Raw genomic sequence first — 71,031 nt, 5'->3', positions numbered from 1 at the left:
CAGAGCAGAAACAGAGAGCAAGAAGGGAGCATGTCTTAGGACCATACTGGTCTCTAAAAGCTTTTGGCAGGCATCTGGAGGGGGCTGTTTGCTGTTTTGAACTGCGATTGTGCATTGGCCTTGGATGTGAGGTCTTATGAGCCATGCAGTCGGGTTTTCTACTGGAGTGTTTTTCTCCATGTTCCCCTGTCTCTCCTGGGGGGATCCCAGAGCTCCAGCTTGCTGGTGCTGGGCCCAGTGCTATGAAACTGGGGGAACTCAGAGCCCTGAGAAGGGTGGAGGAGGAAGCAGAGGGAGGAATCTGGTGTATCTGTGAGAGTAAGGAGCCACAGAGAAGAGAAGGCACCTTCACATGCTTTCCCTAGTGAAACTATCAGGTGCAGATATATTACAATTTGTCTTTTCTACTTGTTGGAGCCGTCTCATAGCACATATTATTTGCAATCATACTTGAAATATCACTGTACAAATGCATCTTAGATGATTACTTATCTGAACTGACTTAGCTCCTGCCTTCCCAAGACTGAAAGACATTTGCTAAACATCAGTGTTTCCAGCAGCATTTCAGCTGGACAAGTTTACTTTCCAGCTGGAGCTTGGACAGGCAGATTATCCCCAGGTAGCAGAGATTACAATAGTTCCAGGTCTGGAAGTCTTTACTTCAGTGGGAGACATACTGTGTGAAGCCACAGCTCAGATGCACACTTCAGGGTCTTTCCTCCAGGTGTCCACCCAAACACCTCTCTCTCAGAGCTTGCTGAGCCTTTCCCATCATTCAGGGTGCCTTCACTAGGAAATTGGTGTGCAGGTGGACAAATCTGCAGCCAGGGTAGCAGAGGAGTGCTGAGCATATTAAACATAGCTACAAGCCCAGTTTTCATCTCACTGTGAATTGATGCTCAGCATTTAGTGCAGATCAGGTGTTAATGGAAGGTCATCTAAGGCTTCTCTGCAGCATGACTATGGGGCTATTTCAAGCTTTCTCCTTTGGTTTTAATGCAGATCGATGCCGTAAATTGTCAAGAATCATGAAGCGACAATGTCTGTGAGGCTGCTGGACCACCTGCCTTCCAGAACTGCTTCTTGCATACTAAATTTAGAAACTCAGCACCTGAGACCCAGACTTCCAGGTGTCTGGAATGCTTTCCAATACTGAAAGCATTACCAGAGGCTAAAGGCTGGATCATGCCACTAGCATAAAAAGCATACGGGTGGAGTTGCTGCTGGCTCTGCGCTGTATAAACCCTGCGTGGAGGCTGTGTGGGCCGATTCTCCCAAATCACGCTGTTGCTCGTGCTTGTTCCCATTAGTCACCCAGTCGCTGCTCTTGGGCTCACATCTCTGTATGCACAAACTGGGACTTGTTGTACTCACCTCATTCGGGGCATACTTAAATTCTCATTCATTTCTACCTCCCATGCAGCAGATCTGTCCCCTGGATTTAAAGAGTTAAAGGATCTTTGGCTGGATTGGCTTTAATATCTTCCTCAGTATCCACCTCTCACTTGAATAGCTCCTGCTTTCCTCCTGCAGTTTGTGCTCTGTAATAGCTTGCTTTCCTTTTCTCACCTTTCTTTTCCCCAAAAATTAAAGGCACGTTATTTAACTTCAAGAACTTTTTAGAGGGGAAAAGGGTGATTATTGGTTCAATGAAAACTGGAACTCTTACCTATGCTTTTCATCCTAGTTTTCAGGTGCAATGCCTAGATAAGTGTTGCGCCCTGGGATTTGCTGTGAGTCTCATAGCACCAGAAAAGCTCTCTCTGCCTGCAAGGTCCCCGCAGCAGCGGGCTCGTGGTTTGCTTTGTCGATGGGCATGCGTGTTGCAGCGCTGCATGCCGCAGCTCTGCTGCATCCCTTCCATGCCAGGCATCCTCCGGTCGCCCTCCTTCTGCTCAGGTTGCCGCTCTATGGTTGCTTAAATGTTTTTATTACAAGGAACAAAAGTGAGTCAAAGGGAAATTGTTTTTAAAATCAGGACTAACCCCTAGACTTGATGGGGCATCCAAAGCAGGGATTCCCTTTGCTGGGGCAACCGTAAATTTTCCGGGGTGGTGTTGCTATAGAGATGGTGTCCGATCTCGCTCTGTTAATATTGCCCTTTTGGGAAGGCCCTGAATAGGCACTGAGGTAGGTAAATGTATGCGGTGACACCGAGCGGGTGATTTTATTCTGACAAATTCCTGCAACGTTTGTTTCCAGGCTTGTCTGAGGGCCGGGACACAGTGTTGGGCTTTTTGTCCCACATGCTGCCCTCGCGGGGACGGAGTTAATGGAAGCCTTGTTCAGAGCCGCTGGGGCAGAAATTTTTTTGCTGAGCGAGACAAAAGCTGAACGGGCCACCTCAGAGGTTGCTTTGGGAAGGCTGTTTCTTGTGGGCTCTCAAAGGAAACGGGAGATAACATTCGGCCTAGGAGACCCGTCAAACATTTTCAAGCACCCTACTCTCTGCCTCAGTGTCTTAGGCTTGCACATCTGCCTCCTGCAGCATCTTTTCTAGGGTGGCAGGGAGGAGGTTTCTCCAGAAGACATTAATTAGAGTTGGTTTTTCACAGCTTGGCAAGAGAACAGTTGCCAGCGTTGTGAGACATGGTCCAGAGATGCTGTGGGAGTGGGATGACTGTGATGGGGCTAGCAGCAGAAAGCAGCAACAGGAAAGGGCACAACATACCTGTACCTGACCATGGGGCTGCATGGACTGGTCCCAGCACAGCAGAGCTGTCTGGGTCCTCGTCTCCGCTCAGCTGTGATTGTAGCAGCAAGTACAACTGGGAGTTGAACAGGGACTGAAAAAGCAGCACGTAGGCTGCCAGCACCCAAAGCTGCGTGCCAACAGCTTGCACTGGTTTTGTTTGAGGATCTGGATATTTGTGTGTTTTCTGGGTACTCGTACGTTCTCAGGTTTGCTGCAGCTCCTGGTGTAATTTGGTTATGACAAACCATCAGCTGCCTTTTGTGAAAATACATTGATGAGAGCCAAGAAATGTTGCGCACCATGAGGGCTGGGAGGCGCTCACTGAAGGTATCGTGGGATTCCATTGCACAGGCGCAAGATCCCCACTGAGCTGCTTCTAACCAGAGCATGGCCCAGCTTCTGCTGCTTGTCACCCATGGGGCTGGGAACACAGCAACAGCGAGGTGTATTAGGGCAGCTGAATCATCCCTGAGGGCAGAGGCAGATCGCTGTGCTGGGGAAGACCTCACGACAGGGCTGGGTAAAGCACTTAAACCCAAAGTCAGGCTGGTAGCGCTCACTGTCTGCAGCTCTGCTCCCTGGGGACTGCAACGTTTCAGCAAAAGGGAAATGCATTCAGCATAAATTTATCAAAGAGCACAGGATCTTTAGAATGCTTTATCACTATAAAATATGGCCTTTCGATTCTACCAGTTTATAAGAGAGGAAACAATTTCTAGTGAATAAATTATTGGATTTAGTCTGTTTCTGCTCTGGAAGTGTCTTAGTTTTTCGGATGTACTTTGAAAGTTTGGGGCGTTACTTGCTAGTCTGCCCGGGAGGGACAGTGTTTTGTGATGAGTGGAATGTGAAATAACTTTTTTCTAAGTTTTCCTAATTAGCAATACAGTCAATCATAGCACTAGTCTTCTGACTAGGACTGAGTGCCTGTTGTAGTACAAATAACCAGATCAATGCAATTGGATGTTGGCATTTTTAATGCAACATATGAGTATTACATCAGTTGTAGGTATTGATGCAGAGATTATTAATCAAAGGCACCCCATGCGCTCTGATCAATAGAAGGCTCCAGGCTGCTGAGTTTTCTTTCTTCTGTTTTGTTTGGGTTTTTTTTTCCCTGAGATTATCTGGGTTTTTTTCCTCCCATCTCCCTTTTTTTTTTTTTTTTTTTTTTCTTTTTCCTTTACAGAGAGCGGAACCAGTTCTTCAGAGACATCAGCATGTAACTAGTTGTATGCTCGCAGGAAAACAGGGTTAGCTCCCTAAGACAGTTAGGATTCTCAAATATTGGCTGTACTGTATGAAAAGCTTTGAGGCGTGTCAGGAAGAACAATGCTATGGAGGTGTAAAACATGGCTCTCATTAGGATGGCTGTTGTGTGGGGCAAGCAAGAGCCTTCCTGTTGTTGATATAAATTTAGTAGGAGCACACTGGAGAACAGAAAAGGGGAATGTCTCTGCTTATGTATTTGCAGTGGCTCCTGATACAGAGTGGGGAACAAAGCCATCTGGAGTGCCCCCTAATCTCTCCCTTGAACTTTTTGTCAGCTGGGCAGGGGTTTGGCAAACACCCGTCTCGCCAACGCGGCGTGTACTCACGTGAGCCGTGCCATTGAGCTCAGGGAGGCTCCTCACGTGCAGAGGCTTTTGCAGAATGGAGAGTGAAATCCAAGGAATTTTGTCAGGGTTACTAAGAACTTTCCCTGAGCCCCATGTTACGTGCCTACCTTGGTGGGGAAGCAGGGTTTCTTCTACTTTGGGCCCTGCTGGGAGATGAGAGGACTGTTGGTGTACCTGCTCCTTTTGTTTTAACGAAAGGGTTCCTTCTCTCTAAATACACAGCATCGCTTCCATTTGCTCTTCTGGGACTGGTGGCCCACAGAGGACCGCAGGGCCTTGTTTCTGCTTGCAGAATATATGTAATTCCTTTGTAATGCAAATCTAGCAGAAGCGGAGTTAGAACTCCAAGCCCGGCTCACTTGCAGCCATATAGCTAAGCAAGAAACCGCGCTCAATAGCACACAGCAACATTGTCGGCCCCCGTAAATAATCCCTGAAGCCATACAGCGCTCTTACAAAGTAAGTCTGGCTGGGTGACTTGGGGGTACTGTTCTTTAGGGATGACACTGTCCGCTACAGCCTGCTTTTTCTTTTTTTTTTTTCTTAAAAAAAAAAAAAGCCTTCTGATATAATACTGCCATTTAAGAGAAATCAGAACTGAAAAGCAGCTGTCAGACTTTAATTTCCTGGCTAATGAATGACCATGAATCCATTCTTTAATGATTCTTGACCCTAGAAACAAAATGTATTAGCACTCTCAGATTTTGCACAGTACTGCTAAATGGGGCATGTAATGTACTAATTTAGTGCCTCTTTAGCATAATCACAACCTACACGCACAGCTACATTTCTTTGGCAGGCAGCTTTCACAAGACCTGCAAAGAACTTACGTAGGACACTTCACCCTATTATTCATTTCACTGATGCCTGAGAATCGATATATGTGATTTTTTTTTTTTTTTTCCCCTGTCCTGTCCTTCTCTACAAAAAAGCATAAAATCATCCATTGATCTTCACAGGGTGATTAAAATGCCAAGAATTCTGTGCTTTTCTCTACCTGCAATGGAGAGAGGTCTGGTTTTACTGTGTGTTTAATCTGTGAATCTAAAAGGAGACACAGAAACATTGAGTTTGGGTATAAATCCTACTTTACAGGAGAAATACAGGGTCAAGCAGAATAAACTGAACTTGCCAAAGGCTGTATTTAGCATGTTACTTTGAAAGAAGCATATGCTAAATATTCTGGTAAAATGAAATTTTATTTTGAAAAATACAATTCTCAAGATCATGATCCTAAAATATATATATTTACAAATGGCTTGGCCTGACTGTCCCATTCAGAAGGAAAGCAGCCTGGGAGGTGAAACCACTCTAATGACTACCAGATTCCTTTTCTCAGTCTTCCCTTGGATCCCTTGTCTGGCTTTTGGGACATCGAAAAGCCGAGCACAGTTATCTTGTAACATCTGTAAGCCAAGAACATTTCACTGAAGCATCCATTGAAGTACCTGTGGCATGCCTGTTCAACAGCTTCTTCCAGTTTTTTGTAGTATTTTTGTTTTCTATTAACTCTCATTTTAATTTCTGCTCGTGGATGGTGGAGGCTGGAGGTACTTCTGGAGATTGTCTATTCCGACTCCCAGCTCAAAGCAGGGTCAGCTAGGGTGGGTTGCCCAGTACTGTGTCCAGTGGGGTTTTGAACATCTCCAAGGATGGAGACTCCACAACTTCTCTGGGCAACCTATTCCAGTGTCTGGCCACCCTCAGGGTAAAAAAGTATTGTCTTATGTTTGAGTGGAACCTGTGCTTCAGCTTGTGCAACTGCCTCTTGTCCTTTCACTGGGCATCACCGTGGCTCCAGATGGAGCCATGAACATCCTGGAGATGTTATTGTAACACCATAACAGGATCCTTGTAGCAGTTTGCCTGGTCCTACTTGGTTTACGCAGATGCGTGGGAGTGTCCACAAGGATTTTGTTACAAGATCAGGCCCCCCATTTCCACAATGCAATTAAGCTACTTGTTATTTATTATATTAGCATTTACTTGGTCTAAATGATACTGGAGCCACTGCTAGGAGTTCTGCGTACCTGTGTGGTCTGCAGCAGGCAAAGCACTGCGCGTGCCGTGCTCCTGCACAGGGTTTGTCATGAAATCGATCCTTCCTGAACCTCGTTATCCCTCTGCATATGCGCGGCTCTGTCTGGCCCGGGAGCTCAGGCAGCGCCTGCCTGCAGCCCTGCAGTGGATCAGTACGGACTGACAGGGGGTCTGGGGGGGACAGCGCAGACGCAAACATACCTGGCACTGGAAGCAGACTGTCTTTGCAGCCACGGGAGAAGGTGTGAAGCTCCACACCTCTTTCCGCTCCTTGAGTGTGCCAGCACTGCTGGAGGTGCTCAGCCAATTAGCATGGCCGACCCCTTTCTAAACGTTTTTATTTCCACGTGTAGGCTGTGCTTTAGAGAGAAAAACCTGGAGCAGAGCCAGGGCCTTTCCAGAAACTCAGGAAAAGGAAATGGGATTGTTAAATGAAATAGGCTGTGCTGCTCCAGGAGCTCCCAAGGCAGGCAGTGCAGGCTGACAGCGCTGGGCTCCGCCATGAGCAGTGCCGCCCGCACGGAGGGGCTCTGTCTGCGGGGAGCACCGGGCAGGGCTGGAGTCCAGTGTGGCAGCCGGCACGACAAGCTCTGCTCTCAATTGTTCTGGTGAGAGCCCAGAGAACAGGCCAGATGATTGCTGTATTACCTCGCATTTCTGCTGTGTGACTGAGTGCTGGACCAATGATGCAGAATTTAAGACAGCCTGCGTGAAAAATTTGCCTTTCATGGAAAAGCTGAATCCTGCTGCCCTCTCAGATAAGACCCTGACTTCTCGGGAGGGTCAGCTGTGCTCCAGGCACAGTGCTGCCCAGTGTTTGGTTGATATTCCTTCTTGGGGCTTGGTGAGTGACCCCAGCTCTGTCTGTCACTTTTTAGCCTGTAATTCCCACAGATATTCAGGATGGGGGCTTTGCAGGCAGGAGAGTTTGTGGGGTTTGAAGGAAACAATGCGGAGTGTTTTTAAGAGAGATTTTCTGTATGTCATTAATAGTGCTCCCAGACTGCAGAGATACAGCACATAATTGCTGCATCTGAAAGTCCTGAGCTGTGTTATTAGCAAGAAGTTAACAAGCAATCAGAGGCTGCAATTGTTGCAGCTATTTTTCATAACAAATATGGAGAAATTGCATCTCTCCAGAGAAAATTCACAGAGTAACATTTATAGTGAGTTGACCAGGTAGCAATTTTTCTTTCATCTCCAATTACAATGTTAAGAATTAATTACACGAACATTTGCAGACCATAAAGAGCTTTTTTTGTTAGGTGCTAAAGAAATTAGTATCAAAATAATAATTAACTAGTGCTGCCTTGTGATGTGCACACAAATTGCAGCTGACCACTGCTGTGGAGGCGGAAACCAGCTACTTCTTACTGGTGTCTGTTCTGCTCTGAATGGAGTCAAATCTGTCTACTCCAGTTAAGACTCTGATTTCATATGTTAATTTTTAAGGTGATGGAGGTATCATCATCATCAAGTGCAAGCCTTGAAATGCATCTGAGCCTGAGGACTCTCCAAGACACATGGATGTCTGTTCAGCAGAGCTGGGCCCCTGTTAGTAGGTGAGTAGGGCAGGGAAGCTCCTGCCATACCTGGGAATGGGGTGGGAGTCTGGGGCCCTGCTGCTGCTTGGAGGCTGGTGTGAGCCTGGGGGAGATTGTGCTGTGAGCTGGATTGTCAGATGTGTCTTTTGGGACCACAGGCTGCAGAGCCCAAACTATGGGTCTCTGGGCCACAACCATAAGAATGTCACAAGCCACACATATAGGATGAGGTTTTCTTGGCACATTCTCCCCCTTGCAGCCTGCTGTGCTGGAGATTTCAGTACCTTTGACAAAAAGAGGGTCTGTTCTTTGAGTAGCTGGACTCAGACTTGGCCCCATCACCCTACAAACTACATTTGCCTGCCAGTCTTCTCCCTGCTGCAGCCTCACCCAGCAGATGGTGGGACCAGCTCCAGCTGAGGGTGAACAAGTGCACTGAGATGTGGGGGACCAGGAAGGCACTCTGAAATCCCACAGCCAGCCCAGGAAAGCACTGTTTGTCCCTATAGCTGCTGGCCTGCCTTGCAGGGTGAAGGTGGGACGGGGACAGAGCAGCACCAGACTGTGAGTGAGGTTCCCTGCTAGCAGCGCTTGCAGCCCTGCAAGCACTTGGGATGATCCTGGCCCCAGCGCACGGAAGTGTTCAGAGCAGCCAGGCACTGGTTTGCTGGAACATGCTGGTATTTTGCATTGTGAAAAGCGGTGTGTGAGTGGGCAGCTTTTCAGTGAGCTGGGTCTGAACCCTGTTCTCAGCAGAGATTACTCAGTGCCACTGCAGGTACTGAGGCATCAGACCTCACCCACTGCAATGCTGCATTCCTTTATCAGAGAAAAAGTGGATTATTTTGCATATGTACTATTTAGTTGGGAAACCTGGATGAGAGGGTGATCAAACACTGGAACAGGCTTCCTAGAGAGGTGATCAATGCCTCAAGCCTCTCAGAGGCATTTGGACAATGCCCATAACAACATGCTTTCATGAATGGGTCAGGCAGTTGGACTAGAAGATCATAGAATCATAGAATGGTTTGCGTTGGAAGGGATCTTTTAAAGGCCCTCCAGTCCAACCCCCCTGCAAAGAGCAGGGACATCTCCAACCAGATCAGATTGCTCAGAGCCCCGTCCAACCTGGCCGTGAATGTTTCCAGGGATGGGGCATCCACCACCTCTCTGGGCAACCTGTTGCAGTTTTTCAATGACCATTGTAGGTCCTGAAACAGTCTAGTCTAGTCTGTTCTGTTTCCATGGACTGTTTCAGATGCATCCCTGTAACTATTTAGAAAGGCAGAAACAATATCCTGGGATGCTCCGAGATCCTCTGGCTGATGCAGCCTATCCCTTAGGAGCTGAGCGAGAAGCAGCTCTTCTTGCCCAATGTGGATGCCAGTCGCACAAACCCAAAGCTAAACCCGCTGAGCTCTTATTGCAGGGGGCTGTTACCCGGGAGCTGCCAGGCTCAGGCCTCTCCCAACACCTGCAGCCCAAAGAGGTGGGTGCCCCGCACCCCATCCTGGGTGGTGTCCCACGCGTGCTCAGCAGCTCCTATATTTTTTTTGTGACAACAGAGGGCACCAGCGGCCCTTGCTAACGCCGGGCTCTGCCCTGCCTGGCTCCCCGGGACACGCAGGACTGCTCAGGGTACTTTGGGATCTGTGGGAGAAAACAGCCTGTGAACCAAACTCATCCTGCTCCTCAGGTTTTGGTAGAGGCGTGCGGCGGGGCCCACGTGGGTGTCCGTGATAGCCGCAAACCGGCTGCTGCGACTAGCGATGGTTTGGGTGCGGCAGGTGACAGTGTGTGTGGTGCAGAGCACATGTGTAGCTGGGAGCAGGGGGGACTTACACCCAGGAGGTCTCCTGTGAGCCATTTTGGATCCTCAGATGGTCATTCTGCACCTCTTACCCTCAGTGGGGCCTGATCCTGCCATCTGCACCCAAGCAGAAGCCACTGAAAGGTGGGAATTTGAGGTTAACCTGCAATGAAATGGTTCAGATCAGAGCCTGGGCCGGAGTCTCCCCTGTGTTACACCTGAGAGCCTCGCTGGCAGCTGTGTGACGCGCAGCGTTTGCCTATAGCGAAGCGCGTGGGGATGGCCCTGAGCTGGTTCCGAGCTGCTCCTCTCCTGCACTGGTGCCAGAATAGGAAGAAGCCCAATGCGGGCTGGCTGCTGGACCCTCAAATCTCAGGGAAATCTGAGCTGCTGAGATTAGCAGTGCCAGAGCTGGTCTGGTTAGAGGTGACCCCTGTGAAGTGGGGGGCAGTCTAGGCATACCCCTGCCCCATGCAGTAGGAATGGGGCTGCTTCCAGCCTGCTCTGCCCTGACGTGCAGATCCTCTCTCCTTCCGCCTACCCACTGGTGTTTATTACTGCTGCAGGCCTGTTCTGCTCTAGGATGCCTGTGGAGGGATGTGGAGAAGTTGAAGATGTATTTGTTACTTTCCTGAAGCACAGCTATCTAAGCAGGTAAGCAGCAGGGACTTTTAGTGATAACCCGCTGCAGAATGACCAGGGAGCAGAGCAACAAAATACAGGCGCACGTACTCCTGATGAGCAGCCGCTTTAGCAGAGCATCCTGATTTACTGCTCTTCTGAAAGCAGGAACAGGCAATGATTTTATTCCTGCTTTCTTCCATGCAGCGCTGGGACGGAGTTCATCTCTGCTCTGGTTTGTGGGATGCTTTTTCTTTGTTTCATCTGAATTTGTGTGAGGTAGATGAAGGGGAAAAATAACAATGATGGAGCAGAAAGGGCTTTGAGCAAAGAAACCATGTTCCACGCAGTACTGAAAATGTCACCCGACCTAGTGACATTAACAGGACTACTTGCAAGAGTAAGAGCTCCTCACTCAATTTAATTCTTTGGGTAAGGGTTGAGTGGCTGAGTGGACAGATCCTGGCAGGATCAGGCCATAGAGCTGTGGATATGAGCCATAACCTAGAGTCTGTAGTGAGGCCCTGGCCTCTTCAGTCCTGTAAACTCGATACATCTTGCTTATTGCAGCAGGACTATTTGCATACCAGAAGATTTACTCACACGAGCACAGGACATTGGATGCTCTGTTTATCCACAGCCTAGAAACATGAAGGTCCCAAGTTCCTTCCGCTGCCAGGGGACACGTGAAAGCTTTGAGCACATGTTACAGAGATAAGTAGAGACATATGCTTTATGCCAAGCCAAGATGTTTTTATAAAGAGTTTCTGGCCATGTCTGGTAAAACATTTAATAACTTTTCTGCCAGCAGCCAAAAGGCAGTCAAATATTTAAAAGCAGTAATAAAAGTTCCTGTGTGAGTCAGTCCCCTACAGAAATCCTGCTAGCGAATTTCCCCATGCTAGCCTGCAGAACTAGCTGGAAAAAAATACCACAGAACTCTGCTAGTATGAAGTCTTTTTTAACAAGTCCTTGGAAGTGGCATGGAATGTCCCTGCAAAGCTCCTAAAACCAGATCCTAGGCTATGTGGAGCCTAAACAGCAATTAGGTATTTTTTCTTTATTGCTATAGCCGCAAATCCTGTTTTACTCCTGAGGAATCACAGAGAGGCCAGTTTCACTGTGACCTTTAAGTGGCATCTCACTTGCTTGACTACGCACAAGTGCATATTCCTTTAACCTGGAATCCAGCATCCTTGAACATCCATCCCTACCACAGATGGAGCAAAAGGCCGCCCTGCCATATGCGTGGCCCGGGCTCAACTCTCTGCTCTCCCTTCCTGCCAGCTCTGCTCTTGTAGTACTCATGAAGTACCTCTTCTTTTCCTTTCAAAGTCCTCAGGTGATCTGTTTCTACTTGGAAACTGCAATGAGAGACTGGGCTTTCTGGGAAACGAATCTCATTAAGATCCAAGGCCACAGAAGCTTCTCTGCTAATTCTGCCTGCTGCTAAAGGCCTCCCTGTCAGTAACCAGCGTGCTCTGGTTTGGCTCGGCTGCAGGCAGCAGTGCTGGGGGCTCGGGGCAGGGCAGGCACGGGTATCTCACAGCAGCTCGCTCTGACCCCGCGTTCGTGAGGTTGGCAGATGGCAAACAGGCCATTCACCTGCTCTTGCTTACCTGCTTGGGCAGGAGATGGTGCTAATGGAGAGGGCAGAGGAGAGGTGAAGGTGCTGGCCCCTGCCTTGGCAGGTTTTGTGCTTCTTCGGTACTCTGTTGTCTCTATGTTGAAGTAGTTGCTCTCTGATCAGATTTTGTAAATGGCTTCCCTGCTGCAGTTAGGTTCGGATGCTCTTCTCTGGCGCGCATGGAACTGATCTGGGAGCCCTGCTTGGCCTGAATCCCCCCTCCCCACCCCAGGACCTTGCCACTGCTCCTCCAGCTGAAAATCCCCTGGGAGCTACCTGTGTTTCTTTGGCATTTCCAGTGCTTTTGACCACCAAAATGTGAAGGGGAATGTCATTTCCCCACACCAGAATATCAGGAAACATTTTCCTTCAGCTTGGCTGTAAAAAGTGAGGCAGATGGTGGGGACAATAAGTCTTTCTCAGAGCTGCTTTGCCGATTTCCCCCCCTAGATACTACACCAGAGTGACAGCATCAGCATAGCTTGGGAGACCTCACCAGAGCGGCTCTGAGCTAAGCAGGATCAGGCTCACACAGACACGAGTTGCCACCATCCCTGCTGGGCTGGCCAGTCTGTCGGCAGAGATTCCACCCTGGATGTCCTAATTCCCAGTCCTGTGCTCAACCACAACCCCCTTCTTCTCTTGTGGAGTAAAGCCTGATACAACCTGCCTGGTCCGCCTTTCCCGCTTGCAAAGCTTTTTGGTGTGAACGCATGTTCTTTAAAACAACCTGCAGGCAAGATTAAGACAGTTGCTTCCCTTCTTGTGTGTGAGGGCTGCATTTCTCCTTGGGGACAGAAAAGGGCTTTCTGCCTACAGAGAGGGCCTGCAAACCATAGCACAGGTGGTTTGGCCAGGCCGCTGGCCAAGGGAGCTGAGGAAAAGCAGGGGGTTTAGCAGCCAGGGCAGGAGATGGCCTCTCCTTCCCCATGGCCTTGTCTCAGGCAGAAAGTCCAGCTCCCACAACCTGCCTGGCGAGCGGCCATCCTCCCAAGGTGTCCCACCTCTAAGGATGTGCCTGTGGCAGGCTGCTTTGAACCTGTGGCAGAGGGAAGAGACACTGAGGCCACCAAGACCTCCCCTTTCCCTCCTCTCCAGGGCAGGAGATCTGCCCTCCTGGGCCTCAGGAGAGACTATTACAGGGAGGGATTGACAGGGCAAATTTATGACAAGCCTTATTGCAGATTTGGGTAACACTTGGAGAAAATGCTGTCAACAACTGCATGCTTCTCTCCTCGGAAACCCTAGAGAGCTTTTCTGGGCTTAGCTCACTGCCACAATTTGGCATTGCCAGCGGCTGAGGGAGTAGCTGGGTTTCCAGAGCCATCTCCTCACAGCGTGGAGATGCCTGCACGCAGCCTCACTCAGGATTGCTCCCTCCAAGGATGGCCACCGTGCCGCAAGTGGCTACAACCCATTTGTGTCAGCATGGGTTTGCTGGTTGCAGGTGTGACAAATGACAGCAAGGTCCTTCCAGCTTTGGATCATCACAGGATCTATTGAGCAACTCCGTGTGTTTATCTCGTAATGATAGCACAGTCCTAGGGCTTGTCTCGCTGGTGCAATGCCTGGCTGTTCCATCAGAACCGACAGATCAACTGGATCTTGCTCCCAGGAGCAGAAAAGGTGCTGATCCAACCTGTGAAGTTTGCACTCATCTCAGTTTACATCTGCGTTTTCAGCCTGAGGAGAAGTGCCAGGGTTTGGGGTGGGCAGAGGCCATTTAGGCTAAGCAGGTCTCTGGATCAGCTCCAAGTTTGTCATCTTCTGTTTAAAATAATGCAAATCTGGGATGGCACTGGTGACCCCTGCACTTGCTTCTGGATGCACACCCATTGCTCCTGGTGAATCAATAAAGCCTACCCTGGCACGGGTAGCATGGGGCAAAGCTGGTTGTTTTAGGCACGGAAAAAAACCTCTGTTTGTCTGTCAGATGCCTCAGGGGGAGCTGAAGCAGACGTAAACAGTGGAGCAGCTTGCAAGTGTGCAGCACTGAGAAGACAGCACAGATCCCATGTGCAAGATCTCATTCCTCCACCCTCAGCATCCAGCCTGGGATCACTGGCAGGCATGGATGGTGTCGTGGATGGCTGCACAGTCACGCTGGTCACCTTTTGCTGATGGGATGTACAGATGCTGGTGCTTCCTGTGTAGTAGGGAATTCATGTTCCACAGGAGTCTGCAGGGTTGTGGTGATTCATGGGGAACAGGAAAACCTAGTCTTATCTTCAGGGAGAAAACTGCTGAGCTTCAGGTTTCAAAGCCCTTGGTTCAGTGGAATTACAGGTTCAAATCCTGAGAGGGTCAAACAAGGTCTGTCTTTCTCAGAGATGAATGGAGTGTCATGCAGTAAATTGCCTATGATTCTCTTTGTTAGATGCTCTGTTACTTTGAAAACAGCATCGTGACAAATCTTGGCTTTCTGCAAAATAAATAACTGCATCGTTTATCAAAAAGGTTTGCTTTCAGAAACATCTCCACTGTTTTAAGGCATCGGAGACTCCTGGGAATGGAGGAGACCAGGGGAACACAAGATGGCACTTTTCTTTTCTTACGCTATTTTATTTGACACTTCACTTTTTTTTGCTTATTTGAAAAAGCCCCGGTGAGGAGTGATCCCGAGCTGTAAGATGTCCCAGCAGACTTGGAGTGTGACAGGGAGGAACGCATGCTGCCTGACTGGCCCTCAGGGAGGTGAGGAGTGACAGGCACACTGTTCGCTGCATCCTCACTGCCCACAATTGCCTCAGGAGGAGCTCCGAGATCTCCCTTCTCCCCATAGCAGCAGACATCGCCCATCAAGCCCATTCCCAGGACTCTTGTAACAGAAGATGGGCTCCTTTGGGGCGAGCAAAATCTCAGCATCAGGACTGATCAGCAGTGAACAACCAGTGTGTTTCTGTCTACGTAGCTCAGCAGACACATCCAGAGCACCGATATCAGCTGGAGCATGAGGTCCTATGCTCATTTCGTACAGAGCATCACTGCAGAGCAGCACACTTGGCTCCGCTGTGTGTAGCGGTGCACACAAGGCAGGTATGCTGCTCCAACAAGGCATCTGTCAAACACTGTAACGGTATGGTAAAAAACTAAAAACTCCTCAAAACCTCTACAGGGAGAGCTATGTTCAAAAAGTCTGACAAGGCAGAGAAACAGTTTTGAAACTTTATATTTCTCTTCTTTTAAAGCTATCTCTACTATTCAACTATTTCCACACACTTATTCCTTGTCTAGGATGGAATATAACACACCAGATGAAATGTCAAAAGCAGCCGCTGTATTCAGCATGGTCAACAGTGATTTTATTGTATTGCATGTGCAACAGTGTCTTATTTTGTGCTTGACATAGCAAACATTACTTGTGTCCAGCCAGCATCTTACTAACTTTGTAAAAAGACAGATGAAGCAAGAAGTACTGCAAGCTGCTCTTGTGTTTTCTATGGGATGCCCTCAGTGCTTTGCAAATGCCTGGGAGTCCTAAGTAGCCGGCAGGAATTGGCATCCCCTGTTTACACATGGGAAAACAGAATTAATAGGTTTTATGGCTCCTGTTTCCAAAAGCAGTTGCTAGCTTTGGGTCTCTGTCTTTTTGGTGCCAAACTTGTGAGGGTTTTTAATGTTCTGGCATGTGTGCAGAACAAAGACCAACTGTTCGCTGGTTTAACTGGTTTGACTTGTACACAGTTCTGTTGAAAGGGTACCTTAGTGTGAAGTCTGTGTAATGCAGTGAAGAAGCAGATGTTCTCTCCATCCCTGTTGCCCGTTAGGTCTGGATTTTCGAAGTGCCCCAGTTGAAGCCAACAGTGTTTGCAGTGTCCAGCGCCGCTGAGAGCTGGGCCAGGTGTTAGATCAAATGTCTGGAGCTGAGTGCATAACATTTTTTCAGATGTGCTTCTCAGTTATTTTTTTCCAGACAGATGCGGGAAGTCTGTGGTAGAGCTGGGAACAGAGCCTGTTCCTGTGCTGCGAAAGGCTGTGCGGCTGATGAGACACAGGCACAGCCCTGCAAGGTAAATGTTGTGATTTCATGGCTTGGAGCACCCAACAGTTGCCCCAAGGGATTTTTTTCCCCGGTTTCCAGATTCACGCTGTAGCGGAAGCCTCAGAACCTCTGAAATTCAACAGGAGTCGTTTGGTGGTTAACTTTGGATCAGTTGTGCCAGTGCATCTTTGTACTTGTGTTTCTGTGCGCAGCTCAGTTCCAGGATGGCCTTAATGGAGGATAACCAGGCAGGAAGGCTCAGTGAGCTGGTGAGATACAGGTAGAGAGCACATCACAAGGCTGAGCTTAATACTCACTTGCACAGAAGAGTATTTTACACCAGGAGCAGCCTGTTGACTCCAATAGCATGTAATAAGCTGATTCCTGAGCTGGACAGTGAAGTGAGGACTGGGTTTATGGATGCATGATATATACTGTGGCTTTGCTACCTTGCTTGAGTTGTCTGGAAGAATCACGCGTTTCTTTCTTTTTTAACTCTTTAATTCAGCTTATCTGTGATGGGAGAGCTTGCCATATTCTTTACCTGAACATTGTGTCCTCTGCCGGTGCTGGCAGCATGGCAAACCCTGAGCGCGCTGCTGGGACTGCCAAGCCTGGCAATGCCTCGCTGGCCCATCCACAAGCGGGCAACACTTGTAAGAGATGGCCACATCGTTGGGGTGTGGACTGCACGTGCAGCTCCCTGCTGCTCTGTCTTTCCAACGTTTTGATGAGTGCAACTCGACAGCGCAGATTTTTTTCTGACCTGCTGTTTGCGTGAGTTCATGTCGAAAGCTTGCTTTCTCAAGACATTCTCTTTTTATTTGTTTAAAATGTGCCGTTTCTGTAGGTTGCACCTGCTCTCAAGGATACTGCACAAGGGTAAACATGGAGAAGGTACAACGCCAGCACCACAAGAGCAGTTTCAATGGGAAATGCAGGCAGGTATACCTGTACGCGTGATAAAATGCCAGGTTGTGGGTGTCTGCTCTCTTCCCCTGCTCTGGGATGTGGCGAGGGACAGCCAGCCCCTGACAGCAGAGAGAGCCCTGGTCTCCACAGCAGTGGGATGGCTTGGGTGTCTGAGCTCCCTAAAAAGAGCAATTGAAACCACATCCCAACCACCCCTCTGCCAGTGCAAAAGGCAGGTCAGGAACTGTGCGTTGAGTAAAATTTCAGACAGGCTTAATTTTCTTTTCATTTCACTTTTAGAAAATGCTAGATATTGAGCTGTCATTAGGCAAAAAGTAGTGAGAGGAATTTCTGACTGAAAAGCAGGACTTACACTTTTCATTTAGAAGGGAAACAGAGAAATTTTTTTAGCAAAACCTCTTCCATGCAAACAGCTTGTTGAAGAATGTTCTGGTTGAAAGTATTTCAGCCATTTGCCATAAGAAGGAGGTGAAAACCCTCAAACCCTTCCCACTGTGAATGTTGAAGATTTTCTGCAGTAAAAGGCTGAATCTTTCACCTGTGGTTGAAGCCTCCTTTTTTTTTTTTTTTTTTTTTTTTGATAGATATCCCCATCACTGAAACACATAAACGCAAGGCGTTTGGGTGAAACTCTAGCCCATACGGGGCAGGGAGCAATAGTGGGCTGGCAACAGGCTGGAATCAGTGACCTAATCAGCCGTTTCCCCTCTCTAATTGCTATGATTCTACAGCTTAAAGAATTACACAACGTGTATTTTAGTTGGAACAAGACACTATTATTGAGTAAAGTGCATAATAATTGTGTTTCAGGAGGTGAAATAAACGTCTATCAGCAGGCACTTTAATCCATCATTGTACTTTGCTAAATTACTGAAATTGCACTACATTCAATACTAAAATTACTTGTAATAAAGTGATTGCTGAACTGACACTCACAAAAAGATGTCTACTACCTACATTTGTTTTCCTAATTGACAATTTTAGGCTTCAATCTAGGGAGGGAGGAGCACCCACAGCCCTCATTCCAGTTGATAGGAATGGAGGGCACGTAGCTCCTTGCAGAGGCAGAGTCTTTCAGCACCGAAGGATCCTGCCTGCATGAAGTACCTCTGATACCTATAGCTTTCAAGTCCTCGCTTAGGTCACTGAACAGATCCTTTTTGCCTACATTTACAAAAACATTGGATTTTGATACAAGCCTTTCTCACAATAACATACCACTTGCTGATGTTGCTCTGCAATTTCTTCTCTGGCCATTCATTAATGCCACATTTTGCAGACTGGGATAAGTGACTTGACCAAGCAGGCACAGCATGAAAGAAAAAGGCATGTTCCTCATCCTGGATCTCCAAGGCCACTTTGGAGATGCCCACAACTGTTGTTTCTTCTTCCTGCAGTCCCTCCACCCTGCAGGATTTTAGCTGGCGAAAAGCAAAACTGAAATCGGAGCTCTTGGTTTCAGCTCCTGGATATGATATTTAGATCAAGCCCACCTAGAAGAACAATATTTTTTTTGTTATAGATAGTACTCCAAAGGTATTAATAAACTGTATTATTAACTGATGCTGAGCTAAACTCAGTAGTTTTTTAAACTTTGGCTAATGTATGTGGTCACATGCTTGGGAGAATACATAAAAATTTTTTCCACAGGCTAAGGGATATCCTTTTGCAGAGGTGTATAGCTCCTTTCTCATCAGACTGAGTGAACAGCTGAGGAAATATCTGTTTTATACAAGGAAAAACATTTTGTGGTAATATGGAAATGATCATTTGATTATAGTTTACAATAATTTTATTCTTGACTCCTGTCCTTGAAAAATTGACTTGCTTTCAGAAGACCAAAACCTTCTTTTCTCTCTCAGGGATTTTCCCAGCCTAGCTCAGAACAAATCTTTAAAAATTTAATTGAAATATGTTAGAATTTCTCTTTGGAGGAGAAACACACTCCATCCCGGAAACACTGAATTCAAGTCCTCTCTTGATGTTCCCATGCCCTCGGCCAAAGGGATGAAACCTTTCTTCATGGCAGGTGACATATTCTATAAGGTTTATTGACTCTCTCAGCAGAGTATCAAACCCTCTCATAGATATTTTTCTGCTTTTCTTTACATGAAAGGAGATATTAATGTTTCCTTCATCAGCAGTCGCTATATAACATATATACTGTAAGGTCTATTAAAAAGGTTTCAATAAGCTAGGCAAATATGAGGAATTCTGATGGGAAGGAATTAAAGCCGTCCATTTTTTTCTTCCAAAATAAATATGCAAGTTAATCTGAAAAAGTGAAGAGTGCCAAGTATTCATCCTATGTGCTAAAGTGACTCACGGCGAAGGTAGACAGTTTTATAGTGCAATTTCTTCTCTTGGGCTGGAAATGGATAGCTTCCAAGTGACACTTACGAAACAATTAGCTGCTCAAGAATAATCAGATTTGTATGAAAATGTAAAGATAAGTGATTTAGCTGTGATCTCAGCTGGAAAGTGACTGAGGGTGGTGGGCCATACTCCACAGTAAAAATCCCCTTTCTTTTACTAAATGGCACTTTTGCTGAAATGTGCTGGATTCAAGCAAGTAACGGCTCCCTTGACTTTCATTGCTAGGGTGACACACGCCTGATTTGCATCATTAGAGATCCTTGCTGATGGCTGAACTGCTTTGCATCTAAATGAGACCTAACCTGAACAGCTGTTCTACTGGTGGATGTGAAGGATTTACAGTTCTGGATCAGGTCCCTGCTCACCACCAGTCTTCGAGGGACCTCTGCTCCGGACTGCTGGAAAACACGTAATGTTTCATACCTACATGTCTGGAACTTGTGCAGGGGCACAGAGTGGGGGGTTCAGATGGCCAAAAAACATTTTGAAGCTTTTTTACATTTTAAAGTTAAAATGTTAACTTTTCAGTCTTGCCCTCTCCCTGGAAATTATCACGCGTATGGTGGAAGAGTGAAGTGCTGTTTTACTCTCCATGGGTTGCACAGATCTGTGGCAGTGCCCAGAGAGATGATGCTGCCTGTAAAAGATGAGCTACGGAGGTGGGGACCCAGCCAGCCTGCCTCCATCATGCCCAGGGCAGCCAGTACACCATGGCCCTATGGATTTACAATCATTTGCCAGCCTATGCACGGCTCTGGAAATACACATGCACCCTCTGTGCCTGTACTGCAAGGCAGTTGCGTGGAGAGGGGCAATACTGACAGCACAGCAAAGGCTCTTCTGCTAGCTCCACAACCCATTCAGCTCCAAATTGCCTGGGGTCGAGGGAGGCAGCGGGAAGCCAGGAGAGCTTGAAAGGTCTCTGTCACTCCAGTGCCTGTTTGTATCAGTCTATGGGTTGTCCTCCATCAAGGTGCTTGTCCTTGCATTCCTGTTCACTGGACCTCTCTGTGTTGTTAGCCATATGTTTCTCCTTGAAGTGGATTCTGTCTGCTCTGCCTTTGCAAACACAATTTGCAGTGGAAGTACAAGAAAATGTAATGATGGTTTCATGACCCCTCACTTGAGCTGTACAGGAAGGCCCCTTAGTAAACCTTTTTCTGTGATATTTTCAACTTGGTTTCCAAATCCCCAGAGGCCTGGCTAAGACTGGTAGGCAGCCAAGCCTTGAGTGACTATCTGCCTGAACCCTCCCTAAAGATTTGCCTGTCTGTGGAGCAAACCACATTGTCAAGGGCATGGTTAACGATGTGACAGAGATAAGAGTAGCTCTCAGCCCTGGAAGATCCAGAGAGCCTTGAGACTGTTTGGATCCTTGGCCAAAGCACCAGTGAAACGTATATCCATAGAGCAGAGGTGTTGGTGTCCTAAAATCCAAGGACTAGAAAACACCTGCACTCTGTTTAATGTCAGTGGTATCATTGCCAGTGGTCAGATTCAGAAAAATATTTAGAGAATTTCCAAGAAAGCACTTTAGATTTGGGTGTACAAACTGTGAGTATTTGGTCTCCTAGAAATGCTCACACATGCAGTAAAAGCATCATGGCATTGAAAAGATGCTTTAACACTGCTTATTCCTCCACTGAAGCTGGCAGAAAAGGGAATGAGTGCTGTGATCCCATCGGCTGTGCAATAAATCCCTGATGATACAAAGGCTCTGGGATGAAATCTGGCACCTCCACAGCAACTTAAGTGTGGAGCTACTGATGGTAAAATCCTTCTGATGCTGTTTATTGTGAAAGCAGAACTCAACCTGTTATAAACACATCCTCCTTTCTTAAGCGTTGGTTTTATCTCCAGGTTAAGAGGATGTTGAGATCCCAGATGGAAGAGGAAGCTGTTTGGCTTTCAGAGCTTTATTTACTTATATAAGGCCTAACAAACATGGTTGTTAAGGCCCCTTAGGAGGTCTTTCTTAGGAAACTAGGGGCTACTGGATTAGGCAAATGAGAGCCAGAGATTTGCCTAATAGCTTGACAGGCCGTGAGGGATTAGACTTTCGTGGGCTGGTGTAAACTTGTGGGACAGAGGTGCTGTGGCGTGGGTCTCTTCTTAGCCGTGGATAAACGCCTTGTCAATGTGGGTTAATCTTGTTTGCCTTGTCTTCCATAATGCTGCATTACAGCACACAACCTCCGCCAATTTAATCACTGTTGGAATTGAATTGTAGGGTTTTTTTTCTTGCATGCACCTCCTCCATCACGCAGCACTTTCAGCATTACAGGGGTCAGTAATCAACAGTAATTTTTAACTTGCATTGGGTCAGGCCCCTGAAATAGTTACTCCTTTGGGACCAAAGGTTTGGTTTCAGCTTGCTGAAGGCAGATCCCTCTGGGGAGATCCCACTGCTGCCCACGCGCTGTGGATCCATGGCTCCAGGCGCCTTTCCAAGCTGGGATCCTGCCCTGTCATTGTGCTGTGCTCAAGGCAGCATGCCAGCCCTGGAATGGCACCCTGTGAAGCCTGAAGGACACCCCCCAAGAGCACCCACCTGGCACACTGGCACCTTTCATTTGATTGAAGGTGAGAGTCAGTGGTGGCCATCCTCAAAGGCAGTGGGACACCGCCCACAGGAGCTGGGATCCAGACACCTGCAGCCACTGGGAATGCATAGCCCTGAGTCTCGCTTGATGGATGCCTGTCGGAGCTGAGGTTGCCAGGAAAATTCACTGCAGCACATCCCTGGGTCTGGAGGCAGCCGCCCCCACAGTCCATTAGCATCTGCAAGGCACTGGAGGGGACAGTGCAGGTGGGAGGGAGAGCTCAAGCTAGTCCCTTCTGCCCCACAATGGGCGGCATCTTGCTCAGTTGTGCAAATTGCCCATGCGCTCTTGGGGGCCACGAGGCCAAATTGCTCCTTAGAAAGCCCAGCTCCTTCTGCCCCCCAGCTCTGCACAGGGCTCCCCCCAGCACAGCCCCCCAGCCCTGTGCCAGGCGGGTGGCAGAGCTGCAGGGAATGGGGCAGATGGGGACAGCACGTCAGCAGTGCTGGAGAGCCAGGTGACAGCTTCCCGTCGGCAGTGACCACGGTTGTGTGAAAAAGTGCCCCGGGTCTTGTCCCTGACACCTTCACTTGCCCAGCAGAGAAAAGCTGCAGGTGCCAAAAAGGTTGTAAATAGAGACCTTGCAGGCTGGCCCTTTACTAACACATCCCTGAGACAGCATCGAGTCTTCTCCAGTGGATGGAAAGGGCTGCAGAGCAGTGAGGTGCTGGGGTAACAGCAAGACCCTCAGCTGCCCACAGCACAGTCATTTGAGCCACCCACAGGGTGCTGGGCCGGGCCAAGCCCTGGGGCTTTCCCAGATGTCCCACTGTGTGAAATGCCACCCACCTCACATCCACTTCTCTGTGTCCTCCTCTCCTTCCAGGGAGTGGGAAGTTTTAAATTGCCATCTGAGCACGGAGGGGAGAAGGTCCTAGGATGAGGTGTATAATGAGGGACTTTTCCTTGGTTGTGCAGACCTCCGCTGCCTCCCTGGCTCTGCTCTTACCACACCACAGCACCCAGCCTCGGGCAAGTATGAAGATAGGAACCAACAGCCAGCACAGAGCCCAAAACACACCAGGGCATCCACAATACATTTCCAGAAGATCTTGTGCTGGCTTATAATTTGTCTGCGGAGTGGGACCTGGCAGAAAGAAGCACAGCCTGCCTCCGTGGGAGAGGTAAAGGTTTGGGATGGAAGCAGTGAGAGGTAAGGTTCACCCTGCACACGCGTTACCGCCTGCACTCCTTTCTGCTGCAGCTCAGTGACAGCTGGCCTGGGCAAGCGGCTTGGGAGAACTCAGCTGGGAGGACGGGGCTGTACTGATTGACATTAGCTCTGCTCAGGGCAGAAAGGCTTCATCTGTTTTGGGCCTCCCCTGGTACCAGGCAAACGCTGTGCTCTGGCTGCAGATTGAGAGATGAGCTAAGTGAGCCTAAAGCTGCACCCTGCCACAGGCCAGCTTTGCACAGCTCTGGGGGCACAGAGCTGGTCTAATGGGCTTTATTATTGCTCTTTATTACTAGACTCCGCTCATGAATTCTGCTAATATGCAAAACTTTGCATGACAAAGAAGCTCTTGATCTTCTTCCACACCCTTCCTTACTTCTGACCCCTGTAAGGTTTCCTGCTGCAGCTGAGGAGTAGCCTGGGACAGACGCACAGCTCAGCAAGTGGCAAAAGGTGTGTACTCCTGAGGCCAGCTAGATGAGCCTGGATGCTTCCTCTCCCAAGATCTCACTGCCGGTTCTTGCACGGAGAGGAAACATTGCTCTTCACCAGGCCAGGGGCTAGCTTGCATTTTGGCCTGGAGCTTGTTTAAATCAAGCTCTTGCAAGGCAGTCCCAGGAGATTCCTGGGTTGAGGCAAAGAGGGCGATTGCTATCCAACTGATGGAGCCGTGTCTATCGCTCATGCTCTCACAGCCATCATTCCTCAAACACAAAGTTTCTGCCATCCTTCCTTCCTGAGGCACGGGAGCCTCATGGAGCAGTGCTGTGAGCTTTTGTACAAAACTGACCCTGCAGGGAAAAGGAGAAGGAAGGAGAGAGCTTCTGCTGCCCTGGGCACGATGCTGGGCAGCCCAGGGCACCCATCACTGAAAGAAGTCAATGTCTTTTTCAATCTGAGTGATGGGCTTTATAGGCAGAATAAAATATGCAGAGGACTGCTTATATATTGCCTGTGACTTTTGCATGACTTAATTTAAGAGTTTATAAATTGCATAGTCCTGGGCTAGCCTGTCTGCCCAGCAGACAGCTATTGAGTTCCCAGAATTAAGTTTTTTGGCCACCTCCATCTGTACTGTCCAAACGTCTGTAGAAGAAATACCCTGGGAAGAGAACCTGTCACACTGTCCATCACTGAATACAGTGGGCACTTACCTCTTGCTGTGCCTTTAGAGACCACTTTGTTCTCCAATTCCTTTTCTTTAACTGGCTCTGTCTTTACTTGTTGGATTCCTTGTACTTAGACAACATGCAAATTTTGCATAATAAAAGGGCTTCCTAATAGCCGGCAGTGCATCCTGCTGCTCCCTGTCTCCTGTTGCTGAAAATTAAACAGATGTAAAATTAGGAGCTGAATGTCTGCATCTGGGGGTCCTTGTGTATAGCTGGAGATGAGAGTTTAAAATGTGCCCTTTTCCCAGGAATAGCAATTGAAGAGTTCAAGAAACTATAATCCCTAACAAACCTTTCTCCAAAGAATTTTGCTTAAGTACTTTAAATCACACTGGATGCGTACACGTTTGCTCATAGCTTTTCTTGCTTCTCTTGACCTCACACTCCAGATCCTTCACTGAGAAATGCTTTTGAATGCTCCAACCTCATCTACACTTTGGGATCCCGAAGGGGGACAAGCAAACAGAAGGGAAGGTTCACTGCAAGCAGAAAAGAAGTCAGTGGTTTTCCTTCAGCACAGGAAACTTCATGCAATTCAGCATCTGCAGCCCTAGTGCAGTATTGCCTGGAGTAACTCACGTTCCTAGGCACGGTATCCAGGCAGAACCAAGTCCTGGTCCAAAGCAATGCACACCAGTATTTTATTTTCTTGGCATGCCCTAGTCTGTCTCTTTACACCAGGCTCCCAATTGCTTGGCTTCATCTTAGGGTGGCAATTGCATAAAGAGGCTGTGGTAAGTGAATTGAATTTGTCTCCTGGCCTAGCAGCAGACCCTCTTGGGTAAATGCTCAGAGCTTGTGTTTAAAAGCTCACTGAAAAAGTAGTATCCATGGCTGATGGAGCTCACGGTGTGTCCTGTAAATCTGCACTTCCCCGCCGTATTTGAGAACACTGGGTCTTGGGAAACCTTGAGAACTGTAAGTGGAGAAGGAGCCCCATTAATTCCTGTCTAGACTGGCTTCTGAGCCCAGGTTCCAGAGATGAAAGGGCACTTTATTAAGACAGGGCATAAATCCACCCTGCCAACAAGTCCACACTCCTCTGGATTACTTACACCTCTCTCCCTCCCTCTGGTCATTGCCTGTCCCTATATAATCTACATTAAAGTTCTGACAGGATTAAGCCAATATATCTTAACCTTTAAATATCAGGCTCTGTGTGCTTTCGTTTCCACTGTGACAGAAAAAAAAAAAAGACTGTGTTTTTATAGATAGACTGAAAAAAAAAAAAGGTAGGTGTCTAAGGAAAGGAGCTTGTTTTGACTGAGAGATAAAATGTGTGCTTAGAAGATTTTATTACAAATGTGGCCTTTGCTGCACCTACAGCAGCAGTGTGTCTGTTCCCGTACGTCACCAAGGGCCAGCCAGGGGCTGCATGGACAGAATCATCTGGGCATCACTTTTCTGGATAAGGGGTGACAGCCATGCTACAGCCCGTTTCTTATGCAGGACTGTCCTCCCTTGAACGGATGTGCTCAGCTGCTAGGGACGAGGACCGAGGGGGTGCAGAGAGCATGGGCAGTTTAGGACGGGGGCTCTGAGGAGGGCGAGCCTTTTTTCCTTCAGAGATCTTACCACTTGTCATTGCTCTTGTGATTTTGCACCTTTATCCTCTGTCATTGGAAAGTTCCTATAGATTGTTTTATATAGATAGATAGATAGATAGTAACAGAGCAGATCAATACTTTGGCAAGAGTGACTAATACTTTGGATTAACTTGTTAGAAAGAAAAGATGAGTTCACAAGCATGCTCTGACTCAGGACTACCTTCCCGCTGCAGGCTCTGTGCATTTTCACTGTCACTTGATACATCCAGCGTGGTAACAGTGTGTGATGGTAGCACTGCAGAGCGCTCAGAGCTGTGCGACTTGAAGACACGCCGCAGATTTCAGCACATTGCGGCAATGACGGGCTAAGGAAACCACGAGCCCGGTTAAGAGGACACTCTGAATTTTTGTGCGGCCAGGCAGAGATCTCCATAGTGTCAAAGTCAGCTCAGGTCTGCATTTCAACTGACTGCAGTACTTGCAATCCTTTTACATTAATTTTCTGTTGCATTTTTAGCACATGATCTTATTGGCATGGTCAATTTTATGTCATTAGCAAATGTTCACCAGAAGTGAATTTGAAACCTATAAAAAGGACCATTTTGAAATGTTTCCAAGATTTGCATTCATTTGGCCAAAGAAATCATGATACCTCACTTATGTGTTCAATCCAACATAACCAGGCTGCTCCAATTTTGAATTCAGTGTTTGCACTGAACTTGAAAAACTGTTTCCAAACCAAGGCTCAGTCAGACTACAGAAATATTTCAAACAGATACACAAAAATAAATCAAAAGCTGTTTACATACCTGAAGAGGGAAAGAGAAAAAAAAAAGCACTGAATATATTATTCAGCAGCTTTCTTATTTATGGAACAATCACTTTTTTCAGCCGCATTAAAGGTCAGCATCATCTCTATGTGCTGTAACACCTGATAGTGCAGGTAATGTACCTTGAGTTTTGCCTTTTTGCCTTTACTGTCAAGTTTATGGTTAGATATTCGGGGCCTCAGTAAACAACAGTTGTTAAACAGTTTCTATGTTTTCCCTTCTAGCAGCTTTCTCAGAGCTGGAAGAGCTCAGTGTAATCCCCACATCCTTTCTGCTCGTACAGAAAAATTTCCCGTGCCTCGTCATCTTGTTCCATTCCCAGGTTTGTGTCAGGACGAGCAGAGGGCTGCAGAGCTCCAGGACACAACTGAGCAGAAGCATGAATCAGACAAGAGCCTTATTGAGCCTGTCCCAGCTAGAAGCCTGTCCCCCCGGCGCCTGCCGGGCACAAGCCATCATCCTCTGTGTGGGGAGAGCACGTGGCGGCTGCTGGATGCAGGGATGGAGCACGCTGCGTTTGTGTTAAGGACAGAGCTGGAGCAATAGGCTTTTGTGTAGCAGAAATAGCCCACAGAGTCCCAGAATTACTTCCCACTGGCTTTCCTTTGGTTCATCGGTTTCGGTATCTTGCTTGGTAGAGTCAGCAATGCCTCTTAAAAGCCATCTGTTAGTCTGGCCTAGGAGAGAAGACTGGAATAGTCAAAAATAGGTGGTGTAGGGAGAAAAAACTCTAGAAAGCAGCAGATTATTTTTTCTTCCATTTTATGGAGCGTATTTTCACATTTCCACTAGTCTAAACTCACCAGGAATTTTAGCAGGAACAGGCTCAGTTTCATGTTAGACTCTTGCTCTTCCAGCTTTTTATACAGAGACTCTTGCAACAAAGTTGAAAGACAGTGTACGTGTGTAAGGACTAAGTCACCATTTACCTGCATGACTTTAAGCTGATTAACATGTCACTAAATCTCTACGTTCTGTGTTGCAGGCAGTGCTGTGATGGCAGTGTGCGTGAAGACACTGGATAGCCTGAAATTGGGAACTGCTGTTAGCAGGCTTGTTGCTGCGGCACAGAGCACAGCACAGTGCTCCCAAAATGCAAGGTAGGGGTCCAGGAGGACCTTCATTTGTCCCTAGCGATACCTGAGTTAGAGAGTTTGACAGCACCACAAGTGTCCCTGCATCACCACAGTCTTGTAGTTGGCTTCAGGATGGACATGCTCTGTGTAACTGTTTTGGCCTCTGTTCCCAAGTGTGAAAAACAGAGGTTTTCTTATCTAAATGCTCAAATATATCCTCACATAGGGCAGCTGATGGGTTAGTGTGGATCATAGGAATGAAAAGCTTTCCCCAAACCTCCATCCACTGGATGGTTCACTGTTTTTCTTGCATGTACCTAGAATCACCCCTCCTTCGGCAGCTCACCAGCTCTCCAGCTCCTTACAAACCCAGACGAGTGCTTGGGTACCTCTGTTCTGCAACAGCTGGAAAAATGGCAGGCATTTCCCATGAGAAGTTGTGAAATAATTTAAAAAAAAAAGAAAGAAAATTTCAGCAATAACTGGATATAAATATATGACTTTTCCATGAAACAAAAGAAATGTTGTTTTATAACCAACCATCCTTCATCAGATAATACTGCTGAAGTAAGAGCTTCCGCCAGCTGGCACGTGTCCCACCTTTCATTTCCACCAGGAAGCGAGGAGAGAGAAGGAAACGGCTGGGATCCTCCAGGAACATGCTGGTATGGAAAACTCCACCACCTTCATACAGGAAAGATGCTGCCATCACCTCTTCTAAAACAACATTAAATAAGAGCTAGGGAGAATTATCTACAAGGCACAGAATTCGTGTAAACTTTTGCCATCTAGCCAGGAGGGGAGAATTTTTTCTCCTCTGTTTAACTTGCCTGTTATTTCCTCCTTCTGGCATTTATTAATCTGACTGGTTAACCATTGAGTCCAGCCTGAAAACAGATCTCATCACAAATCCTGTTCTCCACGGTGGACTTGGAAAAGGCTCTGACTGAACAAACTCACTTCTCCTGTCTTCACTTGGAAGGGCAGAACTAAATGCTGGAGATAGATGTTTACCATGAAAGTCACACTAAAGGTTTCCTGTTTGGAGCAGCCAATAAGGCTAGGGACACTAGGATTTCCATTTGTAGACAAGCTCTGTTTTGACCAAGCCCTTCATGATTCATCAACAATTTGGGTGCTTCTGGCTGTGCAGTATTCACTGCACCCATCCAACTCCCAATAAACAGATTCAGGAGCCAGGATGACAGGGCAGTACATTCAATAACCATTGCTCTTTAATTGTTTCTGATCTTTATCTCTCTCTCCCCCCAAGGGTTTTTTCCTGCTGGAGGATCAGTATTTCTCTTTGAACTGACTTTTCCTTTCAACATTTATCATTTGGGACTGCTCAAGTGCTGTTTCAGTGCAAAAGCTGCTTGTAAACTTTGTAGCAGCTGCCTATTTTTTTTTTTTTTTTGAAGTTTGCTATTTGCAGGGCATTATCTCTCACTTAAACTGCCCGGCATTGCCTTTCCTTTCCAACTGTCCACCAGTCCCCTGCACCACACAACATCACTTCAGGGCAAGCTGGGGTTGATGTCAGACCTCCTCTCTCCAGTTGTTCCATGTCTGACCCTGGGGGAGTATTTGCAGTATTTCCAGCGTGCTTCAGGACCACACACCAGTAAGCACAGTCTGTGGACAGTGTGCTGAGAGACCAGTGAGAGGTGCACCACAGCCAGGTGTGGTGTTCAGGCTGGGGGCTGTGTCCTGGTTTCGGCAGGAATGGAGTTAATTTTCTTCTCAGTAGCTGGTGTGGCTTGGATTTCGCATGTGAAGAATGTTGATAAACACACTGATGATATGAGTTGTTGCTAATGAGAGCAAGGACACTGTCCAGCTTTCCAGGTCTCACTAAGGTGCAGGTGCAGGAAGCTGGGAGGGATACAGACAGAATAATTGACCCAAACTGGCCAAAGAGAGTATTCCATCCCATAAACGTCATTCTCCGTATATAAGTGGGGGCTGGCCAGGGGGGTGTATTGCTCTCTCTACTTGTTCTCTCCCTCTCACTCCTTTGCTTGCTGCTCGGTTTCATTTCCGTGATCGCTGCTCGGGACAGGCTGTATCCGTCATTGGGACATCGGGTGGTGAGAAATCGTGTATTGTTCATTTTGTATAGTTTAGTATTCCTATATTTTGTTATTATTGTAATTTTCCTTTGCTATTCTAGTAAACTGTCTTAATCTCAGCCCACGAGTTTTCCTTTTTCCCAATTTTCTCCTCCATCCCGCTGGGGAGAGGGAGGGTGAGTGAGAAAATGTGTGGTGACCAGGGCTAAACCAGGACAGGCTGGTACCAGCTCCAGCAGGACTGCCTGCACCCCTGGGGACTGGCCTTTCAGCCTGGGAATTTTGCAAAGAAAGCCTCTGAGCATTTGGAAGAGGAACATGTGTTTGGGATAGAAAAACAAGTGAAAAATAGTGTGAGGCAGAAAGAGAAAGTAAAGCTGCAGGCTGCTTCCCTCAGCAGAGTTGTCATATCCTATGTCTTATGTGTAATTTTTTGTGACATGGGGCTAATTACTGAATGACTCTTTCCATTTGCATCTGATTCTTAAAACCAATAATGCATACTTTGGCCTGAAAGTGATTTACATGCACATTTTTTCCTGTGTGTTGGTAGCCAACAGAACTGCTGGTGTCTGAGGAACTGCGAAGCCCCACGTTGCTGTCACTGTTCCTGTCTAACACGCTCTCTGGCTCCTGTTTTTTAATCTCTGCTGGTCCCTACCTGAGCAGTTCCCGGAGGAGAACCTTGGTGTGTGCCCGGGAGCCCCAGCCAGGCAGGATGCAGCCAGGGCAGCTCTGTCAATATTGACTTTGCTGCAGGCTTTGGTGCACAGCGATGGTTATCTTGTTCACTAGGTAAGATTGAGCCCGTTAGCACAAGTGTCTTTGAAGCCATTAAATACACAAAATGGCTGGAGTTGAAAAGGGGGGGTCCTTTCAAATGGAGGCATGTTATCAACCTGTGATAATATGCAGACCACTTTAGCCTGCATACTGGGGCAAACTGGGTGACAACTGTAAGCGGGACTTTTGCAGGGTGATCTCTGTCCACCACACTTGTTTGCTTCCCATGTAACCGTCTCCTCCTCTCCCCTGCATCATGGGCACAGCAACATGCAGGGTTTTCTTTCCCGGTGCAGCTGTGCAGCCCGGATTTCCCAGCTCTGCCGTTAGACCAGATGAAAACTTTCCACCCGTAGATGTTTGCTTTATGGGAAGGAGCTTTTTGCACAGCATGAAACTTACCGTTGTGTCCACAGTCAGTTTGGGGCAAACTAATTCAAGGTGAAAAAATCCTGTCGGTGAGAGCCGGCTCCACGGGCGCAGCCAGCCCCGCTCCTCACTGGCGCCAGACCCTGGGGGCAGGAGTGCTGCCAGCAAGGGGTGGCACAGCCTGACCTGGCCAGTCTGCCCGCAGAGACACACTGCTCCGCTGAACAGGGTTTTGTTGGCTCAGGTCATGCCAGCTGGAAATTCAGGAGAGAGCCCAGCGACGGTCTGGCCTGCTGTGTGCAAAGACCTGGCTGCTTTCCCCAGCAGGGAGTGGAAAGCTCACAGGGAGCAGGATTTCCTCCCTTGTGCACAGGCCAGCTGCTTTCCTGGTAATGGAGGGAGCTTGGATTTGGCAGCCTCAGTTGCCGAAGGGCTGGGCGCTCATTTCCCCAGTGAATCCTGGTTTCTTGCAAGTCCCTTTGCTCCCCCTGTGCTGTGCGTCTGCCAGTGCTCCCCAAATTCTCCGCAGCATCCACAGGATTTGTAAGGCTGCTTGCTAAAAGGCCTCTGTACTCACTGCATTCATCCTCTGCACGCTGAACTAGAAGGTGGGATCTTTCAAGGAAGGCAATAATGAGCTTGCATAATCGCTGTTATAGAGATACAGTGCTCTTGGTTCAGTCGGTGCTGGGAAAGTGCAGTACGCACAGATCTCGCTGGCCTTTGGCCTTCCGTGATGTGTAAGGCTGCATTTAAGTCAAGAGAAGGGACTGTGGTTGGAAAACAAGGCCCGTTCCTGTGTCACATTAGGGGCAGTTGAACTCACCTGCAATGGGTGAGGTACACAGTGGTCCTGGATGTAAAAGCTGACGGGGGAGCAGCCTGGCTGGCTGCCATGGGATGGGGATGGGGACGGAGTGCGAGTGTTCAGAGGCAGGGAGGCTCTTCTGGGGATGGGAGCTTTCAGTCTGTGGCTACAGTACAGGAGCTTCTGTGTTAGAGATGAGAGGAAAGGGAGGTAAAAATGGAGTCTCTGAGATCAGACTTAGGGCAACAGAAAAGTGATAAACTCTAATGAAAGGCTCCCAATAGAAAATGAAGAAAAACCTACATGGGTGGCACCTGGCCTAGGACAGACTCATGGGTGTCTGGAGATACACAGCCTCTAGCTTGCTGCCCTCTTGTACTGCAAATAGTCTTGTCCTGCTAGAGAAAGGCTCTGAGGAGACAGGTTCGGGGAATGGGATGTGCTGGGATGAAAAGGGGAGGCAGGAGCTATCAAAAGCTTTCCTGAGATGAACTGTGTTCTGGTGGGTGCACATGGTTTCTGCGCTCATCTGACCAGTTCTGCAAGGGGGTGGCATGGTAATGTGATGCTTTTCACGCTGCCCAATGCAAAATGAATGCTGATAGCTTTATATTGCTCCCCTACGTTATAAACTAACCTTTGATTCACGTTAATAGCTTGATATGGGACTTAAATGTTCTAAATTAGAACAAAACACCAGTGCATCTGTTATTAGGAAGTCTTTTAGCAGCCAGGACAGGTTTAATAATCACGTGGATATATCTGCAGTTGGACTAAAGCCTAATTACCGTGTGATGAATCACTCTGTAATATTTCAGACAAAGCACCAGGTTTACAACCAAGCCGAAGCAAGGAGGTCGTTGTTGCATTCAGGTCACTGATGCACATTCCTATTTTAACTTGATCCTGGTACTTTAAAGGAAAGTAGGGAGATGAAATAACCAGTCCTGTCCAAGCAGCGCAAAGGCATTTCACTCTTGCTTTTCTCCAACTAGAATATAAGCTGCTGTGCTTTGCCCTCTGTGCCTGCTGCAAGCCAGAGGCCGCCTCAGGACTGCGTTGACGCTGCTGTCGGAAACCTTGGCTGTGAGTCTGGCTTGCTTGGCAAAGGCTAGGGCAGGCCAGCCCACGTGGTGACCTTAGCTCTGCGGCTGCTCTTGCCAGAGGCAGTTAGTTTCCCTAAATGCCATTCCTCAAGGTATTTTTGAGGGGCTTGTTGCTAACGACCTGCTGGCTGTGAGGTCCTGCCTCCAGCCACCGGATCGGAGGTTTCTCTGCCATGTCCAAGGGTAAAGCCGAGGGCTCCGTCCTTGCTGAAGCTGGGAGAGGGAAACATGGCCCTGGACTTTGTTTGCTAGACGAGGCAGATATTATGTTTTGCTGGGTTTTCCCATTAAATCCCTATCTCCTAATAAAATACTACAAGAAGAAATTCATTGTTCCTGCCAAATTTAACAGGAAATTGAGAATAAATATTTTACTTTAGCAAGCTTTCTCTTTTAGCAGCCCAAGCTGTTCCTGGGGGTGGGCAGATGCCTGCCTGGTCTGTCCTTAAGCCAGCCCTGGCAGAGCAGCTCACTGCGGGGGGCTTAGCCCAGCTTGAGACCACGCTGGAGCCAGGCTTTCTGAAGGGGACGCGACTCTGGCTGCTGTCACACTTTCTCATTCACCTTCAACAGGCTTTTCTCACAGCCGGGCTTACATGCAAGGAGGGGAACGCGAGGTTTGCCTCCAAACATGAAATCAGCTTTGTGTAATACCAGTTTTGGGGCAAAAAAGGAAGGGTTTTGCCCTGGTGGTATTATTAGCAATACCAAGGGCACTGCTGTGCTGTAGGGAAGGGGCTGAACACAAAAGAGGGGGTAAATAGGTTGACACAGAGCAGCGATCGCGGTGTGGCAGCTATTGATGAGCACTGGCCTGGGCCCAGCTCTGAGAGGAGGGTGTCTGCCGGTCTGTGGAACTGCTCAGGGTACGGCAGTGCTCCTCATCCGTCGCGTTGCGTGGAGAGAAAGGAACAGCCACTATAAGCAATAAACAGTCTTAATGGCAAATGGGAAGCCCAGATAATAGAGAACAAAATGCAGTTTTTCTGCGTCTACCAGAAAAACAAATCTTAATCCAGAGGGAGAAAAATTACTAATGCGGCCAAAAAGCAAGGGAGAAGGCAAGTGGTGCATAATGAAGTACATAAACTATTCTGTAATAGCCTCGCTAAGGCAGCAAAAGATGTCTTTTACATATAGATTTTTCTTTTTTAGCACAGGTAGCGAGGAGACCGGTTTGGTGACTGGTACCTGGGAGGGCACAGCAGCCTGCAGCCCACTGTTCCCAGAGCGTGACCCACGTCCCTGGCCAGCGCAGTTGCCTGTGCAGAAGCTATCCCTCCTACCTCCTGGGCAGTAGGAAATGAAGTCCCCAAGACTACGTGAGCCTATCCAGCCCATCCTGCAAATGGCTGTGGAAACAGCCAGGGTACGGGCCAGGGCACAGCAAAAGTTTGCCAGCCACCTCTTGCGTGTAGTGGTCAGCGAGCTGGAGGAGGGGTGTTGATCCCTGGCAGCATCTGCACATTCTTGTAATCAAGGCTAAGTCAGAGCTGCAAGAGTTTGTGGTTTTTTTCTAGCTGAAGGGAAACTTTTGCCATGTGTTCACCTGTCTCTCAGTGCCTGCCACCTCTTAAACTGGTCGTTAGAAAGCCCACATGCAGTATTTTCACCAGCTGAGCAAAAGTCTCCTTTAAGCAGATAATACTTTGCTGCACAGCATCATTTCAGGTCTTTCTGAGAAAGCTTTGTCCCAGAGGAAATCTCTTTAGTTTGCCTATTTGTTTTTCCTCTCTTGCCTAATGGAAGCAGACGTGTGTCTTCCAAAAGGCACCATCAAGCTTCACAGCCAGAAACTCGAGGAGGTCTCTCATTTTGGCAGGTCTCCCAAGAGGCTAAAACCAGGGCAGCATTTCATCTGCAGCACCAAACCAGGGCTGTCCAGGCTCAGGGGACAAACCCCCAGGGATCAAGCCCACACCTCTCTTCAAGCCCTGCTGCCGCTCAGCTACATGGGTGGCTTGTGCCCTCACCCCATCAAGCCCAGAAAGCCCATCTCTGGCCTGCCCGTGCTCCCAGTTCTTTCTCCCCAAAGTTCTGGGGGTTCCTTTGGCACCACACGTCTGTCTTGTGTAGCCAGCCTCCTTGTGCTATGATGCAGGATCTTCTCAGCTGGTTTTGCTGCAGCCCCAAGCCTTAGTCCTGTTGAATGTCCCAGACCAGACAAGTTGCCCTTGATTTTCAGTTTCATAACACTTGTGCAGTTGTAAGAGAAATGCTTGTGGTGTGTTCCAAGGAACATCAAGCAGAGAGTGCTTACTTTTATATAAGATTTTTAAAATAACCTGTAAATTCATCCATGGACATTGAATTCCCTGTTAAAGCTGTAGTTTTTTTCTAAAGTCTGCTAGAAAAGGCTTTGTTTTCTGTTTAGACAGTTAAAATCGTTCCTGTAGGACCTGCAGTTTTCATCCCGCGATGTTCTAGGGGGACTGTTCACAGGCTACAAATTAGACTAGATCAACAGCCTCACATGGACACCAGAGAGGTAATTATACCTATAAATGAAATGGTATTTCTGCTGTGCTTGACAGCAGTAAAATGCAAAAGAAAAGCTGAAAACAACAGGGGAAGAATATGAGAAAGAATTAAAAGTAAGGGATAGGAGGGATTTAGACAAATGCACTGAAGGAGGCATCTTCCTCTGAGGGATCTGGAAATCCAGCTAACAGTTTCATTAGGGAGAAACAGAAAAGAAATACTGTTGAATATAAAAACCTGGTCTTTTTTATTCCCTAACCCCACATCAAGGATGATTCAGGCACCCTACTAGAAGAGAGAAAATCCTTTGGCAAATGTTAGTGAAACCCTGGATTTACGACATGCAGCTCTGCAAATCTCCTTTTTCTGGCCAAGTCATCCTTGGGATTGGCCTGTATGAAGGAGTGTGGGAATGCTGGGGAAAGTTGCTTGCAGAGCTTTTCATGTGGTTTCCATGGCTGGAAAAGCGTGGCTGGGTTCCCTGCTTCCTTGTAAGTGGTCAAAACAGCTGTTTTATTTAAAGCGTGACTTGAAGTCTCAGGTATGTTACAGGAAACCAGCATGGCAGGGAGAGAGACCAGACCACATGCAACGTGCAGCTCTGGGAGATCGCTTGTTTTGCTTGAGGGGCTTTGCAACGGGCTGGACTGAGAAATCTTGATGCTAGCAGCCCTTTACACGCCGCAGGTTCCCAGGATGCTAGCAGGAGGCTGTGTGGATGCCATACAGGTGATGTGCACACATGCTGCACTGGGATCTGAGCTGCTGCTTTTGTTTGCTCTGGTTTTGTTTTGCTGTAAAATGGGAACAGGCGCTCATTTGCTCCCAAGGGGCAGAGTCCATTCCTAGGGCTCCTTATTAAGGCACTGAAATGCAAGCCCCCACTAAGATACCTGCTGAACTGCTCAGTGTTTTCTGGATTCTCAGAGAACAGTGCCCTCTACTCTCTGGCAGCAAATGAAACAGATGAGCTGGAACGGCGTGCATTGATAGATGTTGGGGAGGGAGGGCAAAACAATAGGAATGCCAGCTCCAGGAACCCCAGCAGTCCTCCAGAAAGAAGAGTGGCATCCTCCAGCGCAGAGGCACTATTCCCTGAGCGTGAGCAGCAGCCCAGGCAGTGATGCTCAGCTCCCCTTGCTTGCACCCCGCTCACCCTGGTCTGCCCACGCTCCCAGGAGCAGCGTGCTGGACCCCTCCAAGCGCCAGCCTCCGGGACGGCTCCTGGGGCACTGTGGTGTATTGCAGCGTTGGGCTGCCCTGCCACTGGTTAGAGCTGTCCCAGTGCATTTGTTGCTCCCAGTCGCTGATCTCAACAACCATCATGCTTTTTTTTGATTGCTCCTGATCCCCCTGCTCATAGCTGGTCATCCCTGCGGGTGAGCAGGTTCCCCCCACCAGCAGTGTCACTGCTGATCAGTCCCCGAGCTGGGTTTGCTCTTGGCCGTGCTCCCCTGGCTCTGTTTTCCCTCTCGCTCCTACCAGCTGTGTTTGCAGTCCGCCGAGTCCCTTCCATAAAGGAACGGAAAGGGAAAAGAGGCGGAAAGATACTTTTTACCCAGCTTTCAGACATGAAGTCATCAGGTTTTTTGGCTACCTGAGTCCAGCTTTCTTGAACTCACTGGCAGCACAGGACACAGTCTTGACAGACTGGACTTGCTATTTCTTTAGCAGAGTACAATGCCCCTTTGTGCAGGGTTCCTGGACCAGCCAGGTTAGGTTTTGTTTGACAAAGCCTCTTGAAATTTCATGTTTTCCCTCCATGGAGTTGTGAAGAAAAAGCTTGCTTTCTTCCTTCACTCAAACCTTAGCCTTGAGTTTGCTCAAAATAGGTCTGTGGCCCTAGAGCTAAGTTTCAGGCTTGCAAATAAACCTGTAACCCAGGCAGCCTGGGCATTTTGTGATCAAATGCGTGGACAACAACGATGCTGTGATTTCAGACCTACAGAAGAAAGATGGGGCTTGGAAGCAAAAGAATTTACCCCAGCATCTCCCACAAGCTCTGCATAGAAAATTGCACCGTTGCTGTGTGTGCGGCGTCCTAGTGTGTCAAGTGCCACGAAGCAATCGCAAGATGTCTCACAGGAATGGTGCAAACCTCTCCCCATGTTTCCAGAGTGCCTGAGGTCCTCTCATAAAGAGGATGAGAGAAGTGAGGGGGGATGGAGGGAGTTTCCTCTGAAAAGGGGAATCCAGAATGAGAAACACATTCAGCCACTGCAAACAGCAAAAACACACGCGCTTTGATTCCAGGAGCCAGACCATGCGTGCCTCACATGTGCAGCTGCCCAGATTTATGGTCTGTTATCCTCCAAGGCAATTACTGGGGTTTGTTGTGGGGATTTGCATGAGCGATGCGCAGGTTCCCCGCATAACCTGGTCTTCTGAGAAATGACACGGTGCTCGCTCCGCCAGCGCTCGCCATGTGCTGCGGCCAGGAGCAGCTGTGCTGGAAAACCACCACAGAGGAAATCACAAGTTAGTGAGTCACTGAGGCTGCTGCCAGCCCGTCAGGAGCTTCTCCATAATTCAGCTTTCATCTGCCTCTGCTGCTGCTCTGAAGCAGGCTCAGATGCCACCTTGAACAGCGGAATGGTCACTACTAGCAGGTGAGGAAGGAGCAGGCGCAGTTGGAGAGACGGACTTGGTTTTCCTACTCCAGTCCCAAAGGGAGGTGAGCGCTGTGGAGGGGAGAAGTTGCCCTGGCAGCCCCGAGCACCCCGTCCCACGCAGCCTGCCATGCACCCCCAGTGCACCCCACGGAAGGTCAGCAGAGATGGTGCCCCACACCCCTTCACCCTGACCAGGAAAGGTGCTGCTTGGAATGTGGCCAGGAGCACACTGCTGCCAGAATACTTTTGGCCCAGCCACAAGCATCAATATTGAGGTCTTCCCAAAGCTGCTTATGGTTTTGGTCCAGCTATGAGGTCCAAGTGGTTCAGGCTTTATCTCTGCATTGGGAGACTGCTTGCAGCTGCTTTGGACCAAGACCACACTCCTGTGCCTTGAGCTGGGCTGCCTTTACATCACTTGCACCTACGAGAACCAGGAGAAAGCTGTTGATGTAAGTGTCTTAAACAGGCCTTTGAGCAGAAGCTTTGTAGCATGAGATGCAGGCTCTCGTGCATTGTACCAGCTGGCAGAGTGAAGGCTTTCCTTTCCAAAGTAGGAGCTGTGCTGCCCACAGCCCAGGGCAGAGGTGCCTCCTGCACACTGAGGAGGCTTCTGGAAGCCAGGCTGTAAAAGAAACCCCTGGGAGAAGAGGGTCAGTGTTGTGCTGCAGGACACAGAGCTGGCAGGGACGGTCCTGCTCTCTGGCCGCTGTGCCATGCAGCTGGGCTGCCTGCTGCTGCTCCCATCTGCGCCCCAGAGACAGTCCCAGTGCCTCCCACCAGCCCACAGCTTTAAATGCCTCTCTTCCTTAATCCCTAACAAGTGGGGAGTGGGATGCAGAGCAAACTGGTTCCAAGTGCTTGTGCTGGTGGCTCTGGGCTGGGTCTTGCTCCCATTAAAGCCAGCGGCAAGACCCGCAGGAGGCAGAGGTGCTAAGATACTCGCTGGCTGAGCATCCGATGCTGTTTGCCTTGGAAGTGAGAGGGGGTCCGTGAGGTGCAGTTTTGTCAGTGAGCAAGGCCAGGTATTTTCAACATCAAAATAGACAAGAGAGCAAGAAGAATTTTCTGTGGAAACATAGTTGGATAAAGCCTACATTTGGGATTTGTGCACAGTATTTGTGCTTTTACTGCTTTCTTTTACAAAAACTGAGCAATAATTCTTGTTCTGGGACTAGAAGCTTTCAAGCAATGAAACCGTTCCCTTAAAATCTCAGTTTTAAAACAGTCCATTCTACACTGAGTTTTCTACACCACATTTTTCAGCCAGGTCTGTGCAGCACATGTTCCCCGCAGCAGCCAGGAGCGCTGCTCCCACCACCCGAGAGGCGAGGAGAGCCAGGTGATCAGCCCAGCACTCCCTGCCAGCCTTCTCCAGTTTTAGACCTGTTCGCGCTCATAGCACCGATGTGTGCTCAACTTGCCGTCAGGGGAAGATCCCCTCCACGCTCTGGCTCTCAGCTGGTGACAACCACCAAAAGATCACAATGCCGGGGAGAGGTGCTGGGGAGGACACTTGACAGCAGGGTAAATTCTTAGTTAGGAGTCATGCCGCCTTGCGTTTTTGTTCTTTGATCAACTGTGATTTAAATTTATACTTGGACTTAACTTGTTTTAACTTCCACGTGCAAACTAGCCTGAAATAGACAGGTCCCTCGGACTGCTCGAGAACGCCTCCAGATGAGCTCTGGTGAGCCTTGATGAGGCAAACTCCGTGCTTTCTACCCGCTCTGTCCCCTCACAGGTAGGTCGTTCAGCTGCCCACAACTCTACTCAAAAGCCAAATTTGGGACCTTCAGGTTTGAAAAATCTGGTCTCACCTTGGGCATGGCAGTGGGCAAACTTCCCAGACAGTGTCAGAAATGCTCATGAAATAGAAGCAGATACCTTTTCTCAGCGGCAGCAGCAATGCTGGCTGACGTGGTGGGCTGGTCGTTGATGGCAGCATGGCCAAAGCTCACAGCAGCTGAAGCCATTTAAGAACCGGGATCACACTCAGTGGATAATCTGGGAGGAAGAAGATGGAGAATAAATGTAAAAAAAACCCTCAAACTTACTTTGGATTGAAATGCCACAGTGAAATGTGGTATTTACTATTTTTGAATGAATGAACGAGTTTACTATTTTGAAAAATACAACCCAACAGAAGTGAAACACATGGAAAGGAAACAAAATCTTTTCTCTTGGATTTACTTAAATGTTCTGTTTGACCAGGTGTGGTTGAGGTTTTCTTACTTTAGTTTTGTTTTGTTTGCTGCCTTATTTTGGAAAGGGGGGGGAAAGCCCCCACCTTCATGCTAAATCCACCCAAAAGAAAAGCTTTCCAAGCTAAAAAATTACTGTTTCCCATCTGTCCCTGCTCTGACCTTCTGGAGAGGCCCTTTATGCGGCTGCCACCTCGCAGAGGGTACTTGCCCTCCTCCGGCCGATGCAGGGCTGTAGGACCCTCCCAGCTGCAGCCGTCTTCTCCAGGGCACGTGGCTGGGACACACGATCAGAGGAAAGGGAGCTGGCTGCCATGTGTCATCTCTGTGAAAGTCTCACCACAGCCCACATCAAGCCTGGAGACACCTCCCAGCTGATGCAGCCCTGCGTAGCTGTAATTATTGTGTGCTTTGCTCATCTTTTGTATGGGCTGCCTGCTTTTGAACTCCACTCCTCCCATTGCCCGTCCCAGTACACACGGACTCCCTCTCCGCTCGGCGGCTGCTTCTACTGTTCAACAAGTGCCACTGTCTGCTCTGGGGTGGCTGCGTGTCAACGGAGGTGACGGCTGAAAACACACCCAGGGGACAGTCAGGGCTGTTCCCCGCACGGTGAGATGAAAGCTGGGTGTCCTGGCACCCCGAGGCTCCCTCCTACATGTCTGCAGTCAGCAGTACAGGTGATGCTGTTTAAGCATATGACTTCTTGGTGTGAGTTAGTCTTGATCTTCTCTCTGACTGCTTACACAGATGTCCTCTGGGTCTTGTGAACATGTGTCTTCAATTAATTTTCATCAGCAGGGCTAAAGTAAAACACTTTTTCAGTTGGAAAATGAGATGCCTGGTATAGTCTAAATGGCAGATTTTCAGGCCGGGTCTGTTCCCATTCAAACTCCTAAGGGCAAGTTTTCCAACACGCAGAGAGGCAGCTGCGACTGGTGGGACAGCCAGCGCGGAGCTGTTTGCATTCAACACCCAAAGGGCGGAACAGTTTGGGTAATGTGGATCCCGCTGGAGGATTACTCTCCTGTAGCATCATCTCCTGGAAACTGGCTTAATGCAAGTGTTTGAAAATAATTTCTTTCCAGGAGTCCTGCATGGATGCAAGCACCCATTGCGCTTTCTACAGTCACCATTCACAGAGGGTTTGCTGTCAGAAATAAGTTCAGTTGAGTGTTGGTGCCCAAGACATCACAGTGTCCTCCACTGTGCCCCAGAGCTGCCTTGATGACACGACAAAAAAGAAGAAATCCACTGTTTTCAGCCATGTAGACCTTAAACTGTTTAATCCTAAAAGACGCCTTAAAGACACACGAAGCTATGTGCCTCAGAGCTTGAGTCAGTCACTGCCAGTAATTCAGGTGGGATCTGTGTGGGGTAGATTTTCTCACCTCCACATTTTGTGAGACTTTTTTTCTCCTTCTGAAACATCTGAGCTGGGCTCTGAGAGGGGCAGCTTGGGCCCGAGTCACTTTGGAGATGTCTGCAAGCAGCAGGTAAAACCCATAGTCCAGGAAGAAGTAGGTGTGATAAGTAAGTTTTACTACAGTAAAATTATAACTGCTTCTCAGACAAACAGGAAACGGGTCCAGGGGACAGTTGCCGTCCTGTCTCTGTGGCCGGGGTCAGCCTGTCTCACTAAGGCAAGGGCTGGAGGGCATTGGTGGTGCTTTGGGGTTGGAGGTACAGAGGGAACTTGCAGTCCCAAACACACCATGGTACCACTTCATATTTTTTTATCAGAAGTGCCAAATTCTGGAGGGATTTGAGCAATATGCCCTGCTCTCAGGCCATCTTTAGGATTTTGTCATTTTCCTTCGAGCTAGAAAGCAACTCAAACAGCCTTTGGAGACTGTGATTTGAATGGAGCAATGGAGATCGGGTGAGAATGTAAACTGACAACATCTCTCTCTCTCCAGTGTATCTAGAGACTGTGTTAGCAGCGAGTACGTGGGAAATGACCCCTTGTTCCCACTGCACCTTTTACTGTTGAAAATTACTGAGAGCAGTGTGAGCAGGTTAGCTTTGCGTGCCTGCTAATGTTCTCTGCTGCCATTGCTCTGATTTCTAATGGCCGTTTCCTTAGCCCTGGATTCCCTGCAGCAGGACAAACAGGAGGGTATACAAATTAGGAATTAAAACAAACAAGCCAGCCAAGGCTGGCAGGCTGTTAATCAGTCTCCTTCAGCTGAAGGAGGCCAGTTGTGTAGAAGTTAAAATAGCATCCATGCTTTAAAGTGTACCTTCATTCTACAGACATCAAACCCCTATTTTGCTTTCTCATACCCCAAGGATGGAAATCTCGCTCGGAGTGACTTGCTTGCCTCTGAGCAGATGGTGTAAAGTGTTGCCCCTGTGATCCCGTGAAGCAGCTGAACAACAGCCCAGCTCTGCTCAGCAGAGCCCACTCGCTGGCAAAGCCGGTGCAGCACAGAGATCAAAGCCAAATCTCCTCCTTCATGACTTTCCTGCTACAATTTTTTTTTTCAGTCTTCTACTTTTTTCCCCATAATCAGAGTCTTGACTCCCTTTTCTTCCCTATTCAGGCTCGAGATCAAACAGGCCAAACATCTGCTTTGGTATTTTTTTAATCATTTTAATGATTTAATAATTTCTAGGGGAGAGGGAGAAGAGGGAAATGAAAATAATGACAAAGCCAAAAAAATGACACCATTTCTTTAATTCAGGCACAGTCGGGAGTGCCTGTTCTTCCCTATTCTTCTTTTTTTTAATCTTGAAGCAATTGTCATGATGATTGTAGCTGATGTATGCTGGCAAAACATTTAAGTAGACATGTGCCTGAAAGCATGAATCACATCTATTTTCTTCTTCTTTTAGGAAGTATGTTATACCGATTAAGGCTTTTTCATCTGAAAATGCAAAAAACCTGTTGCAAACACCTCATCCCTGTGAGGCAGGTAGAGCTCGTGTGCTGGATGGGCAAAAGGAGCTGGAGAGTTTGGGCAGCTTTCCCAGTGGGACGCAGGGAGCAATAAAAAATTCAGTCTGTCCTTCCGAGTTGGACCATATTTTCCCTTAAAAATCCATTAATTTCTCTCACCTGCATCTTATCTGGAGACAAAGTACTACCACCACCCAAAAGACGCTCAGCAGAGATATGGTCTCGTGCCAGGCTTACCCTCCCCCTCTGACTTTTGGGAAGATCCAACCCAAATCATTGAAGTCCTCCCAGTTTTAGTGAGTCACCAGGCTGGGGTTGTGGGAGGAGGAGCGTGGCTGGGAGGTGTGCTGGGGGAAGGAAGCGATGCTGCTGGCTTTATTCACAGATCACCTCTGTGTCACTGAGGATCCTCGGCCCACCCTGAGGTCACGTTTTTCACCCAACATGACACCATTCGTTCTTTAAAAGTTACAGGTATCTTTGGGTTATGCATCAGCAGCAGGCCAAAAGGTTATGTGCAAACTCACCCATGCTGCTTATTTTCTGAGAGAATGCACTCAGCCTGCCAGCCATCCGTGGGAGGAGGTCCTTTTGCGACGAGTGGTGGATGATGAGAACTTATTATGACATTCCAGTTCCCTTATTTAAATTTAAATACACACTTTTCTGATTATGGAAGGGTCATCTGAATGTACACACCACATACCGTCACCTTGCTTTTCATTTTTTTTTTTTGCGTAAAAGTTGAAAAACTGAAAGCAGAAAAGTCAATATAAACACAAGATCCAAATGTGGTGTATAATCCTCCTCTTATCTGCATGCCATTGCTCAAAACAAATGCTTTAATGTAGTTTATGTTTCATGGTTATGAGTTGCCCTGAGGATAATCAAATCAAAACCAAATGCACCTGCGGAAGATAAGGTCCCTGACACTGTTTCCCACCCTTTCCCACTCTGGCTGCTAGTTTCACTGCCGTCACATTTACTACTCTCTCTCAGTTTCGGTGCTGTTTCTATAAAGATTGCAGATTAAGTATAGGTTTTTTTAAAGCTGTATGCTCTGGAGAAATGAGACTCACTGACAAAGCTGGTAGTCGTAGATGTGATCCTACGAGTGAGAAATCATGTGGAGAAGTGGATCGCAGTCTCCCAAAGGGAAGGGAATTCCTCGGAGCACGCGGTCTGTTGAAGTGCGCCTGTCTCCACCTCGCCTGCCCCTTAATCAAGCGATCATCTCAGCCCCCTCGCTCCTTTCAATGGGGGAAAATTTGCAGACAAATTCCTGCCAGCGGGATGTTGGAGCTCTCCTGGGTGGTGGGATAAAGATACCTGTCACCTCCGCCCGGCTCCGCCGCCGGCTCACGCTGGGGAGCCTGGTGCTGTCTGTGGGGCTGGTCACTTCCAAATCCCCATCAGAAAGTGAAATAAGACCCAGCTCCCCAATGGCTCAGCAGACCCATTGACCAAGGCAAACAACTGTGTAAGTGGTCCCATATGCTGTAGATACGTTAGAGGGACATAAATTGTGCTTTGTGCTCATGGTGGTGGCGGCTTGCCCCTGCTGCGGAATTGCTCTCGCCTTTTATTTATTGGAGGGGCAGCTACTCTTCCCAAAAGATGTGCGAGTGGCACCGCAGCTCTGCGAACAGGCTCTTCCCCAGCTGGTTAGCCGGGAGAGATATTTGAAGTGATGCAACCACCGATGTTTCGGGTTGTGAGTGCTGCCATCACGGAGTACCTGCCGGGCAGCGAGCTCTCTCCTCCAGTGTTTATCCCTCTACCGCTCCCCCATCACCAAATGAAGATTGTATGGGCAAGGATAAACAAAGAGCCTGTTCATATGAGGGAAGTTTTGGGGGCAGAAAGGACTGAAAGGCTCAAGATACGGCAAGGCTTAATGCCGTAAATCTGATTAATTTACCTTGTGACAATCGTAACAAAAAAGCAAAGGCTGGGAGCGGGGGCTGCGGGCTGACCTTTCGCTCGCGCTGAAAGGCAGCACAATAGGGGCTAGAGCTGGTCAGGGGAATGACCCTGCCTTTCACTGCTACCTGCTGCTTCCGACAATGCAATCAGACACAGCTCTCGGGGTGATGAAAACACCTTCCCGCCAAAGGCCCCTTTTTTCCCCCTGCCCTGTATGAGGCCAGCTCGAGGGTGTTCGGCTTGGGCTGAGCCGGCTGTGCTCGGTGCGTCAATGGGCATCACTCACTAAAGTTAATATCCACCAGGTAAACTCCCCTGGGGACTTCAGGCTCGGACCCTGCGTGGCCACCCGTATGGCTGCTGCGTATGCTGGAGGCACGGGGAACTTTGGGCTGAGCTGCCCAGCAAACGGGGAAAGGATTTCAGGGGCTCTCGTCCCACTGCTGCAGAGCCAAAACCCCACCCCAAGGAGTGGGATGACCCTATGTGCATGCGAGGTTGCTGTATCAGGGAGTGCCCTGGCCCTATCTGAAGGCACCAGCTGTGGGAAAGTTTATCTGTGCATCCCCTGGAGACCATCTTCCTTGGGCGCCCTCTCACTGCCCAAGGAGCACAGGATTTATTCCTCTCTTATCCCCATGCCGACCATGTCCACATGAGGAGGGCATACACCACCTTCAGCAGCAGCAGCAACATGTACTGGGGGGAACATCTGACCCAGGGGCATCCCAGAATAAGAAACAGGATTAAGTTTTGCTGAACAGAAATGTATTTATCTGAAGAATTAACCTTTGTGTTCAATACTTGTTCTCCAGACTTTGTCTCCAGCACCTGCTTTGTCCTGAGCAGCAGCCGTTCCTACCAGGTACAACTTCTTGCTTGAATGAAGTGGGGCTGGAGAGACCTTCAGCCAGGGAACAGAAGCTGCGCATGTGCCCGCGCACCCAGGGCAGCACCCAGCTGTGCCCAGCATCCTCCCAGCCCTGCTCCCTGTCAGGAAAGCGAGATGGAGTGGTCTTGTACCCCCTTCATGTTTCAAGCTCTCTTTTTTGCACTGCAATGGTTTGGCTTAAGTTCTTTTCACAGAGCCACTGCCACGAGGAAAATTTGGGGGATTTCACAGTTTATTTTAGTTTTATCAGTATAAAAAAAATTTGAAAACATACGAAGTAGAGGAAAAATAACTAAATCTTAGTGGGACCATATACCAGTCAGGCAAAACCTATTATCTGCCCTTAAATGCATTGGCTGGCATCTTCCGATATGCACCGAAAAAAAATAGTTAATAAAGGTGTTTTGACTGGAACATCTGCTGCAGTTCTTGCTTGTGGAGGTTTAATTACGGACTAGAGTATCAAACATTCAGAAAGTTTGGGGACAGAGACTGATTGGGGTCACCAGGTTATTTGGAGTAAAATCCCAACCCTTATCTCTCAAATGCAGTGTCCAATTGATTTTCTCTGGACCATTACACAGCACACACTGCTGTGAAGCCCAGGAGGGGAGTGGCAGAACATCACGCTTCTCAAAATCCTTTCGAAGGAAACTACTACAGTCCTTTGTGGGCTCTTTGGGAGGCACAGCTTTCCCCCATAAGGACTGAAGAACTGGGGATGAAACCACCACGGCAAAGGCTCAGCCATTTTCCAAACTCGGGCTGTATCCAGAGAGGTGTTGCTACCCCCAGGACTGCATTTGCAAAGCCCCTACCACATGTGGTGGGCCTAGGGGATTAAAAATGCCAATTGCTGTTCAGACAAATCAAATATTTCCATACAAATTGCTGAATTCCATTTATTCCAGCATTTCACCCTGCAAAACTGGGAGAAGCTTCCATATGTGAGCAGAGCTGGCAGAGACGAGGGTGCATGTGGTGCAATTTGCTTAACAGGAAAATACTTTAAGGTTAAAGAGAGCTGTTCACACCAAAGCTGTGGCTCGTTACCTACCACATCGCAGGCAGCTTGGATTTGCCAATCAAATAATTTTTAATCAAATTGCCGACACCAGCCCTGGTTGCCCTCTCCCACGCAGCCGAGAGTTTTGCCGCCCTGGGGAAAGCAGGCTTTGCTACCCCAGCTAGCCCTGTCCCCTTGCTGCTGAAGTGCAGGCTTCTTATGGGGGTTTTCCTTTGGTTGATGAGTTGTCCCCCTTTTTCCTGGTCTCTTGGTGGGAGCAGGCTGGGGTGCAGCCTCCCCAGGGACAGGTTGGTGCAGACCAGGATAAAGCCCAAGCCGGGAGGGGTGGCAGGCAGAGGGGACCCTCTCGCTCAGAACCCCCCTGGTATGTTTTGTCCTTCAGCCCCTAATCCTTCCTGGTGTGCTTCTTGCCTTTACGGTTTTCCACCTACTTCAGGTTTGGGGAAAGCAGCTTTCCCTTGTGCCTCCATTGATTTACCAGCTCCAGGGTTCGGCTGTTGCCCTGGGTAATTGGCAGCAGTGACATATCTGGGCTGAATTTTATTGTGTGCATTAGGAAAAGTCAGCAAACAAAGTGGAGTGCCATGTCAAGTATTGCCTTTGACTTTCTGTTGCAGCCGTTTGGGGTCTGTTTTGTCCTTGGACTGAGAAAGCCTCTGTTCTGCTCGAGCCTTTGTCTGAGAAGTTGGAGGTTAGTCTGAGGAGAGCCGTCTGAGAGACCCCACTAATCCCTTTCTACTTTTTGAACAAGAAAGTCAAGTGTTTTTTATAATAATAATAATTTGAGCTAATAAGTAACATGCTGGCTGGAGCTGCAGCTGCCTGGGGTGGAGCAGATTTGTTTTCTCCATCTAATTAGAAAGCCTTAGCTAATGTCACACATGTCATCATTTGCAGGTTTTTCTGGAGAGGTCTGGACTCTCACGGCTAAATCGGCACGGGCTCAGGGGCCAGGCGCCAGCACTGGCTTCCACCACCCCAGAGCTCAGCCCCCTCCCTCCAGTTATGCTGTTGAAACCCTGCTCTGCCCTCACCATTGAGCATTTTTAGGAGGACCCCAGGCCACAGGACACCCACCCGTGAACCAGCCAGGGGTGCTTTGTGAGGGTAGGTTCCTCTTTCTGTGGGTAGAAATGTTTATTTTATTATTCCTTTAATTCTCCACGCTGCATTCCTGCCTCATCAAAACCATTAGCAAACTAAATCTTCATCAGCGAGGGAGGTCTCGCTTCTTTTCAGGGATAACAATTCTTTAAGTCTGTGGGAAGATTAAAAGTGCGGTACTAAGTAAAAAAATCATACAGCTGGGGAAAGCAAATGCCTGTAACTGTGTTCATTAACAATATTGTATATCATCTAAATGAAAGAAAGTTTAAAGGCTTAACGATTTCCTTCTCACTGATACACGCTGTTCAGTGCCAGCTCAGACAACGAAGAAAGAGTAACCTGTTTTACCTCTGCCCTGCTTTGATGGTTGTTTTGCAAACACTTTAGGAAAGTGTTCAAATTCCCATAAAATTGATTTTCAGGGGAAGTTGAAGGGGAAAAAAAAATATTTTCTCTTAAGTGATTTTTACAATAAGATTAACTTCACAAGACCTCAACTTTGGCCCTAGCTGGCCTTGACAATGCCTCCCTTTTAAGAAGGTGATGCAGCTATCTGTAATTAGCCACGGCTAGTTAATAACTCATCTGTTAATGTCCAGGCCCACAAATGAAGGTTTCAATGTACAAGGAATCAAGGTTAGGCCAACAAGGATAAAATCATGTCTATTTTAGTTTAATGAATTCCATTTCCATTGTTGCAGCATTTTATTTGGACAGTCAGATGGATAGCTGGGCTTTGGGACCATTTTCGGAAGGGTTACGGTTTCCTTTACTGCAGCAGCTCCAGCTCCTCCACAAGCCTCTCCGGCCATAACGTCATTGCAGATAAAGGTAAGAGCAATATTCTGCACTCTTCTAAGATTAACTGCCAAATTGTTCAAAGCTTTGTGAGGGTAACTTGTTTAAATATCACATTATTGCTTTTAGTATCCCCTGAAATAACAGGAATGAACGGAGCAGTGGTCTCCGACACTGAGGTGAGGTGTTGCTCCTCGTTGCCTGGCCTGGCTCCTCACCCTTTACTGAAGCTCAGAAGAAAGGGTCCCTCCGTCTGTGTTCCCGCTGCTTTAGGTGGGTGACCTGCAAGGGCAGAAGCCAGGCTGTTAAACAAAGTCCTTAACATACCCCTCTGAGGAGATGCCTTTCAATTCAAAGATAAACCCAAGGTCCTGGTGTTAGTGCAGCTGGGCCCTTGGCCAGGTGATGATATTAAATCTTTTTTAATACCCCTAGAGCTTTAAGTCATTTGGTACAGGACAGCTGAACTTCGACTGGCTTTGAATAATCGTGATCTGGCCTCATTCGTGATGAAAACTAGCACATAAGCCAGTCAGCGCTGTCCAGTGCAATCCCAACTGGTGCTAGCACTGGTTCTAGCTAGCAGTGAGAACTGGCAAAAACCCTTGTCTTGGCAAAGACTATGATATTTATTTGCATGACAATCATTAAATACTAGGAGTGTGCATTTTCCCATTTTAAAACAGAGAAGAAAAACCTCAGGTAAAATTGCTCCAAACTGACCCTTTCCCTGAAACTCTCTACCTTGACGTTCTGTTGAAAAATTCCTGCCTAGCTTTAGTAATGAGAAAGAATTTTCTCCTTAATGTTGTTTTGGTCAGAAAAAAAAAAAAATAAAATCTTTGTTTGCATGACTAGGTCTCAGTCATGAAAAACTGACCCCAAAAAATGCTGCTAAGAGTTTTGACTGTAGAGACTCAAAATGCCACATGTTATTTGAGAAGATGCATGCTTGAGTGGAGTGGGGACCAGGGGCGTTTGGGGAAGAAGAAACCCATTGGAAGCTCCTTGTTTCTTAAGGGTATTTTGTTTAGCACAGAGTACTTGAACCAAGCAAGCTGCTGGAGCCCACGACCGTGTCACGTAAGGCAGCGTGTGCAAGCCTGCCCTTGCGACACTGCCCACAGGGAGCTCTGGAAAACAAACCCTTTTCCAGGCTCATGGCCCCAGCTGGGCTGGAGCTGCTCCTTCCCCAGTGCCTTTGATGGGAGCCAAGGCCGTCTCAGGACAGGCAGTTTTGGGTCCTCTGTGAGGACTGAGCTGCATGTCTTCCTACATCCCCGACATTCAGCCTGTCTGTGAGTCAGGCAGGCACTTATCGAGGTTTTGGATGATTCCTCAGTATTCTCCAGACCTCTTGGGCTTGTAAAACCAGACAGGAAATCTTGCAGAAACGGTTCTTCCTGTCTGAATCCCAGCCAGGCCCATTTTGAGGACTACCTGGAAATAGCTGGAAGACCATCTTGGTGGAAAAAACTCCCACAGTTTGAGCCCTGGCTGGGGACTGGAAGCTGGGCAAAGATTAAATCTGGTTTTATCAAATCTTAGGAAGTCCTGGGGTATGTAAGAGAGCGAGGATATAAATACTAGCATCCCCTGCTGCTTTAGGCTGGGCTTTCTGAAGGACGTGAGTGACAGATGAACTCAGCTCCCTCGTGTTTCAGGGACATGAGAGCCAAACCGCACACAGCTCCTGTGGAAATCCCCTTCTGTCCCTGGGCAGAAGGGGGGCTTTCAAACGGTGATTCCCGCTTTTCTCCCTCTGGAAACCAGATTAATTTCCTCCTGTAATTGTGCTTCTCCTGTCCCGGCCTCAGGCTTTCCAGCAGTGAGTTCATCTTCCCCTTTGGCTGCATGGTCAACACCAGGTGAGCTCCCTTCTCTGGGAAGGATGGAAAAGTTGGTCTTTTCACCCAATAAAGCCAGAGCAGCCTTCAGACTTGCTCCCAAACCTCCTGCCTATAGTCTGACAACAAAAGTTGAATCTTCTTATAAACCCAGACAGCTCTACGGAGACTGGTAGTTGTTGCTGCCTTTCCCACTGGAAAATATCACCAATGGACAAAAATCTTAGAGGTTTCAAGCATTTGGCTCTGGTAGAGTACCAAGAAAAATAGTTCGTTGCATCAGGTCCAACCTAAGCAAACTAAATTGCAGCTTCCATGATTAATATTTCAAGCCACAGATAGGAAGGCAAAAACAACAGTTCAGACCTAAGCAGTAAGTATCTGAACTTGAAAAACACCCACCATTCAGCCCTCAAGAGCACTTTTGAAGCTGCCTGTAGAGAAAATAATTAAAGAGATGAAAGATACAGTGACTGATAGTAATAAATCACACGTGGCTGTCTTTGCTCTCTCAGCAAACATAAATCACTTTTGCCTTTAAAATATGGCAACAAGCATTCTTCGCAGATTGCTTTGAATTTATTAGACAAGGTCATTAGAAATGTATTAGGGCAAAATCTGAATTTATTAACTGAGTTACTTAATAGCTTAATTGTTCAGTTAGTGGTGGGTATGTGCTCTGCCTAGCTTTCCGGCGAGGAGGAAGGCAGCCAGGAATGCAGGTCGCTGTGCAGGAGGTACACCAGCCCTGCAGGCAGAGCGTCTGGATCGCCCGCCGGTGCGGCTGGCACGGGAGCTGGGGTGCAGCCCTCCCTGCGCTCTGTGGCGGGGCACAGGGCATCTGAGAGGGTTTGTAATTAGCATCAGGCAGGTGCGTGTGTCTCCTTGGTGATCGGATTTGTTGGCTGGGGTATCTTTTGAGAAGGAAACCTGTCAGAGAGGCTGCTGCCGGGCTAGACCAGGGTTTGTCTTGGGCTTTTTTGTCTGTGCTAATTGGGGGGGGGTGGGGGGGGGGGCAGTTGGGAAGCTGGGGGGTCAGACAAGCTCAGCTCTGCTCCGGTCCCTGCTGGGACCAGCCTGCAGCATGCACATCCCTGCGCCACGCAGAGCTGTCTCCTACGGACTGGCAGGTTTGAATTCGGCTGCATTTTCACCTGTGCATGCTGGAGGTTCTTCCAGCTTTGAGACAAACGCCAGAACTACTCTGCAAGGAGCTCTCCTCATCGCACTGCCAGACTCATGTCCCTGCTTGCAGGACAGGACATGGTGTAGCACTGCCCTCCCCAGCAGGGACCATCTGCCAGGAGAGGCATTTCTTGACGCAGCCAAACCTAACAGACTCACAGGAACGTGTGCTTCTCTCCTTCTGGGACAGGATGCGGGAGGAAGCACACAGCAGGTCTGAGTCACAGGCACCGATGACATGTCTGAGGTTTTGGTTTCGCAGGCCATCAACGGGCGGTCAGTGCGGCTGCCACGAGGGCTGGGGCGTACTCGTGTGGTGCTGGTGTGCAGCACTGAGCTGGGGCTGTTCAAAACCTCAGCACAAAGCTCAGCTTCTGGAGTGAGATACTCGAAACATCAGGTTCAGTGTAGCTTCCTGCTCACTCAGAAGCTGCTACCACCCAAGCATCTGCAGCCTCTGTCTGAGAAACATTCATAGAATCATAGAACGGTTTGGGTTGGAAGGGACCTTTAAAGCCCATCCAGTCCAAACCCCCTGCAAGGAGCAGGGACATCTCCAACCAGATCAGGTTACTCAGAGCCCCATGCAACCTGACCTTGAATGTTTCCAGGGATGGGGGTCTCTCCTGGCAACCTGTTCACCACCTACATCTCCTGCTCTCTCTTTTAGCTTAGCAAACACAGCTTTGCACTTGTTCAGCAGGCAAAGTCTCTGCTGAACCTGTCAGCTGGGCCAGCATCTCCCTGTACGTCAGGAGGTGCACAAGTGAAGACTTCCAGTGAGGAATAGTTCCCCCTGGGATGTTCAGTTCCACAAAACAAGAGCATTTGCTTAGTTTTTCCTCATTTCCAGGCAGAATTTGGAGTCTCTTCTTCCTCTTTCTCTCCATGATTTTCTGCCTGCTAAGAAAAAGCCACAGGAGTTAATATAAGACAGACTGGTAGATAACTCTCGTTGAAATCAATGGGTGTTTTGCTTTGTGTCAGGCTTCATGATTAGATTTCCAAATTTTTCACTCTGGCATGTTTTCTCTTTCTCTCTGGTAGCTCCAGAGTAAGGAAGAAGGTAAGAGAAGAAAACATGAATTTAATGACTGCAATGACAAACTTTATTACAGCAACTTTACGGGGGAAAAATGTCTCCCGATCTTCGCTGCATAACAATGTCCCGACAGACATGATGTCATTACGTCTTAAAAGGTGTTTGAGTTGGAAAATCTTTTCAGCAGTGTTTTAAGGAGCTGTTTAAATGATTAATAGTGTTTACGTGTGTGATTTATTATCTCAAAATAAAAATGTACAGTAGTTATAAAATGTATTTGAAAGGGATGACTGTGTTTATTAATGTTACAGGTGTTATATTGCCAGACATTATCAAAATAAATATGCTTAACTAAGAGAAAAAGGGAACATCTGGTCAGATTTTTACATCTGTAGATATGTGCCCTGACAATTTGTGTTAGAAGGAAGAAGTAGCTAGGCAGAATATTATTTTGGACCTTGTATCGTGAAATGACACAAACATGAGATTTCACCTGTTTTCCATACACCTAGAGCATATGTGATGTGTATTTTGATTAAGTGCACCCATTAAAGCTATTTAATGGTGTTCATTATTGCACATCTAAGAATCTTTCCCTAACGGACAATATCTAGATTTCCCCCAAAGGGGGCTTGTTGAAATTAAACTCTTACTCCCTGCTCTGCAGGCACAGGGAGGGAGGGCTGCTGAGGGTGAGAGCAGCGCATCACTGGTACCAACGTCAGCCACAGTCAGCTGTTTTCAGCCTTCCAGTTTTTTCTCTTTGAAATTCCTCTTTCCTGCATGTAGCAAGGCAAAATGTTTCAGCAAAATCTTTCTGAGACACAGTCCTATTTTTGAATCTTAAAAATTCAAAGAATGACTGAGACTGCCTTTATTTCCAGTGGAAATTTTGCTTATGGGGAAGTTTTCAGTGGCAAAATTGATTTGCTCGAACACAGCTTATTTTGCAGATCTCTGAACTGCAGGAAATTAGTTTAGATAATTAGAAATGATGAGACTTGGGACCTTCTCACACACTGGCTGCATGATGACTCCTTACTCTCTTTTCTCATTAACCCTCTGAACATGCCCATGCAGACATTCCCATGCTCCATTCAAACACTAGTCCCAGCCACCAGCCCAAGGGGCTCTGTAATGCCATGGTCCTTGATTGCCGATGGCTGGGAAGTGCCTGGACTGGGCTATGGCATCCTAAACCACAGGCTGACTTCAGAAATCTTAAGACTCGACTTCCCCCCAATCCATCCCTGGAAACATTCAAGGCCAGGTTGGACGGGGCTCTGAGCAACCTGATCTGGTTGGAGATGTCCCTGCTCCTTGCAGGGGGTTGGACTAGATGGTCTTTAAAGGTCCCTTCCAACCCAAACCATTCTATGATTCTATGATTTCCCTGACCTGGTAGCACTGAGATTAAGAGTCTAGGTGAGAAATCCCATTTCCTCCCCAGGACTTATTTTCTTTGTACTCTTTCAGAGGACACCAGGATGCCTCCTGCCTTCCTCGCGTCTCCAAACTCAGAGCCCTGGGAAGGGATGCTCCCAGCCCTGCTCTCAGCTCAGAGCACATCACTGCTGAGCATCTTCAAGGCATCGGCCTCTGCACAGAGTAATTTCTAAAAATAAAAGTTGCCAGAGAAGCAGAGGCTCTAAAGGAGGATGGATTTCTTTATCTGGAAGTGTTCACTTCCAAAATTTTCAGCTTCCATCCTTTGGGCATGAGTATCCAGCAGACGGTTGCCTGTGTCCCAGAGGGCTGCAATCCCCTCCCACTGCCCCAAAGCTGCTCTACCCCACACCAAGGGCACCGTTAATATTGCCAACAATGCAATTTTGGCATCTTCTGGCATTTCTAACTTTTATTAAAATAAACCCAAACGGAAATTGCTTTCTGCCTCCTCTGGGGTTTCCATGGAGCAGATCTAATTATCTTTCTTTAATAGCACTAATTGGCGGGCTTACAGCCCCGGCTGTTCAGCCCGCGCCTCTGCACTCCCTTTATCCAGTGCACTGCCCTGGCCTCTTGGGCTGGATGGGACTTAAGCATGGTCTGATGGTTTGTGAAACCACTTTGACTTCTTGCCCTCAATTCGCTCGTGCTACCTGAGCTCCTCGACCTGTTGACAGAGGAGCTTTCCTTTGTCTTTGCAAATTGACACAGCTGCACACTTCGCAAATAGACTCAGATGCTGAGCTTGGGGCTGAATGGATCCTCCAGATTAGCGCGGGGAGAATTAGCTTGAAAAACGCTAAGCTGGAGCCAGCAGCAGAATAGAGTGAGGCTCTTTATCAGGATTCACTGCCACAGAAAGGGGCTCCTCGCTCTTGCAGTGATATTTACTTCCCTTTGGGGAGGACATTCCTAGAGCTGATAGCTCATCATGACCCCATACAGCCTCCCGGAGTTAATTAGCCCACTGTATAATGGGGAGATTCACCCAGAGATTACATGTAGTGATCTCTCACCACACACACTTTTTGCTGAGTGGTTTGGGGCTCTTGGCAAGCACAAAAGCACAAAGGCAAGCATTGGAAAATCTAGCACTGGGGGAGATCGCTGCCTCGGCGCTCGGTGGTGGAGCTGCGGGCAGGGTCTGAGTCTGAGCCCTGCCAGGTCCCCTGCTCTCCTGGGGTCCCGCTCCCCCATCCTCATGGCATGCGTGGCCACAGAGATGAATTTGACAGAGCTGGAGCAACAGGGTAGAAAAGAAAGGTGATGGTCACCTCTGCCTTGCAGAAAAGACGGGGTGTGAGCAGGAAGAAAGCAGCCGTCCTGGGCCGGGCAGGGGAAGCCACCTGCCTGCCCTGCCTTGTCCAGAGGCAAGGGGACAAGATTGGCATTGGAGGCAATTAATGCTGAACAACTTGTTAATGATTTTATAGCGGGTTAAAGAAAATGTCTCAAATAAAACTACGGGAGACCTTCTATAACTCTACATGGCTGTAAATATGTATTAACTTAATTACTATCAGCAATTACAGCTCAGTTGGGGAGCAGTTAAAGTAGGTGCACACAAAAAGGGATTATTATCCTTAAAAAATGAGTGCGAGGATAAAAGGGATTTATTTCACATTAGCTAACGAGCAGAGGCAGAGGTGCAGTGATGGCATCCCCCTCTGCTTTACAGTGCTCGTAAAGGGGATGGGGAGCAGCCAGGCTTGGTGTCTGGGGCAAGGGAGGGCCACTGTGCCTGGTGACCTGAAGGGGTGGCAGTTCCAGGAGGGTGGAAGGGAAGAGCCTGGCACCAAGTGAGGGAGCATGTCCCCACTGGAGTTACACCCTCATGCTCATTTACTTCAGCCTCAGCCGCTTATTGCAGGGGCTTAGGACCCGCTCCCGTCACCCACCCATTCTGTTCCGGGATGTTGTCTGCCTTGTTTTCTCTCTGGGTCTATGAGCTCGTATTGCTTACAGCTGGGTGGCTGGTTGGACTTCTTCAGAGTGGAAGGCCTGGATTTCACAGGCATCAGATTTTGCCCATAAATGCCTAAACTGAGCCCAGGAAGAGCCGGAAAAGCATCTCTCCTTGGACTGGCATCTGTCTCTACTTTTCCCGGTTTGTTACAGTGGTTTCTAACCCTACCCCTTAAAGACAAACGCCTGATTTCCTGTTCGATGTGCCCCGATTCCCTTATGTGGCTTTGAGTCTTGTTATAACATTCTCTACTAAATTCAGTATTTGTTCTATTTCTTCTTGCTATCATGACTTTTAGACATATGACCAAATTCTCATTTTTCAGGGTGGCGCAAACTCAGTTGAGCTCTGCAAGTGTCACTGCAGAACACGCATTTCTGCCTTCTAATAATTTTTGTGACTTTTGGTAGTCATCGATGTTTCAGCACACTGCTTGCAGTGTGAGCACCAGAACGTGGTAAGTACTTCCCAGTGACCTCTCCGCTGTCTGTCCCAGGATGTCCCTCGTGTTTAGCCACAGCAGCATCACTCTGTTGGAGCAAAATCCTCAGTCCTCACCCTGAGCTCTCAGTTGTTGGCTGGTCCCCTCTCCCTGCCTCCACTCCCCATCTCAAGTGCGATTAACGTTGTCTTAAATATTCATCTCCTGCTCTCTCTGGCTTGCTTGAAAACTGAATTCTCAATTAAATATTGATTCGTGTTTAAAGGCCAATTGTTAGTCAAAGGCATTGGAGTATTTTGCCCTCTGCATCTGTCTCTGGCACGCTGATTCCCTGACTAAACCAAGCAGGGGTTACTACTCATCGTGGGTGATGCACAGAGCCTTTCCCAAGTGCATCCTCAGTGTCTGCGGGTGGTACATGTGGGTTCCTGCTCCAGAACCCAGACCTGAGTTTCAGGCTCCCTTGGGGCAGAGTGGCTGGGGTCTCCAGGGTACCCTGGGCTGAGCCTAAACCTGCTCCTGCTCTTTGAAGATGCAAAGTGCCCTTACTGACATCCCCAGCCTTTGAGACTGGGGAACAGAGCTGGAAACCTGGTGAGATAAAGTTTTTTTGTGATCACCAGTGCTTTTGTCATGCACCAAGGCTGCCAATACAATTGCAATATCCCTTCTCAAGAGCTTAGCCCAACCTGCCTGTTTGGGGCCAGAAGGCAGCCTGGGAAAGCAGGGGGAGGTGGAGGACATGGCTAACAGACCATTCAGTAGCCCTGAAAATGGAAAACCTAAAACCAGGCAGGCTTCAAGAATGGAGAAAGGACAAGGGGCATCTGGACCTCCTGGGTTATGTTGACTTTCTAAACTTGGGTACAGGTGACCTCTTCAGGCTGGCTGCCCAAGCATAGGTGCTGCTGCTCCTGGCTGCCACCCCAGGACCTGCCTTTTCCCTGATCCCTGGCAGCCACCCACTGTGCTGCTGAGCACCCAGAGATTTCCACCCTGACAGTGAACCTACCAGCGCCTGTAAGTCACAGACAGGACCACAGCAAGATTGCATTCTCCAGCATGAGCAGAGATGTTGTTTTACTGTCTTACAAAAGACATCGCTATAGAATATGACTTTTACACATATCATCTACTTTTGCTTACTGATCTGCTTCTTCCACCGTGAGCTCAGTTCACGTGTGTTCAGCACTGCTTTACTGTTGATTTTCCCTGCAAATGGCAACCTTTCCTGAAGGCTCCTGCCACCATATCCAGTAAGAAATCTATCCGAGGAAGAGCCCGGGTCTGCACTCTGGAATGACATTTGGAGTAGGAGCAACATTTGAACACAATGGTATTTCCTTTTAAGAGGAAAAAAAAAAAAAGCACTCTTCAACTTGTTTTCTCTCCCCCATGCCCCCCTCCTGGAGGAGATACTCGCCAAGACTCACAGATGGGATCGTTTACAGTTTCCTTTTGAGCTGCCTTGGCCCTTTCAGGTTTTGTTTATTCGAGCTAGGCTCTCAAACAGAGGAGGGTGGGATGGGGAAGGCCTCCCTTCCATATTCCAATTTGGATTGGGGTTGCTCAAGTTCCCCATCTGACAGAAGATGATTGATGAGAACGATGCTGGCTGTAAACTTGGGAGGGTTTGGAGACTGAGTGGCTCTGCTCTTTGCGGGGCCTTAAATCCCGGTTGTCAGAGCAATGCAGGGAATGGTATCCCGGGGTAATTACAAACCGACAGCAGGAAAAGCCATTGGAAACGGCAGGCACTCCAGCGTTGTGGTGGGATGGCTGGAAGGGGCAGTTGGGGTTTTTTTGGTTTGCTTTGCTTGTGAAAACATGCACACGTGGTCCCAAGCTGAGGTCAAAATGTGCTTACAAAAAGCAGGGTCTAGAGAGGATGGGGAGATCCGCAGCAGAAAATTGCCTGGAAAGCTGCTGGAAGAGCCAGGGAGTGCCTCAGAGAGAAGGAAGTCATTGCTACATGCAGAATCTTTGGCAATGGGATAAATACACAGCTGTCAAGAGCATGAAACCAGCTGGCGACAGTGCTGGTCCACCCTGATGGCCCTCACTGGCCAGAGATTCCCACACCCTCCTCTCCTGCGAGCAGCTCTCCTGTGAGTGCCAGCCTCAGTTTTCCCAAATCAAGGCTTGGAGGGAAACGCCTCCAGGAGAGGAGGAAATTCCCGTTCAACTTGTGGGACCAGGCAGCAAGGATGGGAGGCAGAGGGGACTGCCATTGCATGTGAGCCCTGCTCCAGGTATGCAACTCAGCCAGCGAAGGTCTGCAAGGGATGTTTACAGGGAAGCTAAACTTTAATCTGATCCGGCACACATGCTAGGAGAGACTCTCAGCAAAAAAGGTTCAGCAGCATCTTTTGTCATGCCCGGTTCCAGCAGGTCAGCACTCCCAAGCCCCCGAGGAATTGAGAAGCTTACAAGAGCTGTGCGAGATGGAGGTGCCTGTGCCCACGCTGGTAGCTACTGCACTGGGTACTGGGTCACCGGTTTCTCCTGTCCAAATGGAGGGTGGCTGGCATGGACTGGCACTGCTTTTCATCGCTGCTGCTGAACAGACCTGTCCTGGTGTTAGACTTGCTGAACTGCAGAGTGTGTGACCTGGGTTAGGTCTCCAAGAGCTTTATTCAAAGCTGTAAGCACCCTGAAGCCTCTAGACTGGAAATTTAACAAAACCAGGAGAGCTGAGCTAGAAGAAAGCACTAATGGTGAAGCAAGGCCCTAAACGAGATGAACTTAGAGTCGCTGCTCCAGTTAGACTGGATGACTCCACGGGGCTGAGATGGGAAGGAGGGGAATTCCCCTCCCTCTGCCTGTGCTCCTGGTTTAAATCCAACCACAACTGAGCAGTAAATAAGAGTTACCGCCCGGCAGCTGCTGGGTGACCTGCGTGCAGTGAGTCAGTGAGCTCTGGCCACACAGCCCTGCAGACATCGGCAGCAGAGGAAGCCTGGGCTGAAACGCATATTTTCTTTGGGAATGTGCTCTCATTTGGGTAAACCCTGCAGCCCTCCCTGCACACCAGCGCCACAGATGTATCCCTGGATGCAGTGATGCTGCACACCAGCACTGAAAATGCATGCTGGGATGGAGTGCTCCAGCACACCAGCACCACAGAGGTATCCCGGGATGCAGTGATGCTGCACACCAGTGCTGCAGACGCATCCCGGGATGCGGTGCTCCTGCACACCAGTGCTGCAGATGTATCCCGGGATGCAGCTCTGCCACCCAGCGCAACAGCAAGTGTCTGCATGTTGCAGCTGAGCAGCCAGGATATGTGGGGACCAGTGGCAGAGTAGCATCCATGGGATTGTGTAACTGGAATAGCTGTGGTGAAAGGGGAGTCGGTGCCTTGTAACGCTGCTGAGCAATCTGTAACCAGCAAAAGAGTCGTGGTGCTGCAGATGGTCAGGCTGAGCCTCTAGCAGCTTGGACATATCCATAACTGCCTCAGTGACAGTGGGATTGCTCATGTGGGGCAGGGTAAATGTTTCAATACAGGGAGGATGCTAAATATCTGACAGTTCCCCAGTGTCTCATGGACCTGACAAACAGAGAGGGATTTGAGCAGACATTTGAAGGGCAGAGCAGATTTTTTATAAGGAACTTCCTTTCCTGAGCAGATGGGACAAAAGGGGATAAAGCCAAGCAAAACCACACAGCTGCTTATTCACCACTTATATTCAGGAGGGCTGAGCCATACACACCTCCCACAGTGCAGGGGCTGCACCGACACACGAGGAGACTCAGGTCCTGCCCCAGAGTTCCCAGTCTAAGATGAGGAATTAAAAAAAAAACCCACCAAACTCGGAGGAGTGGCAGCTCTGAGATCTCTCTGCAGATCTCCATCTGGTAAAAGAAGTGCAGACAGGGGCATGTTCTCTCCACATCAGCTGCACAGCGAGAGTGGCTTAGATGAACTCTCCTGGCTGGTAATAAAATGATTTTACATATGTAGGAAGCAGGATGTGCAAAGCCCAGGAGTCTGATCTTGTTTCTGAGATCAAACAGAGTCTTATTGTACAGGGGTGTGGAGCTGATGTAACTGTCTAGTGTGCCGGACACAATCGCCGTGGTTACGCAGCTGGACCGGAATAAAGCAAGTCTGTATCTGAACTCATTAATTTTTACAACCAACTGAACCGCTCTGCCTTTTTCTTTTGCCTTTTTGGTGGCAGAGGACCGTCGTGCTGCCACAGAGGGGCTCTCTGTGGTGCGGCAGCCTGGGGCTGGCACGGTGGGGGGCAGCCGGACCTGTGCGACCCCCCTCTGCCCAGCCGCCCAGCGTGTCCCTGGGGATGCTCAGCCAGCTGCACGGGTCCGTTTCTGAGACAGGCCAGGAGCTGGGGGGATTAGGGATGAAAACACAGGCTTAACATGAGCAGAGCTGTTGCTCTGTCAGCTACAGGTTATGTCAATGTTTCCATTAGAAACCCCCGTTTGCAAGGTTTATAGCTTGGCTGTGAACGTGTCCTCCACCTGGGCTCTGGCAAGGCAGGGAAACCCACGGTTTTCTGCTGAAATATTCAACGCAGCTGCTTCCATGCATGCACATTGCTTTTTCACCCGCATGCAAATCCAGGGGGCTTATTCGGTAAGCGGTGCGGACAGCAGCGTTGTGCCAGGAGCCCCGCGAGCCCCATGTGAACGGTCCCTGTGTGCAGCATCTCCAGGGCAGGCAGGGCTGCCCGGCCAGCACTCCCGCTGTGGGATCCCGGGCTCCAGGGCGATGATGCAATGCAAATGAGATGAATTTACCAAAAGGCAAACTGCCACTGGTGAAGCTGTGTCAGGGTGAGGTTGTGGGACTCCTGGTTGCTTCTGGCCACTGGACCAGGATCAGGAAGTCACCACCTGATGCTCCTCTGCATTAACCATCCCCATGCTGCCATGGTGGCCCTCCCTGGGAGCCTGGCCAGGAGCAGAGCATCCTGCTCCAGCTGCCTGACACACAGCCACAGCGCAGGGATGGCACCAACCCAGTGCTTGACAGGAGGTTTTGATGCCTTAGCCCTGTGAGAGGCTCCCCTGGCCAGCAGCGTGCTGAGCCTGGATCTGACCGTGTCCCGGCTGCTCGCTGCCAGGGAGAGCTGCCTGGCCGTGGGACAAATGTGCATCCAGGCCTCCTCCCATCATCCCACCACTTCCCACTCCTGGGAAGCTGCTGTTGACACATACGCATTGGCCTATTTTAAAGAGCTGCCGAGAGCGCTTGCAGGCTGGGATTTCGCTGTGAGCAGGACCTCCTGGGGCAGGCAAGACTACTTTCTTCCCTTTCCTTTTCTATCTGGAAGGCTGGAAAAGAGGAGAGAGAGTGATGGTAGCAGCCCCTGGGCACAGTGCTGGGCCCCCCACTGCCACAGCACCCAGCTTCCCTTGCAGAGGGGCACATGCACTTCCCCCTGCCCGGCTGCGAGCATCCCTGGCCCCATGCAGAGGTGCCGCAGGTGGGCAATTCCCCCCACCCCAGGCTCTATGTTCCCCCCACCTCCCCCTGCTATAACTAATGGTCCAGAGGCTCAGGCAGTGCCAAAATCTGCTGTGAAAGCCACCCCTCTCTCCTAATGAGGTAATTGGTTCCATCATCCCATTGAGAAGGTAGACCCTGCAAAGAGCTCAATTGAGCAAACTACATCAAACGATTTACACCTCTCCTCTGACCCAGGACTCTGACACAAACCCAGCTGAGCCCTGCAGAGCCTCTCCTGCACAGCAGCAGCTGCAACATCCTCAGCCACCCCAGACACACACACCCTGTGCTCTCCCACCACCCATCACCACCACCCTCCTTCCAGGGGAAGGTGCCCAAAGCAACGGGGTGACCCGTGGCTGGGGGGCCAGGGCTGGCCACAGCCACAACACCCTGGCACAGGGCAGCCATCAGCGCTGGCACGAGTGGTGGTCCAGCTGCCCAAAGTCACCCCAGCTCTTGCAAACAAGGGATGGGGTCTTTGAGGAGACCCTGAGATGCAGAAAAACCCGAGGGGATGTCACGGCCAAAACTTGCGTGTTGGGAGGATGCTGGAGGGATGCTGCTCCCCCAGCAGGTGCTCATTATGAGGGGATGTAGATGGGGCAAACCTGGTAAAACCATCAGCACCCACCAGCCTCCTGTAAGGGCCTTTCCTTTTTTCCATCGCCAGGCTCAGTGCCAGTCTCCTGCCATTCAACTACACATCCCCCCCACGGTGAACACCGCCTAGCACTGGGATGCTGGGGGGAGATGCCGAACCTGCGTGGCTCGTGGGAATTGCCAGGGAGCCAGATCTGTGCCGTGGGGCTGCTTTACCTCCCCCAGTGCCAGGGCTGGAATGCAGACACGCCCCCCCCCCCACCGGCAGCAGGAGGGTGAGAGCCCAGGGTAGAGCCCTGCTCGGCCTGGGGTGGGCAGCAGGAGGGCAGGGAGCCAGCTCCAGGGGTAAGAGCTGCAGCACCAGAAATACAAAATACTAAGGAATAATTTAAGTTAACACTGAAGCGTATGGTGCATTTTAGCAGACAGTCTCAGACTATGGTACATCCCCAGACAGGCAGGAGGAGTGCAGCTGAGGCAGGCAGCGTGGGGGAGAGGGCAGGGAGCAGCTTCTGGTCCTGGCTCAGAAACAGCTTGTGCTCCATATTCCCATCTCCAACCATCCCACCGGACTGGGCTCTTCACTGGGGCTCTGCTCTGCTGCCCCGCCATGCCTGTGCCTCTCCAAATTGCAGGCTCTGCTCGCCGAACAACCAACAGAGAGAAAAAAAAAAAAAAGGAGGGAAAAGAAAAAAATCCAACTCCTTGCTGTTTTTCTGCTGCCTTTCCAGTATACTTGAGTTACCATGGTTAGTTTTCCACTGTTCCCCTTGACCCCTGCAGCTTTCCCTTATGAGTTAGTGTCCTGGAATGTCTCTTTACGAGGTGCCTGGAGAAGTAAAGCTGACCTGATGCCAGTGCCCCCACACTGAGGACTTTATTAGTTTTTTAATTTTCTGTCTGGGTGCTCTCACTTGCCTCAAACTTTCCACAGCTGCTAGGATTTATTAACGAAGGAGGTTCGTTTGTGTCCTGCCTCCCCTTCCCCTCCTCAGTGAATTGGTGGTGTTGCTTTGCCAGTTGCTATTTTTAACGGCATTTGGGGGTTTTCGGGAGATCTGGTAGAAGATTTTTCTTGCGCAGAATCTTCCACCAGATCTCCTGAAAACCCAAGAAAAAGCCCCAAAGAAATGCATGGGCCACAGAGGTGAGCAACTGTGATGGGACCATCCTGATGGAAACACAGGACGTGGCAAGCGGAGCCCGAACAAAGAGGTAGTGCTGGGAAAGCCAAAACTCAGCTGCGTTGTTGCTGCTGGGATGGAAATCCCAAGAATTAAGAGGATAAAATCATTTTGGTTCCTCCGAAATGCATAAATGCTTAAATACTTGGGTAGGAGAGAGCCTCCATGCTGGAGGGGCCCGGTGACACCAAATTGAGGAGGAGGAAGCTGAGGGGTGATGAAGGACTTGAAGGGATGCGCTGCATGGGGAGGAGAGGAGGGTAAGCAAGGCTGAAGGAGCAGAGAGGCTCTGCAATATAAACATGTGGAGGGCCAGAAAGATGCACGGAGTGGGGAGAAGGGACAGACTTTTCAGGCAAAAGGAAAAACGGCCAAATATTTATTTGTCCATAAAGTCAGTCTCCATAGCAATGAAGTGCTTCACAATACATTTTCAAAACAAGCCCAGCCGCGCAGCACGCAGGCAGAGCTGCCGGAGGGAGACGTGCCACCTGCCTGGGCACCCTGTTCCCAGGGATGGCCAGTCTCGCTCGAGGGGCTGCCGGCCTGGCACAGGGCTGGGGCAGGGCACAGAGAGAGGACGCCTGGATGCCCCTCGGTGGGCACCGGGCAGGCCCAGCCCATGCCCTGGGGGGTGGCAGTGGGGTTACTCCTCGGGCAGGTGGAGGAGTAGGTGGGTTTTTACAAAACGAGATGCCCCAGCCCAACCCAGGTTAGGCAGGCAAGGAAAAAGAACAGGGTGCCTCAAAATGCTGGGAAAATGAAGGGGCCGCGGGGTGGGTGAAACGCCAGCTGCTGCCCGAGGAGCTGACGATGCCGCTGGGGCTGGCGGCAGCCTCAGCCAAGCAGTGTGCAGCAGGACGGACCCCGACATGCCCGGTATGTGGCTCTGGGGTTTCGGGGCGCCTTGAATTCATTACAGAGCAAGCAGCATCTCCTGGGCAGGTGCCAGCAACAGCAGCACGTCCGTGCTTTGCAGCTGGGTCAAGTCCTGCACAGACCACACAGGCTGCGTATCGCCCGCCCCGGCAGGCGTAGGGGGTTCCCCACGCCATCCTGCCCCAGAGGGTGGGAGACGGTCGGAAGGGGCCTGATCTTGAGCCCTCCCCCGGCCGCCTCCTGCCTTGTGAATAGGGCGGCTGCCTGACCCCAAAATATCTCAGCGGCAGTGCTGAGCACCTCTCCCAGAGCTCGCCCTCCGACAAATGTCACTGCAAATAATTTGGCTCCAACCCGCCGGGACATAAATTCCATTATTTTGATGTCAGCTGCACAATTTGTTCCTGTAACAAGGTGTTTTAACCTCGCTTCGTATTCATTGTTCTGCCCGCTTTGATTTTACTGTAAATGACTGAATTTGCTTTTGATGTGGTGCCAGTGCCCCATAAATCTTGACACTCGCTGGTGAAAAGGAAAGAGCCCTCCTCACTGTTTAGATTGCAGAGGGTGGCGGCGGGAGGGGGCTGGTACTGCTGGGGTGCTGGGAGGGTCGGTGTAGGGATCCTGCACCACACAAAGCAAGGTTTGGCTCTGTGCATCTGCCTGACTTTTCCAGGTGGGGAACAGTCTGTACGAGGGGAGAAGGCGACGTGCAGGAGGAATTGCGCTTCTCTTGCAAACCAGGAGCTGTCAGCCAGCTTCATGCAGAGATTCACGGCTCCTTTGAGGACCCAGCCGGCGCTTCACGCTTGCAAGAAAACCCCAGACCAAGCGCAATTTGTGTGGTTTGAGGTTTCATCCTGAGCTGCTTTTAAGTGTTTCGGTTCCCAGCACCTCTTCCAGAGTGTGCTGGAGGTGAAAAGGGGCAATAAAACCATCCCCCACAAAACCCACATTTAACTGAACATTTCCAAGCCTGGCAGCACTTGGGGGATGGAGCCTTCCATTACTGCCATCACCCAAATTCCTCCTAACCCCAGCAGCAGTCGGATCTGAGTCCCTTTTTTCCAGCTGGTAATGCTGCCTGGGTTTTGTTCCTTGTCTGCCTGAGTATTTCTGCCTGGGCTGCCTGGTAATGCAGTCCGATGAATTTTTGAGGTATTACGTGCAGGAGACCCTGTTCCCCAGAGGCTCCACGCCCAGCAGGGATCGAGGCACCGGTCCCAGCACTCAGGCCAGGGTGAGGGTCGACTCGTGACCAGGAGGAAGCCATGGCCCTGCTGTCACCGAACAATGGGCGGAAAGAGGCCATGGCCTTGGCCAGCGTCCTGGGGACGGGGACGGCTGCCTGCCAGCAAGGGCAGGGACCGTGCCGCCTCCGCAGGGGACAGACCCAGTCCTGCCCCAGCTGTATCCTGGCCAGATGCCTTACCCTGGCGCTGCCCCACACGCATGGACTCCTTCAAAGGGAAAGGCTGTAGCTCCTTCCCCAGGTTCCAGCAGAGGAGGGTGGGAGCGCAGGGAATCAGGGTGATGCCTGACGCACAGTGCCCGCTGTGCACGGCATGGTGCACAGCTGATGGTGCACAGCACATGGTGTGCACGGCGTGGTGCCCAGGGCGCGGTGCACGGGGCGCAGTGTGCAGTGCCGGGTGTGCGTGGCGCGGTGCCCGGCGTGCCCGGCGCGGTGCCCACTGCGTGGAGTGCAGCGCGTGAGGCACCGTGCAGGCTGTGTGCAGCGCGCTGACCTCTCGCTGCCTCTGGCCCTGAGCGGGGGCCAGGAAGGGAAGTGCTGCCGGTCCCGCTGCTTTCATCGGAGATCTGGAGCGCCGAAGCCTGCCCAGATCCTAATCAGTGTGGGAAAGCAACAGCAGGGCCTGCTCTCCCCCTGGCCTGCTGGAGACGCCTTTTATTTTCATAAACTTTATCACAGCCCGCAGCCCCTGATAAACCATCGTAAATAAACGGAGGGGAGCGTGGCGGCCGGCCAGGGCTGCTCGCAGACGCACGCGCTCGCTGCCGCCCTGCTCCCCGGGGGGACGCCCCGTCACACGCCAACTTTCAAAGCCTTCCTTTTATTCCCCCGCTGCCGCCCAGCGTGGGGAAACCACATGGCCTCGCTGTTGGGGGACCAGCCGGGCAGCCAGCGCCCGCCAGCACATTCCTGCCCTGCCCCAGCCTCCCCCGGTGACCCCAGCCTGTCACCAAGCCAGGGTCCTGCTCCCAGCACTCAGCATGAGCCCTCATGGGGCCACAGCAGCTCAGGATGTGGCCAGCCCCCACCCCAGGACCAGGCATCCTCTCCGGGCGGGGAGAAGGGGGTCACATCCTGCTGGAGAGCTGAACCCTCAGCAGGTCTCAGTGCCTCCCCTGGGCGTTCTCTGTTGTTGAATTTAAGGATTGCTGGGGTTTGACAGAAATTAACAGTTTGGGCTGCTTTTTTTCTTTCTTTCGTTTTTTCCTTAGCTAAAAAGTTTGGGTTTTTTTAAAAAAGATTTACATTCTTCTGGGAGCATGGAAGAACAGGACCTGGGGGGTGTTGTTTCCATGCTGGTTCTGCAGACTAAGACAAAAGTTAACCCTTTGCCACTTCTGTTTGCAGTTGCTGCGGGTGAACGGCACCCCTGCTCCGGCTGGCAGCTGCCCCCATGGCTCCTGCTGGTTCCCAGCTGCGGGGCACCCGGCTTTCCTGCGGCGTCATCTCCCCTTCAGCATCCTCCTCCCGTCGCAGGCAGGGGCCGGGGAAAACCTGTTTGCTTGAGTGTCATTTTGCACCATGACTTCTGGCAGCTAATTTTAAACCCAGCATTTGCAGAAAGCAGCAGTTAGGTACCAGGTTTTTGCTTCTCTTTGTGCTTCTCGTGTCCTCGCTGCAGCGGGAGAAGCTGCCTGGGACCAGTGCAGGAGGGTTTTAGTCTCTGCTGGTTGATCCCCTGCCTGAATTTGTAAGGGAGGCCGCCCTGCTGCTGCTGACAGCTCTGCTGTTAAACCGACTCAATTCAACACAGAAATGGCTCAGACTATGGCGCTGTGAATTGAAGGTACATAAATTGCACACACACGTGCACCAAAGCTTTGGCTGAGTGCAGCTGGTCCAGTCTCCTCCAGCCAAGATGTGGTGGGTGCCCACGGGTGATCGTCACCTGCGTTTGCCCAGGCACTGTGGGCTCTGTAAGGCTGCACGGGAACCTCTTCTGTCTGCACCTGCCCGGTCAGCAGTATCTCTCCGGGGTTCCTCCGCAGCTCCAGGGTTGCAGGCAGCAGTCTAGGGGACATCTTCCCCTGGCCATGTCCCTTTTCACAGGGTCACGCCACAACACGCTCCCCCCTCCTCCCTCAGCCTCCTCCCAGCTTTTCGGCCCGTTTCTCCAATTTGTCACAATCCTTTATCTGTCTGTGGCCCCAGCCTTGCGTGGCATGAAAATGTAATAAATACGCTCTCTGTTTCTCCACGCTGGCCATTAATGGGAGTGCTCAACAACGGCTTTCCAGCCCCACAGTGAGCCACTGAGAGCTGCTCTCGCAGTGCTGTCCCCCTTGACTCGCTCCACACCCTGCCCGGCCCCGCTCCCCACCGCCCCACGGGAAGGGTGGGCAGAGCACCCCACGCCAGCCCGCAGGTCCCAGCCCGCAGCCACCGCTGCTCCTGCATCTGCTTGTTATACCCGGCTGTTGAAGGAAATTAACTCAGCCTGACATGTGTCATTCTTGACAAAGCCGTGACAGATATTACTCGTCTGCGTGCTAACTTCCAGATGCTCACAAAACTGCCTCAGATTATTTGTGCCAGTGTCTTTCTGGGATGGGAAGCGCAATGGCTGGGCTGTAGCCTCCCACCCCACAAGATGGGTATTGTGGTTGTTAGTCTTCCAAGAGAGCGTCTTCCCGGTGCTCTCACAGGTAACCGCTGATGGCCCTGAGATACCAGCAGGGAGCTTGATCCTAGTTTGATTCTAAGATGGATCAGAACCAGCCAGCCTGAGGACACCAAACACACCATGTAACATTTTACAGTAAAAAATACTGGGGGATTGTTTCTCCTACTTCCACGCTACTTTTACCTCTGATAAAGATGCATGGTGTGGAGCAACTGAACCCTCCACTGATACAAGTGAGAACTACTTCCTTTTCCAGGCTCACTAGAAGAAAAGTTTGCAAAGACAAACACACTGACTTTCTGCAACAGTTTCCACTCTTGGAAGAACATCCCCTTCCTTTAACAGGAACACTTTCCTGTTGGATGTTCCAGTTTACTCTACGTATAATCTTTCAGGTGAGGATCTCTAGATGCTCTGCTCCTCCTTGCATAATATCTTGGCTCTGGGTTTTGGCTCTGTTGAAAGCGAAGGAGTCTGAGTATTGGGGGCTTGGAGGATTAGGCCCATGGGACAGCAGTGGAAAGCATCCAGAATGGAGACTATATTTATGAGACTCCTTAGGAGGGACACTCAAAGGCCACTGGTTTCTCACCCAGGAGTCCTCTTGGGGAGCTGGGCAGCACAGGGTGCACACCGAGGTCGCGTCTGCAGCATAAGCCGCCTCCGTGTCTCCACCCTGGCTACTGAGGGACTTGGGCTCCTGGAGGACTTCAGTCGTGAGATGAGCCAAGGCCCATATCCAGTGTCCTGCCTGTCCAAGAGCCTCCAGGGACGCTCCAACGAGACGCACCGTCGGCTGCATGACCAAGGAGCGTCCTTGAACCTTCCTCCCTGGGGTTTTATTCTTTAAGGTGCTGGCAGTGAGAAAACCCTCTCTGTGCCCTTCCCCACCCCCAAAGCATCCTTTATAAAAATAAAGTGCCCAAAATAGCCCTAGACAGTGCTTGACATTTGCCAGACAGCTGCTCTCAAGAGTGCTACAAAGGTTATGGATTGCTCTCTGTTTCCCTCCTCCTCCCGCCCCACCGCCACCCGCATGAACCTTGGAGCAGAGCCAGGTTCCACGGGAGTCTCGTGGTTTGAAAAAGCCAGATTTGGAGCCAGGATGCAGGGAGGTGTTTGTGGGTCACTGCCTTCCGTCCCGGCTGGGCAGCTTGGGGCAGAGCCAGGCTGACCTCTGCGAGGGGAGCTGCAAACCCTTGCGTTAGCTCTGCCTACACCTGGAGCTGGCAGGATGCTCCTGCAGAAGCCTGGTGGACACTATCCAGGGCTGTCCCCACCTGCGAGGTGTTGGGCACCTTTGCTTGGTCTTCCAGGTGTGTGAAAGCACAGGCAGAGAGGCTGCCCCGTGGCATGCACCTCGTCCCATGCTGCCAGGAGCGGGGTCACACCTGGCTGCAGCGTCACAGCCAGACCTAACAGGTCCCCAGCAAATGCACAGTCAGCACGAGATGCCAGCAGCACCTGGGAAAGTCATGGCTCAAAGACTTGGGAGTCATCTTGGGTCAAAACTGCGCTCAGGTCTAAGGAGTCATGTAGCCTTGGGAAGGAGCAAGAAGAGTGTGAAAGCTGCAAGGATGTGGTGACAGATGCTGGAATCGGCACCTGGAGAAGGATGTGGGGACACAGCGAGAGGCCAAAGGAAGGGCCTGGACAGGCAAGCCTTGTGATGAGAGGCAAAAGGGACACAGCTTCATGGAGAGAAGATTGAAAGGCATTTTAAACACCTGCAAGAGCCAGGGAGGCCCTTTCTTCCGAGGCGGCACTGGTCCTGTGCAGCCTGGGTGGGGTTTATCATCTCTCTTGGGTGCACATAAGAAGAATTACAGCTGGGGACAGGGCACTATCTGTGGCCAAGAGGGGATCCGAAATTGCACAGAAAGTCCCTTTCCTGTAGAGCCTAGCCAGCACATCTCATAATAGGACAAGGTCTCATCATGGAGCAGGAGGAACCCCCTTCTGCGGGGCCGGCGTTCTGTACCATGAACAGAAAGTCACAATGTGGGCCCAAAAAGTTAAAGATGAAGGCATTAACTTTTAAATGAAATATATAGAGAAATACTTGAAATCCACAATCTTAATCAAAAGGAGAAGGCAGCAGCAGCAAGGCATGACCCAGTTTTTTAATCTAGTAACCAAATAAATATACACATATACTTTAAGCAAAAGAGTCAACAGCCTTTAAATGAAAAAAAAAAGCATGCATGCAGGAGGGAAATTCATTACTTAGAATAGAACAGCATCTTTGAAATGTTAAATGCAGTAAAAATTTGTCTTATACTATACAAGTTAGGAATAGAGGCCTCAAAGAGCACGTAAGTCCCAGCAATTTCAGCAGGCT

At 49.5% G+C, this 71,031-nt stretch overlaps 1 long non-coding RNA gene across 1 annotated transcript; it reads left to right on the top strand.

The window, feature by feature from the left end:
* Positions 1–27,569: 27,569 nt before the first annotated feature.
* LOC147599693 (uncharacterized) lies at positions 27,570–48,729 on the top strand. The gene is made up of 4 exons (XR_015259386.1): positions 27,570–29,739; positions 45,728–45,777; positions 47,729–47,938; positions 48,640–48,729. It is a non-coding gene; the product is annotated as an uncharacterized LOC147599693 (long non-coding RNA).
* The last annotated feature ends 22,302 nt before the right edge of the window (positions 48,730–71,031 follow it).

Source organism: Chlamydotis macqueenii, chromosome 9, assembly GCF_036417535.1.
Source record: "Chlamydotis macqueenii isolate bChlMac1 chromosome 9, bChlMac1.mat, whole genome shotgun sequence".
Classification (NCBI taxonomy): domain Eukaryota; kingdom Metazoa; phylum Chordata; class Aves; order Otidiformes; family Otididae; genus Chlamydotis; species Chlamydotis macqueenii.
This window is presented reverse-complemented; position numbering and strand designations above follow the sequence as displayed.